This window comes from Mesoplodon mirus (genome assembly GCF_964341445.2).
Source record: "Mesoplodon mirus genome assembly, chromosome: 1".
Classification (NCBI taxonomy): domain Eukaryota; kingdom Metazoa; phylum Chordata; class Mammalia; order Artiodactyla; family Ziphiidae; genus Mesoplodon; species Mesoplodon mirus.
In genome coordinates this window covers 56,310,343-56,375,679 of record NC_138976.1, presented here as the reverse complement: position 1 = coordinate 56,375,679, position 65,337 = coordinate 56,310,343, and the positions used below count along the sequence as shown (strand labels likewise).

The 65,337-nt window shown below is 39.2% G+C and overlaps 1 long non-coding RNA gene across 1 annotated transcript; it reads left to right on the top strand.

Annotated features, from left to right (window-relative positions):
* The first annotated feature begins 17,238 nt into the window (after positions 1–17,238).
* On the top strand, positions 17,239–37,298 carry LOC309810238. Its single transcript, XR_014294962.1, has 3 exons — positions 17,239–17,384; positions 34,851–34,895; positions 36,955–37,298. It is a non-coding gene; the product is annotated as an uncharacterized lncRNA (long non-coding RNA).
* The last annotated feature ends 28,039 nt before the right edge of the window (positions 37,299–65,337 follow it).

Sequence of the window (65,337 nt, the reverse complement as noted above, 5' to 3'; positions counted from 1 at the left end):
GTTATGCATATCACTTTTTAAAAATTTAATAGCAACTCCATGAGACGTTATTATCCCCATTTTAGAGATTGAGAAACCACAGAAAGATCAGAGAAGTAAAATAATTTGCCCCAGGGCCACATCCATGATGGAGCCTGAATTTAAACCTAGATATGATGCCAAATCCCATGGACTTAACCACTGGACTGTCTGCCTACCCTCTCAAGGAATTGATAAGGTTGTCATAAAGACTTGACTGTGTATAGACAGTTGCTTCAAGAGAGGAAAAAGGCAAGAGGATTTGGAGCACAGGTTTATTTGCTAAATTTGCTAAAATTGGAAGACGGAACTATTGTATTCTAGTTATTGAGTAGAGGTATACCATATTCAATGTATTTCTCTACTCTACATGCTGTCCAGGTGATAAAGGGGCCTAGGAAGAGGGACCAGGAAATATCGTCTGTGTTTAGGTCATAGGCAAATCACAGGATGAATATTTGCCTCCTCTTTCTCCTACATCCAGTCTCTCTTTTGATGAGAAGAAGAATAACCTCATTCTGAATCAATGAAAAGACTTCCGTCTTCTTACCACTGGATATATGTTATCTGCACTTACAGAATTGAAAGTGTGCATCGAAGGAGCATTCTCTTGGGAAGAAAGGTAATGAGATAAAATGAAAGAGAATGGGTAGTTTTAAAATCATGGAGACCTAGGATCAGATCCTGGGGTTGATGCTTTTTAGTAGCATAGCCTACTTTACTTCTTTAAGCACCGATTTCTCTTTCTGAAAAATCAGGGTGATCCAAACTACCTCCAGAGTTATAATACAGATATAATGCATGTAATACAGATAAACTCATGACACTAAGAGGCATAAAACAAATGAAGTCTTTTCACCTCTTGTATTTGCCCAAGAGCTCTTCCTTTCCCTTTCCTTCTCCTCTCCCCTCCTCTTCTCCTCTCCCTTCCCTCTCTCCTCCCCTTCCCATCCCTCCCTCTTTTTCTATCTCCTCTTCTCCCTTTTCTTTTCTTTCTTATTTTTTTTCTGTACCAGCAGTTTTTCACAAGCCCTAGAGTTTTGTATATGTATATTGTTGCTGCAACTATGTATAAATGCAACTGATTCTTTGCATTCATTTATATGCTGGTATAAGTGTTTCATCCTCACAAGTTTTATAGGGGAAGTCTGGATGCTGGTGGAGCAGTGAGAAAGAAGACTTATTTTACCTCTGACTTGAGCACTGAAAAGATACACCTTCACCACTGTTGCAACTCCATACTTCTAAGAACTGGTGAGTTGAAGAACATTGTGTCTCCATTAAAGAAGATATATTGTAGGGGCTTCCCTGGTGGTGCAGTGGTTGAGAGTCCGCCTGCCGATGCAGGGGACGCGGGTTCGTGCCCCAGTCTGGGAAGATCCCACATGCCGCATAGCGGCTGGGCCTGTGAGCTGTGGCTGCTAAGCCTGAGCGTCCGGAGCCTGTGCTCCGCAACGGGAGAGGCCACAACAGTGAGAGGCCCGCGTACCAAAAAAAAAGAAAAAAATATATATAGTAAAACATAGCTAATGATGACGACAGCAACAACAACAAAAATAGAAACAAGGATCTACTATGTAACTGCTTCCTAAGTATTCTCCCTTTAAGGAGATTTTGAGATCCACTTTTCTGTGGTTAGACACTGTGAGAAAATATTAAGTTGGAAACTCCAAGGGTGATGTAAGTCATTGGGTATATTTTAGAGCTGGATTTCATCATCAGCTAGCTTGTCACTGCCATCTTATAAATGTGTTTTTGTACTAATTCCGTTGCCCCAGGTAGTCGCGTGCCTCTGTAAGAAATCTCTTAGCTGTGGCCTTCTCTTGGAGGGAGGGAGCTGGCCAAAGGGTGCATATCAACCAAAGCTCTTCATTATATTGGCCTAATTGATCCTACATTTCTCAGCAAATCTCTCTTTCTCCTTCTCTTTTGCATAACTCCAGTGGAATCATTTCCAATGAATTACATGGAAGAGTCTGTTCATGGGGCTAGCCTGGCAGTTAGGTTCTCTGTTGGATTTTTAGCTTTCACAATTTCATAATTTGCATATACTCTTTTCTTGGAGGCATATTTCATTCTTGGGTCCTTGAAAGAGTTAAATGTCTTTAGTTGCCTCTTTTAAGGTTTTACTGTGTTGTTTTTTTTTTCTGGATAATTTTTGGGGATATATCTAGTAACCAATCCACGTCAGGGAAGCAGTAGGACAAATAAATGAATTTTGAACCACCTTGGTTGATGGAATAAGATATTTGAGAGAACACTGGAGAAGTGAGGGGGTTTGAGGGGGATATATTAAAATGTTCTATTACTCTTGCCCTAACTCTACCCCTTTGTCATTTTGGTGACCATTTTTTTTCCGGCTGCATTGGGTTTTTGTTGCTGGGTGCAGCTTTCTCTAGTTGCAGGGAGCGGGGGTTACTATTCCCCTTGCAGTGCACAGGCTTCTCATTGCGGTGGCTTCTTTTGTTGTGGAGCACGGGCTCTAGGCGCGCTGGCTTCAGTAGTTGCAGCACGTCAGCTCAGTAGTTGTGGCTCACGGGCTCTAGAGAGCAGGCTCAGTAGTTGTGGCACATGGGCTTAGTTGCTCTGTGGCATGTGGGATCTTCCCGGATTAGGGATTGAACCTGTGTCCCCTGCATTGGCAGGTGGATTCTTAACCACTGTGCCACCAGGGAAGTCCTTGGTGGCCATTTGACCTGAAGAAATATTAATTACAAATCTAGTCTTATTTGAAAATGAAAATCATAACAGTGTTTACCTCATAGGGATATTGCAAAATTCAAATGAAATAATTTGTATAAGAGGTGTGGCACTATGTTTTCCATTCTATAAGGGCTCAGTAAATATTGGCTATCCAACTATTACTGCTCTCAATTCTGAATTCCTATTGTTCAAATCTTTCCCAGTTGGAGTTTTAAAATAAAATCTAATAACTAGGCTAATATGCTATGTGGTTCTTCTAGGGTTCAAGCATTACTGTGAAGGATATTAGAAACCTTTCCTGAGTCAGTACTGCTTTTGAGGATAAAATTGGGATACCTATTTGGAATGTATTTAACTCCAAAGAAATGGCCTGAGGTAACTGGTGGGAGATAGGACACAAAAACCTTTTAGACATCCTAATTGAATTAATCCTAATTGAATAAAATTCCTGAACAGCTCATTGCCACATCTGAAGAACAATTTGGGTCTAAATGAGAATGACCAGAGAATATAGGAAAAGTTCCTTCTTGCTCTTTTAAAATATATTTGTTTATATATTGAAATATAGATGATGCACAATATGTTAGTTTCAGGTGTACAACATAGTGATGTAACATTTACATACATTATGAAGTAATCGGCATAATGTCTAGTAACCAACTAGTCCCCATACAAATTTATCATAGTATTACTGACAGTATTCCCTATGCTGTATATTACATCCCTGCTTATTTATAAGTCAGAATTTGTACCTCTTAAGCCTTTTTGCCTATGCCTATTTTGCCCAACCCCTCCCCCCTCCCCTCTGGCAACCATCAGTTTGTTCTCTGTTATCTATGAGTCTGTTTTCATTTTGCTTCTTTGTTTTATCATTTTTGGTTTTGTTTTTGAATTTTATTTTATTTTTTATACAGCACGTATTTATTAGTTAACTATTTTATACATATTAGTGTATATATGTCAATCCCAGTCTCCCAATTCATCCTACCACTACCACCCCCCCCACCACTTTCCCCCCTTGGTGTCCATATGTTTGTTCTCTACATCTGTGTCTCTATTTCTGCCCTGCAAACGGGTTCATCTGTACCATTTTTCTAGGTTCCACATATATGCATTAATATACGATATTTGTTTTTCTCTTTCTGACTTACTTCACTCTATTTGACAGTCTATAGATCCCACCACATCTCTACAAATGACTCAATTTCATTCCGTTTTATGGCTGAGTAATATTCCATTGTATATATGTACCACATCTTCTTTATCCATTCATCTGTTGATGGGCATTTAGGTTGCTTCCATGACCTGGCTATTGTAAACAGTGCTGCAATGAACATTGTGGTACATGACTCTTCTTGAATTGTGGTTTTTGCAGGGTATATGCCCAGTAGTGGGATTGCTGGGTCATATGGTAGTTCTATTTTTAGTTTTTTAAGGAACCTCCATACTGTTCTCCATAGTGGCTGTATCAATCTACATTCCCACCAACAGTGCAAGAGGGTCCCCCTTTCTCCACACCCTCTCCAGCATTTGTTGTTTGTAGATTTTCTGATGATGCCCATTCTAACTGGTGTGAGGTGATACCTCATTGTAGTTTTGATTTGCATTTCTCTAATAATTTGTGATGTTGAGCAGCTTTTCATGTGCTTCTTGGCCATCTGTATGTCGTCTTTGGAGAAATGTCTATTTAGGTCTTCTCCCCATTTTTTGATTGGGTTGTTTGTTTTTTTAATATTGAGCTGCATGAGCTGTTTATATATTTTGGAGATTAATCCTTTGTCTGTTGATTCGTTTGCAAATATTTTCTCCCATTCTGAGGGTTGTCTTTTCATCTTGTTTGTAGTTTCCTTTGCTTTGCAAAAGTTTTAAAGTTTCATTAGGTCCATTTTGTTTATTTTTGTTTTTATTTCCATTACTCTAGGAGGTGGATCAAAAAAGATCTTGCTGTGATTTATGTCAAAGAGTATTCTTCCCATGTTTTCCTCTAAGAGTTTTATAGTGTCCGGTCTTACATTTAGGTCTCAAATCCATTTTGAGTTTATTTTTGTGTATGCTGTTAGGGAGTGTTCTAATTTCATTCTTTTACATGTAGCTGTCCAGTTTTCCCAGCACCACTTATTGAAGAGACTGTCTTTTCTCCATTGTATATCCTTCCCTCCTTTGTCATAGATTAGTTGACCATAGGTGCATGGGTTTATCTTTGGGCTTTCTATCCTGTTCCATTGATCTATACTTATGTTTTTGTGCCAGTACCATATTGTCTTGATGACTGTAGCTTTGTAGTATAGTCTGAAGTCAGCAAGTCTGATTCCTCCAGCTCCCTTTTTGCCCCTCAAGAATGCTTTGGCTATTCGGGGTCTTCTGTGTCTCCATACAAATTTTAAGATTTTTAATCTAGTTCTGTAAAAAATGCCACTGGTAATTTGATAGGGATTGCATTGAATCTGTAGATTGCTTTGGGTAGTATAGTCATTTTCACAATATTGATTCTTCCAATCCAAGAACATGGTATATCTCTCCATCTGTTGGTGTCATCTTTAATTTCTTTCATCAATGTCTTAGAGTTTTCTGAGTACAGGTCTTTTACCTCCTTAGGTAGGTTTATTCCTAGGTATTTTATTCTCTTTGTTGCTATGGTAAATGTGTTTGATTTGATAATTTTTCTTTGTCTTTAATTTTTGTCAATTTGATTACTATGTGCCTTGGCATGCTTCTCCTTGGGTTTATCCTGCCTGGGACTCTCTGCGCTTCCTGGACTTGGATGGCTATTTCCTTTCCCATGTTAGGGAAGTTTTCGACTATAATCTCTTCAAATATTTTCTTGGGTCCTTTCTCTCTCTCTTCTCCTTCTGGGACCCCTATAATGTGAATGTTGTTGTGTTTAATATTGTCCCAGAGGTCTCTTAGGCTGTCTTCATTTCTTTTCATTCTTTTTTCTTTATTCTGTTCCATGGCAGTGAATTCTACCATTCTGTCTTCCAGGTCACTTATCCATTCTTCTGCCTCAGCTATTCTGCTATTGATTCCTTCTAGTGTATTTTTCATTTCAGTTATTGTATTGTTCATCTCTGTTTGTTCTTTATTTCTTCTAGGTGTTTGTTTAATTCTTCTAGGTCTTTGTTAAACATTTCTTGCATCTTCTCGATCTTTGCCTCCATTCTTTTTCCGAGGTCCTGGATCATCTTCACTATCATTATTCTGAATTCTTTTTCTGGAAGGTTGCCTATCTCCACTTCATTTAGTTGTTTTCCTGGGGTTTTATCTTGTTCCTTCATCTGGTACATAGTCCTCTGCCTTTTCATTTTGTCTATCTTTCTGTGAATGTGGTTTTCCTTCCATAGCCTGCAGAATTGTAGTTCTCCTTGTTTCTGCTGTCTGCCCTCTGGTGGATAAGGCTGTCTAAGAAGCTTGTGCAAGCTTCCTGATGGGAGGGACTGGTGGTGGGTAGAGCTGGATGTTGCTCTGGTGGGCAGAGCTCAGTAAAACTTTAGCCCACTTGTCTGCTGATGGGTTGGGCTAGGTTCCCTCCCTGTTGGTTGTTTGGCCTGAGGTGACCCAGCACTGGAGCCTACCCGGCTCTTTGGTGGGGCTAATGGCGGACTCTGGGAGGGCTCACGCCAAGGGGTGCTTCCAAGAACTTCTGCTGCCAGTGTCCTTGTCCCCATGGTGAGCCACAGACACCCCCTGCCTCTGCAGGTGGCCCTCCAACACTAGCAGGTAGGCCTGGTTCAGTCTCCTATGGCGTTACTGCTCCTTCCCCTGGGTCCCAATGCACACACTACTTTGTGTGTGCCCCCAAGAGTGGAGTCTCTGTTTCCCCCAGTCCTGTCGAAGCCCTGCAATCAAATCCCGTTAGCCTTCAAAGTGTGATTCTCTAGGAATTCCTCCTCCCTTTGCTGGACCCCCAGGTTGGGAAGCCTGACATGGGGCTCAGAACCTTCACTCCAGTGGGTGGACTTCTGTGCTATAAGTGTTCTCCAGTTTTTGAGTCACCCACCCAGCAGTTATGGGATTTGATTTTATTGTGATTGCACCCCTCCTACCATCTCATTGTGGCTTCTCCTTTGTCTTTGGGTGTGGGGTATCTTTTTTTGGTGTGTTCCAGTGTCTTCCTGTCGATGATTGTTCAGCAGTTAGTTGTGATTCCGGTGCTCTCGCAAGAGGGAGTGAGTACACATCCTTCTACTCTACCATCTTCAACCAATCTCTGCCTTCTTTGTTTTATAGATTCCACATATAACTGACATCATGGGGTATTTGTCTTTCTCTGACTTATTTCTCTTACCATAATACCTTATAGATCCATCCTTGTTGTTGCAAATAACAAGATTTCATTTTTTATGGCTGAGTAATATTTCTGTGTGTGTGTATGTATGTATTAAGGTGTATATGTGTGTGTGTGTGTGTGTGTGTGTGTGTGTGTATCACACCTTCTTTATCCATTCATCTATTGGTGGACACTTACATTGCATCCATAACTTGGCTATTGTAAATAATGCCACAATGAACACAGAGGTGCATATATCTTTTCAAATTAGTGTTTTTGTTTTCTTTAGGTAAATATCCAGAAGTGAAATTGCTGGATCATATGGTAGTTCTATTTTTAATTTTTTGAAGAATCTCCATACTGTTTTCCATAGCAGTTACAACAATTAACAATGCCACCAACAGTGCTCAAGGGTTCCCTTTTCTCCACACTCCCACCAACATTTGTTATCTTTTGTCTTTTTGATAACAGCCATTCTGACAGGTGTGAGGTGATATCTCATAGTGGTTTTGATTTGCATTTCCCTGATGATTAGTGATGTTGAGCATATTTTCATGTGTCTGTTGGTCATCTGTATGTCTTTTTTGGAAAAATGTTTATTTAGATTCCCTGCCCATTTTTTAATCAGGTTGTTTGTTTTTTTGCTATTGAGTTGTATGAGTTTTTAAAAAAATATATTTTGGATATTAACCCCATATTGAACATATTGTTTGCAAATATCTTCTCCCATTCAGTAGGTGGCTTTTTCATTTTATTGATGCTTTCCTTTGCTGAGCAAAAGCTTTTTAGTTTGCTGTAGTACTATTTGGTTATTTTTGCTTTTGTTTCTTTTGCCTGAGGAGACATATCCAAAAAAATATTGCTAAGACAAATGCCAAAGAGTGTACTGCCTATGTTTTCTCCTAGGAGTTTTATGGTTTCAGTTCTTATATTTGTCTTTAATCCATTTTGAGTTTATTTTTGTGTATGCTGTGAGAAGTAGTCCAGTTTCATTCTTTTGCATGTAACTGTCCAGTTTTTCCAACACCGCTTATTAAAGAGGCTGTTTTTTTCCCATTGTGTAGTCTTGCCTCCTTTGTTGCAGGTTAATTGATCATATAAGTGTGGGTGTATTTCTGGGACTCTTTCCTGTTCTGTTTAAAGACAAACCTCTGTGGCATTTACCCAAGAAATGCAGCTTTTCAGAACTGAGTGTAAGTCCCACAGGTCCTTTACCCATGAAGCTCCTTTTCCCTCTCCGTTTAGAACTCTTCCCTCATACCACTCCCTCTATGTGGGCCTCCAGTAACTGTCAGCTCTTATACAAAGGGCCACACAAGGACTGCCCCTCCAACCAGCCAGAGCACACAGGCCAACTTTTAATAGTAAGTGCAAAAAGTTGGGGCAAAAGAGAAACATAATTTCCTTCACAGAGCTGTAATGGCTCCGATTAAGACCAAGGGCCTTGAAGTCAGACAGACCTGAATTTAAATATTAGTTCAAACAATAAATTTCTTTCTTTTTTTTTTTTTTTGAGTTCAGCAAGAGAAACAGTTTTATTTCCTGATTTTTAAATCCAGGGCTCTGAGTTTAAATACATTTCAATTTATAATGTGTTGGAAGGTTTTACATAATGTATTTTTTTAACATCTTTATTGGAGTATAATTGCTTTCCTAAACTTAGGCATAGTGTATAATGTTATTAAATAATACATATTTCATGGGATTGTAATGAAGAGGAAGTGAAGTAATATTTGTAAAGTGCTTCACAGATTGGCCAGCATATAGTAAACATTTAATAATCAACAGCTAGTGTTATTTTTTCCTCAAAAGATTTTGTCTGCCAGCAATCATGAAGTTCAGTCTTGTATAGATTCCATGACTAGAACTTGGAGAAGAAAAATGGTCTGAACAATTTAGACAATTATCTTTTCCCTACAGAATCAAGGGAGGCATTTTTCTTCTTAAATATCCAGATTGTCCATGTCACTTTTCTTATCCAGGTACTTGCCAGATCTACAACTCACTTTTATGCAACTGGAAAACATTTAAAAAGTTGTATGTACACAGACATACACACACAGCTTAAGTATTATATATGAATATACCTTCTATAACATTTTGCTCATCTGTTCTCTCCTATGACTGTAACCCTCTGAGATAGGTTTTGTATTATCTCATTTTATGATTAAAGGAAAAGGGAAGAAACTTGGCCAGGCTAAAGCCCTTGCAGTTGATTAGGGACAGAGCTGGGGTGTCCTGACCCCTTTCCAGTTTTTCTTCCTTTGTACTGCTCTGATGACCATGGAAACAAAATGCACTAGAACTTGGATACCAAAGAAGTTTCAGTTGACAGGTAACCAAAGGAAACAGCATGGCTGAAATCCAGTTAAAAGTTAAAATCCCATTGGGCAATGTCTCTTTCACTGACAACAGGAATTGCTGTCATGTCCCCATCTAGCCACTTTGCAAACAGCGGGAATGTTAGCATGAGCTCACGGTGAACAGTGAACGCTTCCTAAGGGAGCAGTGATTGCTTTGGCTGGGTTCTGCTGTAGCAGCTTCCTGGTGATGAAGAGACTGTAGTCAGACAATTGGAGGCGGTAACCATTTTCTAATAATCACCTCAGGCTTTTGGCACCTAATTCTCTGGCACTGTCTAGGGAAGCTTTTTATGTTATTTCATGCTACTTGTCAAGTCAAGCTGCTTGTCTAATTTTGCTGGGAAATGTGACACTGCCAGTCAAATCGCTCACCACAGTGAGATCCAGTGCGTGTCTTGCAAAGTGCTCAGAGGGTTCTCATCGTCTCTGACAAGCAAAAGGCTGAGAGAAATTTTTTTAAATGGCCCCAGTTTACACAGTTTTTCCATCCGTGGTTCCATGGTGTTTTGAAATCAGATTGTGGTCCTGAGTTAATGACACAAGGAAACACTTTGATGCTCGTATTGCCTACTTGGTTTTTTTGAACCTCACATGGACTAGCTCCATCCTGTCCCCAAGTTCATAAGCCTCTATCTTCCTCTCCGCTTCCTGTGCAGGCTTCCTCTGGTTTGTGGGCCGTGCACTTCATCTTGTTCCTTCAAGGCAAGCACTGAGCCTCTGGTCAAACAGAGTTTCTGTGGTGGCTTCTGCTATCTGCTTATCATCCAATCCCAGGCTCAGGTTTTCCTTCCTTATTTTTTTATACCTGAAACAGCTCTTTTCCAATTTGTCTATAGCTTTCTCTTTCAACTTTCTCCCCCCTCCTCATAGTAATTAAGCAGGGGTTATGCTCCCTTTCCAGATCCTGATTTTGTAATACTTTTATTCCTAAAGAGTTATGTTGATGAGACTAATCTAAATATGTTAAACTTGGTACTGATTAGATGACTTCATAAGCACTCCTTGACAGTTTTTTTGTGAAAGAGCTTGCTTGAAGTCTCTGCTAATGTAGCCGAATTTCCTTCTAAAGTCAGTTACATATAATGCCTCTTAAAGGGAATTATCTAAATTTGCAGTTTGGCAGGCTCTTCCTGGGACTCTGGAGGGTTAATAAGTCACAGAGATCACATCTTCATGTGGGAAATATGAAGGCTCCAATGTGGGTAAATACTACTTAAGAAGACCCTACATTACAAGGAAGGTTGGAGATATTCTGGAGACCCATAAAATGCTCCCTTTGTACCAATTATCACAGTGAACTTTCTCCTTCTAGTTTATGTTATATTCACATTGAATCATTCCAGGGATTTTGCTTTTAGCTTGCATATGTCATATATGTTTCTCATCTGGGTAGATAAACCAGCCTTATAGATTTAAAGGAGATTGCATGAGCTGCTGCTGGGAAGTTTTTCTTCAGTTACTTAAGAACCTGTGAAACTTAGTCCTTGATATTTCACTAGCTGTCATTTGTAATAAAATCTACTTTAGCCTAGGGTTAAGTGATGACTCTGGTCCTCACATCATGGTGGGGGATCCTGGGGGTCAAATAAAGGGAAACTCTCTGACTTCCCCACAGACTTATGCTGAGACCTTAATTGAGGGGCTTACTGCTTCTCCCACTAAAAAAACTGCAAATTTTAATACTTTCCTCTAACCAAAAATAAAATTATAAGATTGTAATACTCTTCCAGTGCTCTTGAAATTGTCAGAGGCTGCCCGGAGGCTTCCCAAGAGCTGGACTGGCTCTGACTCAGTCACTGTTTCATCCATAGAGCCTTACATGATGCCTGGAGCATACAGAAGGCACTCAGTGAATGAAATGAGTGAATGAAAGGAAAGATAGGACAAGAGTCACATTTTAGCAGCCTAATTATATATTTTCAGGGTAATGTATTTAAAAAGGGACAGCGATAACACATTTCTAAAAGGAGATGAATGGCATATTTAACACTTTCCAAGAAGAAGGAATTCCATTTCTATCACTTGATCTAGGTTTTCAATTACAGAAACATTGAGAATTCCCTGTGGCTGAATATGGGTGAATCTTTAAGGCAGTTGAAGACACAGGCTGCCCTTGTGGACATCAATACTCCCATGGAGCACTTTCCATGAAGAAAAGTGTGGGCTTGCTGTCTTTGCATCAAAACTCCTAGAATTTGGCTGAATGCCTGGTTTATCCCAGGACATTAGTCAGCCCACAAATCCCACATTTGTTTATTCAGACCAGAGCAAGTGAATGCTGCCATTCTCCCATCTCCTTTGTTGGCAAATGCTTTGTTAACCTGAATTGAGTTCTGAACACAAAACGAAGTGACTAATCTTTTGGGGGTTCCCCCTCCCAGGTTCTTGTATGAGCAACTGAATCTATAGACCACAAAGTCCCACACTGTCGTTTTCCCTCATGCTGCCCTTTTATTCTGATGGCTCCACATTGTACTTAAGGAAACCAATACCTTCCAGAGTGCGGTGGAACTGGCGCCACCATTAAGAAAAGGAGGTTACTGGATTTTTTAGTGTAGCAGCAAAGGGGGGCTACGTTGATTATTTACACTTATGTAGTCTACTGCTGGGCATCTGCAAGAATCATCTTGCACTCTCAAAAAGTTTTCTACCTCTGAATATGTGGGTCTGAAAGTGCAGGAAGTAGAAATTTTAACAAAAACCAACCAGTTTGGATGATCACAAATATGTGGTAGATCTGGCATGTGCAACTAAAAAGAATGCATACCCTTAATCACTAGGCTATTTGCCTATCTACAAATATGTGTAAAGGCCTAAATTTTTTAGCAAAAGTCTGAGGGTCTAATTTGTAAATTGCCGTTGACCACAAAAGAGTGATTAGTTTCAAAAGAGAACTGTTTTGCAACATGGTGCAAAAAAGAGGAGGGGATAAAGGAAATCATAAAAATTAACATTCATGACATTAAATACCAGGTTTTTTTTTTTTTTAATACCAGTTGTTTTTATAGCATGTTGAACATGGCAGCTTGGCAAATAATTCTCCCTCATTAAGCTTGTAGAAATTCTATTTGATTTATAAAGTTTTGACTCTGACTGTATTTACCATTGATAACCTGTTTTTCTCTCTCCTCTTCCTCCAACTCTTAGCCGGAACTACTTTCCAATGACTTCTTTCTACCACACTTCTCCTCCTCAGTGTAAGAGGATGAAAGCACATGATGATATTTAAAGCAAGAAGATTGAAGAATTGCTGCCTGCTAACCCAAGGCTTGGATTAGTACAATCTTTTTAGCTTTTTACTGTGAAGTTCAGGGATCACAAATGTTGTTTCATCCATGGAACTTCTGCAACTTGTTATTTTCATACCTGAGATCTGGGGGAAAGTTTAGTCTAAATGGTTTCTAAAATAGCCATTAGCTCAGGAGATAACGCAGCCAATGCATGTGACAGGAGCTTTGCCCACACTACCCTGTTTTTTGGTCATGTAGTTTTTTTGTTTTTAATGATGTCATTTAAAAACTTTGCTTTTTGAGAATGATTCCCCCCACTATTTTTCTATAGAGGGTCAGGAAAATGTATAAATAATTTCTGGGCTTGGGTGCAGAAGATACACATGCTGACAAACAGAAATCTAAAGTGTTAAAGGAGATTGTCTTTTGAAGAAACTTTTCCAGGCTTGAGTTCTATATTTTTGGATTTGACTCAGTGAAAAATCTTTACTGAGTACCTAGTATATGCCCAGCATTCTGCTGCATTATAGGGGTTGGGGGACTATAGTCCAGTTGGGATAAAGGAAGGATGGAGAGAGAATACATATAGTTACAGCACAAGGCAGAATAAGTTATAGTATACAATGGGCTATGGAATATTGTGGAGGAAGAGAGCATTTTTAATTAGTGGAGTCAGGAAATTCATTACCAAGGTGATGGCATTCTTGCTGGGTCATGAAGGATAGATAGGATTTTGACAGGTGAGGAGCCATTCTAATGCAAGAGAACAATAATAGAAAGAGCCCAGTGGTCCATTGAGAGTAGAAGCAGGGAAATAAAGGGCGGCTGGGTTTATACTGTGATTACTGAGCTGCAGGCACACAGCTGTCCACTCCCTCCTCCTTGAACCACTTTTTTAATATAAATTTATTTATTTATTTATGTTTGGCTGTGTTGGGTCTTCATTGCTGAGCGTGGGCTTTTCTCTAGTTGCTGCGAGCAGGGGCTACTCCTTGTTTTGGTGCGTGGGCTTCTCACTGCAGTGGCTTCTCTTGTGGCACAGCACGGGCTCTAGGTGTGCGGGCTTCGGTAGTTGTGGCTCACGGGCTCTAGAGCGCAGGCTCAGTAGTTGTGGCACCTGGGCTTAGTTGCTCCACAGCATGTGGGTTCTTCCCAGACCAGGGCTCGAACCCGTGTCCCCTGCATTGGCAGGTGGATACTTAACCACTGCGCCACCAGGGAAGCCCTGAACCACTGTTTACTCCAGAGTCACAGCATCCTCCTGACTCTGACAGTCTTACCGGCCATTGCTTCTCAGTCACCTTTCTTGGGTGCTCTTCCTCAGCTTGAGCTCTGCATGTCGAAAGGCTTCAGCATCAGTTTTTTAGTTTTCTTCACCTGAGTTGCTATCATTTAAATATTAAATATTTAACATCTACATGCCAGTAATCTCCAAATCAGTAACTTTCCCCATGACCCATGCCCTGACCTCTAGGCTGTATATCAAACTGTCTACCCAATATCTTCACTTTTGATGGCTAAATATCAGGTTTCTTGATTCTTTGCTTCCCCTCTCTGCTGAAATCCTGCTCATCCACCAGTCTTCTCTATCTTAGTTAATGGGCCTGCCATCCACCGAGTTGCTTAGGTGTCCCCCAAACTAGATGTTATTCTAGATATAGCCTTTTCTCTCACCTTCACCATATAATAATGAGTATTTTGAGTCCACCTCTACCCCACCCCAAATAAGTGACTATTGTTTTTTGTTATAAGTTTTATGGTAGTAAGATTTGCCTCTAAATGTACATGAATTATCTTGATAAAAATAAATATTAAATTAAAATATTACTTTCACAGAGATTATCTCTTGACTCCTTTCCAGAAATTAGCTCATAAGTTATCCAGAAGAGCCATGTATTCTTAAGTTTGCATGTGTATTGGAATTTATTTTTCCCATCTTCTAAAAGAGTCTTCACATCTTCTTGCCTTTCAGACCCAGCTGCTATGGATTAGATACACAAATACATGTCCCTGTGTTATGTGTTTCATAGTAAAAAACAGTAATCATGAAAACGATAGTATTACTAATACTATTAATAATTAGCACCTATTAAGACCCGCAGGCACTGCAATAAGCATTGTACATTCACTGATGGTTTAAACCTCACAGTGACACTATGGGATGGATACTGTTACTGTCCTCATCTTAGACCTGCCCAAGGTCACACAGCTGGGAAGAGGCAGAGACTCAGGACATGGACCTATTTCTGCCAGACTCCAAAGCCAATGTTTTTAACCAAAAGTAATTTAAAATTCTGAACCACTGAATAGAGGTAGATGCAGCTTCTAGTGCAAACAATATTTTGGCTGCCACACAGGAAGATATAAAGATATAGCTCTAGAAAGATGATACAGTATAAAAAAACAGACCTCTTTACATCACCTTTCCATAGGCTTCATGGTGTATTCTTACATAATTTTCAAGGTAACTTCATCTTTGGGGAATGCTGAAAAATTGCCATTCATTAATGTTTTTTCCTCTAACATTCATCTCTTCTCAGTCTCTCCAATGGACAACTTCACTGACATCAAAAGTGTAAAGAGAGAAACCAGGGAGAAACATGAGCCCAGCAAGAGGATGAAAGGAATTATTAGAAAAGTTTTCCAGAGGAAGAACATTCCTTGCAGCCATTTCAACCTTTATTTCTTTCTGTATTTGATAGTGAGAGTACCACATAAGCCTGAACGAAAATAGAATGAGATGGAATCAGTCAGGATAAACCAGGTTATGCTATGATAACAAACAGTCTCAAAATCTCAGTGGTTTAAAAAGCAAAAGGCTATTCTCATTCAAGACATATCCTCATCAATGGTCACATTCTGTGATATATTCTCCTTCTATCCAGCACCTATCTCTTCACTCTGGGCACAAGTGCCATTACTGTCTTCATGTAGAAACTGCCTCAGGAGAGCCTCCTGGACACACAAGTCCTTTGATTGATTGACTGATTTTGTTTGAGGCTTTAAGTTCTTCCCTGGAAGGCTGATTACTCCCTGTGCCTTCTTTCCTTGGGTTTTGGGCCATTCTGCAGTTGGAATAGTCTACTTTGTGCTTCTTGAAGATATCTTTGGCTTTGAGACCCCCCTCTAAAAGTATTGTCGAATTTTTAGCATGGACTTTGGAAGCAGACGAGTTGGCTCTGCCACCTACTAGTTGTGTGGTATCGTGAAATGTCTTAACCTCTTTCAGCTTTAGCTTCCTTATTTGAACAGGGCTGTTATTCATTATTTGAACAGGGAAGTGATTGGATTTGAGAGAAAGCCAGGAGATAATATTAGTAGAAATTGTTGATGAATTGGGTGAGGCAGAGGGGGGAGGCAAGGATGACTACCAGTTTAATATCTTGAGTAATGGGTGGTGATGCCTTTTACTGAGGAGGAGATAAGCGATGTGTGTGTCTGTGTGTGTGTGTGAGACAGAGAAAGAGAGAGACAGAGAGCGAGAACAATTTAGGACATGAGGATTTGAGATACTTTCTAGATATATAAGTGGAAATGTTGAGTTGAAGCTTTAATGGTATATAGGAAAGTGATCTGGACTGCTAATAGAGATTTCAAAGTCCTCTGCATAAAAAGATCATTGAAGCTATAGGAGTAGATGAGATACACTTCTGAAAATGAGCAGAGAAGACAGCTCAGTGTGAGCCCTGAGAACTTCTCTATTTAATGGTCTCTAGAGAGAGTAGAGGATTCTTCCAAAAAATTAGCTTTTAGGACACCACACTCCCTCCTTTTCCTCTTACCTCTCTGGACATCAATTTTTTTTTTCAGTGAAGAAAAAGATTATGTTGCCTACTTAGAGTGAGGGGGCCTCAACAGAGATGTATAGGTTTAAAATAATTACTGAGGAGAGTAGGTAGGAATGTTGATTAAGTGAAAAGATTGAGATATACTGAAGTCTTAAGATTGGAGACCATATGTTTGTTGGGACATAAATCTGAATGGTTTAACATTTTGCTTAGGAATGCTCAGCCTTTTAGGTACCAAGATGGCATTGATCCTGTGTTGGGAGTTTTCTAGGTGAGGGCAATACAGGAAGAGACATATTTGGATTTGAGGGTGCTGGTGGTGAGTAGGTCAGATAGCCAACTACTTGTAGTCTGCTTGGGGGAAGGTGGATGGACTCTGAGGAAATGAAGACCCAGGAGCTGGAGGACTAAATGAATTTGAAGAGCAGGTGTGTTCAAGCGAGCATCCTGAGAGCACCGGAGGAAAGACAGCTGGGTCAGAGAATGCAGTGTTTGTAGTTAAAATTTTTGGTGTGGACCCACTCTGGGTGATGAGAAGTTTCAGGATGTACCCTGGCAGTGTGGGGAAGTCTAAGTGGAGTGGAGGTGAGAATAGTTACTGTGTATTTGAGGTCAAGGAACAGTAGATTGAAGGTATTGGGTGGATTGCTCCCAAAGACACTGAAGTTTTCTGGAATATAATGGCAGAAGTTGAGTTTGAGGGGAGAAGATGAGTGTTATGTCTTAAAGAATGTGACCAGGAGGTCAGCAGATGATAGAAATATAGAAGTGTACAAAGTGGTATTGTCAGATGTCAAAGGTACCAGGATGGAACTGTGGTGGTTCTAAAGTGGCATTAAGGAGTCAATAAATTTTCACCCCTCTCCTTAGTTCTATGGTAGGTGAAATATACAGCATAATGTGGGGCGATGCTGTGTTTATTGGTTCTTTTTCTTTTACATGAAGGAAGAAGATTGCAGAGGGTCTAGTGGTTTGAGGAGAGAAGCCAAAAAGAAGAAGTACAGAGCACTAAGGGGTTAAGAACAGGGGAGATAAACTGACTTTCTTTTGGTACACGAGGATTATAGGAATGGAAGACTTAATTGGAATTAATTGACCACAGACATTCCAAAGGTGGGATTAGTCATAACAAAGATGTCTGAGGGTCTGAGGTGGGATCTGGCCCAGTCATGTGTGGGTGAGCTCACTGTGTGGGAACCGGGATCATAAAGGATCTGAACATGGGCCCTCTCCTCTATGCAGGATGGAGGATCAGGCCTCTTTTCCCTGGGGTGGTCTCAAGATGTGTTGAGTGGCCACATGCAGGATAGGTGTCATTTAACATCTGATTTCTAGCCTCACGATAAACCTGGAAGGTGGGCACAGCAATAATGATAATAAAATAATGATAATAAAATATTTGCCTTTCTTCTATCCCTGGAGTTGTGAAGATTCAATGCAATCATTTGTGGCAAAGCACTTTAACAACTGTAATCACTATGTGTATGCTGAGTTTTATTGTTACCCACACCTTTGATGTATTTATCTCTGTGCTTTTCCATGTATCTGTGACATATTCCCTAAGATAATAACGGCTTCCCCCTGACAAAGCCAAGATTCTTTATTTATAGTGTTAGGTTGGCACCTGGGCTGATTCTCTTTAGTGCTTATGTAGTCTGGATGTGGACTGGCATCTTTCCCTGGACTCTGAGTATCTTCCTCTGCAGCTTCTCATGGCCAGAAGTTCTATCTGTGTCCTTCTATTACAAAGCCCAGACTCCTAGGCCACCCACCAAGTTCCTCACTCCAGTCTGAAGGATGCCTCCAGATCCTGGCTCATTTGCAGAACAGAATTGACTGACACACCCTAAGCAGGGATGCTAATCTAGTCTAGTTTTCCAGATACTCCTTGATGATTTGATAGAAAGGCATCCAACGGAAAGTGGTACTAGACTCTGAGAACTGCAGCTTTACAATGTCCAAAGTCTTCAAGACTTTCTTGGAGAGAGGCAGATATGATCCTAACCAAGGAAATTGATTAATACCCCCCGCCTCCCTTTGAAATTTAACCAATCTAGACTTTTTAGATGTCAGATTTTCTTGGAAGCAGAAAGAAGCTCCTGTGATGGAATAGACTTTATTTTTGTGTGTGTGGGGGGGTGTTAATTCCCAAGTAATTTGTTTGCTTCATTCTATCATCACTTTTCTACTGACAGTTATTTTTTTCTTTTTCATTACTTGGGATACAGAGACTGTTCTGCAGATGGACTAATGAGCAGCACCTACCTTAACTGTTCAGTGCAGTATAACACACTTGGTCAACTATTAAGAGGGGCACAAATTATTTTTAGTAAAATGTGAGTCAGTCTTGGGAGAAAAAACTAAGCTATACGTTTCCTTTACTCACTTAGTTTACAACACTCCAGAGAACTGACTAGAAGGAGAAAGTATTCTTCTATTCAGTATCTGTTCGTACCCCATGTCTTCATACTGGGCAAAAGGGCCATTTTGTAGACTTCACGTAGGAACTGCCTTAGGAGCACACCCTGGACACAGAAATCTCTGAACTGTCACTGATTTTTTTTTTTTAAGGCTTTTCTAGGCTTTCCTGGAAGGCTAATTACCCCAGTGCCTTCTTTCTCTGATAGCTCATATTGAATTCTCTCCAGCTTTCTGATTTTATCCATTTGAATCAACCCCAAGTTCTTTTACGTCTCTAGAATTTGCACCATCTGGGGGATGAAGGGTTGACATCTACCAAGTAACCATTAATTTGTTTAAATTCTTGTTCAACTTACATTTTCTACTTTGGTACTTCTACTTTCCTGGCTTCTTGAGAATTTCCAAAAACCTACGCTTATCTTTTGTCATGTCACTTTGAGCTCCATGGGGTGTCCCCATCAAAGCATAGGGAGGAGAGGTTTTTTGTTTGTTTGTTTGTTTTTTTACAGTCCCCCTCTGCAGAGCCAGCTTCTGGAAGAAAAACTCCAATTGCTAAGATAAACACATTTTTTGATCTTTCTTTTTTTTTTTTTTTTTTTGGTAGGCCAGTGGAAATTTAATACAGGAGTGTTTTTTTTGTAGAATTGTACAGTCTCTAATATTCAGATGGTGACTAGCATTATTTTTCTTACTGTAAGAAAACAGATCTGTAATGTATCTTCTATTCAGGAGACAGGACTTAATCATTGTCATCTTTGGTACTTAGTGGTGCTGCCAAGGCAGTGTGGTCAGAATGAGGATGGAATGTTAAATCAAAGAAACTTGGGAGAACATGAGCTCTGTTGAGTCATGTAAGCAACTATCTCAGCTTCCTCACCTAACACAGCACCAAAATGTGTTACTGCAATTACAGAGTGCTGATTTAAAGGGAAAACGAAAAGGTAAACACACAAACACAAGCAGCTATGCATCTAGGAAGGATGTGGAGAGCTGAGATATGAAGGCAGGATAAAGCATCTCTTTTAATCTCTACAGCCCGCAGTGGTAAGCATGGTGCTGGCCCCATAGCAGGGGTTCCATAATGTTTGTTGACTGACCTGTTTTTTGAAAGAATACTATAATGTACAAAGCAAAGAGCCCCCAAATGTCTTTATAAATCTTAAGAAACAGGCCTTTACTTTCCATATTCAGCTACAAAACACAAGTTTGAATTCAGAGTATATTTTGGGCTGCAGGTAAAGAAGGTAAAATGAATCAATGAAATCTGAAAATATTCAAAGGCTGTCTTTTCTCCCCAATTCTTCTTTCTCTCATTTCCCTCTTCCTATTTCAGGAATCCGAATTTCCTTTTGTTTCATCAACCTATTGTTTTCTGACTCAAACAAGACAACTATAATTTATTGAGCAGGAACAATGACTTGTTGGACTTTGCAGTCCCCAAGCATATCATAGTCCAGTGCCTGGTGCATAAGAGGGAATTACTATACATTGAAATGTTAGTTTTGGTTTCACTTTTTCTTCCTTTCCCAGATATTCCCCCTTTTTGCTATTTGTATGAGAGAACTTTCTCTTAATTCTCCCCAAATTTCATAAGACTACTCCATGCTCCCATTTTCTTGTTCACATCTGTGAACAAGACAGAAAGGATCCTGGCCCTCATGGACTTTACAATCAATCCAGGAAGGCAAACACTGAACAAATAACTATAGGTGTGACAAGTGTTAGGGAAGGAAAAGTTCTACATGCGAGGAGGTATAATTGAGTCCAGGAGATCGTGGGAGGTATTCCCGGAGAACTGTGAGCTGAAGGAAAACAAGATTTGACTAGATGAAACGGAGGGATCAGAAAGGCAGTGAGAGAAGTGTGTTCCAGGCAGATGGGACAGTATGCACCAAGCCTGGATTTGAGAGACAGCATGATTCGTTCAAGAAACCTGAAAGGTGGAGTTTCTAGAGCAGGAGCATGAGGGTGAACTCCTAAGAGGCCTCTATTGGACTCTTTTCCAGTGGTGTAGTGGGTGGTCTCTAAGTGGATTTGCAATCACAATAATATCAGTATTACAACATCAAATGAGCTCTTTTGGTAGATGTAGATGCTTTTGGAATTTGTTTGTTTGTTTGTTTTCCCAGGTCATAGTCAGTGAGTCAAGCAAATGAAACATCATTGAGCTTAGACAGTATATCCCATTAAATTCCTTGGTTCCTTAAGTTCCAAGGCTGGCAGTAAACTGGTGGTCAATGTATTAATTGAGGTCTAAGAAGTAATAGCCACACCCAAGTCAGTACTGCAACCCATTAAGCTGAGCTTTTCCTAGGCAACAGTGAATCATGGAAATTGTTCCCGGGACCCATGCTTTGGTCTTGCTTGCTGGTAGCTATAGATGTCATCAGAAGTTAATTTCCACATTCCTATAACCAAGACAAGAGCAATGGCCTGCCTTCCTCTTTGAACATTACCTTTCTTTTCCTTTTCTAGGCTTTAATTCTCCCTGTATAAAAATAATGAGGTAGAATATAGGTGGGGCCCATAGAGTGATAACCCTACACGCAGCTTCCTGTCTTGCGGTTCTCTAATGCAAGGTTTTGCACCCTAGAGTCCTCTGGCATAACAACCTCTGGCTATGGAAGATGAGCGGGAATATTATTAGTTAACAGATTCCCAAAGCACACAGAATTTTTTCTCAAATTAACCACCATTGCTGAGGAATATTGATAGGCAACACAAATTGTACATTCAACAAACTCTATTAAAAGTATTCTCCAGTATTCTCATCAAAGAACTCCTAGGAAAATGAATGCAATACTGAGATATACCTATATAATTGTACAGGTATTGGGGAGCATATTTTCTAATGCCCAGATGCCTCAGATTTAGTGGTGGTGGAATCCCATTCATTTTGTGAAAACCAAATAAACATTTGTCCTAAAAATGGTTAGAAAGCAGGATCAACTCTGCTTTATGAACATACAAGACTGTAAAATGATTTGCTATTGTCAGAGAGTTGGAGTGAGGTGTGGGAGGGAGATGCATTATTTTAAATTGTGTTTTAGGTGACAGAATGGGAGTCCATAATGTGCTGGTTCAGAGGAACTAGATTTTATTGATTCATTGATTGATTCATCAAAATTTATTGAATGATTGCTATCCTTCAGGCACTGTTATTTGGCACTGGGGACATAAAGATGAATAAGGCATGGTTCCTCACCTCCAAATGTTAATACTCCTTGGAGAAGACGTGTAAATAAATGAATACTATACAATATGACATACAGTCCAGGTAGGTAGGAAGGCCTAAGTACAACTGAGTGATCAATTTCACTTGAGTGGAGGGTTGTAATCAGGGAAGATTTCCCAGGGAAAGTGATGTATTGTTCAGTGAGTAAGCTTTTGTCAGACAGACAAGGAAGAATAAGGGCATCCCAGACAGAGGGAAGAGTGTATTCAAAGGCAAAATGACATTTGACAATAGAGTACATGGAGGAAACTACAACTAGGAAGTGTGAGGCACACCATGAAGCGCTAGTTACATCATGGCCATGGCAGTGGAAACGTAACAAATTTCTTCCTTTGGGGGTACAGAGAGGTACTAAGATTCCTCCAAACAGTTCCTATATTCCTATAATCTAAGATAGACATTAATAGGGCCTCATAGAACCAGAAATCAATGCAAATGTTAGTGATCTTAAAGGCATTTTGTCCAGTGTAGTTGTTGATTTTACCTAACTCAGAAGACTTGTAGAGGAGACAGGCCTAGAGTAGCTGGCAGCCATCTTGTGAAACATGGAGCCTGAAAGCACAGCCAATACAGAGGAACATAGCAGGCAGATAGAAGATTAGATCCTCGTGACATGAAGCAATCCTTGGTTTAAGACCCATCTGAAACATGTCTACTTCTGGACATAAGTCAGTTTGAATTTTCTGCTTAAGCCAGTTTGATTTTTTTTTTTTTTTTTTTTTTGGTCAGTTGTAACCTAACAGTTACATCTGGCATCTTCATTTTACAGTTCAGGAGACCAATATCCAGCATGGCAAAGTGACTTGCTATCAAGGGGCTAGTTAAAAATTGAGACTTGGGCTTCCCTGGTGGCACAGTGGTTGAGAGTCCGCCTGCCGATGCAGGTGACACGGGTTCGTGCCCCGGTCTGGGGAGATCCCACATGCCGCAGAGCGGCTGGGCCCATGGGCCATGGCCACTGAGCCTGCGTGTCTGGAGCCTGTGCCCCGCAACGGGAGAGGCCACAACAGTGAGAGGCCCGTGTACCGCAAAAAAAAAAAAAAAAAATTGAGACTTGAACCCAGGTCTCTTGACTCAGGTCAGGCTTAGGAATATCCAGCATTTAAAAATTATCTGCATGTGATAAACATACATGTACTTAGAGATCTGCTTTGCAGTAAACACATATTTGAGAGTACAATTGAGTTTATTTTAAAAATACATTTCTACATGACAATGTTTTTAGAAAGAGCATGTGACCAAGACTCGTTGGTTCATGGCCCACTTTTGCCACTAACTACCTTTGTGACATTGGGTCTATCTCTTTGGGCCTTAGTTGTTCACGTGATATAACTGTCTCTAAATCTTCCTCCATTTCTATGGTTGTAAGCATAAGTACACCGAATTTTCAATGATCCATTGTGGATCTTACATATGGCTCTATTCCCTGGGGAAAGCTTCCTCTTGCACTGTTTTGATATTATTGGGTTCAGCTTCACAGATACTTAATTGAACACCAATTATGGGCTAGGTGTTGCAAAAGAGAATGATTATTTCTAATCAGTATTGCTTACTTACTTTTGTATTCTCAGATGCAACTTGATATTGTTTGCTGCTCCGAAGTATTAAATAATGCTTTCTAATCCAGGGAATGTGTGATTCCAAATAGGAGTGGGATCAGACAGAGGGATGACCTGTCACTGTACATCAGTTGGAGACATGATGCCATAGTGTCCAGCAGTCAGAGGGAGGAATACAGCAGAGTCCTGAGAAGTACAGGCAGATTGGGAACCACATATGCGTACAAAGGCACATTCCTGCCCAAATAAAATTGGATTTGGATCGTTAGTCTTCAGGAGATCTGCACCACAGTGATCACTATGGATAACTTTGGGTCTTTTCAGAGTGGTTACCTCTGAGGTTAATAACAATTGGCTAATATTTTTCTTTCTTTTTATTTTTTTTTCTTTTTTTTGCGGTACGCAAGCCTCTCACTGTTGTGGCCTCTCCCATTGCGGAGCACAGGCTCCAGACGCGCAGGTTCAGCGGCCATGGCTCAAGGCCCCAGCCGCTCCACGGCATGTGGGATCTTCCCGGACCGGGGCACGAACCGTGTCTCCTGCATCGGCAGGCAGACTCTCAACCACTGCACCACCAGGGAAGCCCTCTAATATTTTTCTTTATAAGACATTATGAGCACTTAATTAATGCTTGATGGATTCTTTTGGATAATCTTTTTGTAATATAACAATTCATTTGACTCACCAAAGTAATCTTCTAGCTTGTATAAAGACCAGCTTCGGTCAGTTTCTTAGCCTGTCTACATTTGAACAATTCCATTTGCTGGAGAATGACTCTGGAGTTCCACGACCTCACTTGAGGAGTCTTGGAGAGTAACAAAGATGCTGGCTCTGCAGTTTGCTGCAGCCAGATTCTACTTCTTCTCTAACCATTCTTGCCTGTCTGACCGTGCACACGTGACTTAAGCTCTCTGAGCCTCAGCTTTGTCATCAGTCAAATGGGAATAATGATATCTCCCTCAAAGTACTGCCCAACACGGTGATCATTTACAGCATAGCCTGAATAAATGTTATTAGATAATATAGTATTAGTGAGGTTTTCTTGGGACTGTGTTCAAGTGATACATAAGGTTCCAAAGAAGAAAAATGGCAGGAGCAGGAGACACTCTAACTTGTAAGGTTGATACACAGTATGAAGATGCACCATAGTTTGATAATTTCATTTGACCATAAGATAAAGTGGTAGAATTTGTCCTAGTTAACTACTACCTTGCTTTGTAACTTGGGGAAAAGTATTTAACTTCTCTAGACTTCCACTTATTCATAGTTAAATTGAGGGTAATATTGCTGTCTTATTTCATAGAGACTGAAAGGAGATAATGAATATGAAAGTCTCTATGAGGGTAGAAAGCAAGAATGTGTAAGTTCATGTTAATATAGTACAATTAACATTAAAAGTTAATAATATTATAGATCATTCCTTTTCTGTGCATAGTAAAAATTGTTATATTTTTGTACTGGCCCTACCGTTAATTAAAATATTATTTTCTCTGCTTATTAATTTCTGGGAGGCTAACTGATATTGCCTTCATACTTTATGTAAAGGGTCCTAGAAAAGCAATATTTGTCAGATGTTTCAGGCAAAATAGTAAAAAGGGAATAGCTATACATGTTGAAAAGAGCTATTGTCAATATATGGTTTCTTCTACCAAGAAAATAATCCTTTCCCTCTAAAGAGCTATTAATTTTTAGAGCAATATTTCCACTATTCAAAAAGATTATGTAGAACATGTGTTAAACCATTATTTATCTCTGCAAAATATTTCTAAGAGCATATGTGCATCTAGGCTAGGAAAGTATGCAAAAATCCCCTAGCATTTTCACATCGAGCCACATGTATTTAACAAACACCACCTCAAAGAGGAACATTACCACCAAAGCACTACACAGTAAGGAGGGAACTGAGAGATTTCTAAGAATATATGGGTGTAATTTTCTGTTAACTGAGAGTGATTGACAATTCGTGGAAATCTGCCTTCAAAATAACCTCTTTGCAGCACCCTTAGTTTTACTTGGTGTGAAGGAAACTGCTTGTTTCTTATCCATTTAGCTACCAGAAACTCTTTTTCTTTGCCATCCTAATTGTCTAAATCCCTATGGATATATTATGCAAAATCCATGTTTATTTAATTTAGCTTTTTTTTTAATACCAGTGTTCTTTTTTGTTTTGTTTTTCCTATTTGAGAGTTGGTTGAAATAAGATCATGTACAGAAGACTACGATGTAGTCTACATCTAAAGTCATTATATGCACCTGGGGGATTTTAATAAAATCTGAGGTCCTAGAATTTTAAGATCATTTTCCAAAGGGATGAGTTTTATTTCATTTCATATGCATGGATAAAGAGAAACTAAATTGTGCTGCTAAAAATAGTAATTCCCAAATAAGAAAGAGGATTTAGAAGAAAAAGTCAAGCTGAATTTATTTTATCCACAGAACCTGCTTTAAGGGGGATTATGAAACTATCACTAAATAAAGGCTTTGACGGAGGAGGTAAAGAAGCACTTGAGGGACCTGTCAGCCACTTTGGGATTCATAGCACATGCGAAGTAAACTTCAGACTTCAGCTATTTGCTCCCTGTTGCCTCCCCGTTAAAATCTTTGTCCATGCCAATATTCTCAGTATGCTGCTCACTGAGATGTCACTGCTGGGAGCTAGAGGCTGGGAGTGGAATGGGTTGGAGAATGAGTTTTGCTTTTCTTAGACTTTACTGGGTTCCTGTACTTCCCTATTCCTCATCTTGTCCTCGGCTCTGAGTCCAGAGAGGGGATCTTCATATCTGTGGATCGTGGTTCAGAGAAAGTCTTCATTCTGAAAAACCTGGTTTGCTAAGCCAAATCAGTTTGCCATGAAATTTTTGGAAGTTCATGTCCACACTTTAGATTTCCATCTGTTCTGCAAATGACGTTCTAGACCATTATTCCTGTATGTAATGGGTATACCACTGGTGGTAGAAGAGAAGATTTTAGCTGGTAGTGGATAAATGTTTATTTTGATTGCTTGCACTTTTAAAAAAAATAATTTATTTATTTATTTATTTTGGGCTGTGTTGGGTCTTTGTTGCAGTGCGCAGGCTTCTCATTGCAGTAGCTTTTCTTCTTGCAGAGCACGGGCTCTAGGCATGCGGGCTTCAGTAGTCGTGGCACACGGGCTCAATATTTGTGGCTCGTGGGCTCTAGAGCGCAAGCTCAGTAGTTGTGGCACGTGGGCTTAGTTGCTCCACAGCATGTGGGATCTTCATGGACCAGGGGTCGAACCCGTGTCCCCTGCATTGGCAGGTGGATTCTTAACCACTGCGCCACCAGGGAAGCCCCTGTTTGTTCTTTTAATGCATATAAAATGTTAGTTTTCCATTTATGACAGTGATGTAAAGTTTCTTCTTTAAACACATTTAAATGAAAAATATGAGCTATTTAAAGATATATTAATAAGAATTCTGGAGGAACTCAGGTATGGTAAAAAAAACATGAAATTGGCATGTGAGGATTGGGAAGCACTGTTACATATTCTAGGCCATCACCTTGCTTACCCTTAGGCCCGTAAACTAGTCAGATTCTCTCAAAAGTCAGGACGTCCTTGGCATTTTGGCCTTTACCTTAAGAATGTCAGGCAATGATGAGGAAATACACCTCAGGAGACTCTAGGAGATCTTTGACGTAGACAGTGGTGATAAATATGAAAGAAGGAGTCACAGGGTATGATGGAAGTAGAGGAAAGGACACTGAAATTTAGCAGTTGGGATTTGGAAATGTTTACTGAAAGAAGAAGCCTTTACTGGGATGAACAGGAGATAGCCAGGTAGAGAAGAAGAGGAAAGGAATGATGTATTCCAAGCTTATTTCTCAAACCACAACTCCCAATTGTGAGCTTTTGGGCTTAGTCTGGGGGAGATGGGAAGAACCAGGCTCTCTGTAACTTCATTCCTGGCATTCAAGTGTATGTAGCTTGATTTTTACTGCTTCCCCTGCAGAGGATGGAACAGGGTAATGGTCTCCTCTATGATCGGTCCCACCTAAGGGGAGACAGGGCAACAGCAAAAGGGGTGAACCACCTAAGGGATCACCACTCACCTAAACTAAAGGAGCAGGAATGAGAAGGGATTTCTCCTTGCATTTAATACATTCCAGAAATGTCCCATTTCGCTGTCTGAGAGTGTCTTACAGCAGGGAAACTATGCATTCCTAAGGGGCTCTACTAAAACTTCTGCAATACTTGGAGGGGTGATGAGGGAGCAGTGTTGGAGATCTTGCTCTTCTCAGCAGAGTTTGCATCTTTCCTTCTTAAGTCAGGCATGTTTGATAGAAAAGTGAACTACTGGCAGCCTCAGATTGGAGAAAGAGGTTTGAGTTCCTTTTCAAACTTTTTCAGAATGACATTTTTCAGAAATATAATGTGAGCCACATAGATCATTATACATTTTTAATAAAGACATTATAAAAGTAAAAAGAAAGAGGTGAAATTAATTTTAATAACATATTTTGTTTAACTCAATATATCTAAAACATTTTAACATATAATAAATATATAAAATACTGAAATATTTTGCATCTCCTTTCATGTACATATTTGCTCTCTGGGGCATATTTTCCACCTACATACAGCACATGTCAATTAGGATATTAAATTGTCCTTGAAAATAATATTTAGATTTCATAATATTGAAAAACTAAATTTATATATCCAAAATGCCTCAAACATGCTTAGTTTTCCAATAACTGAATTAAATATTAGTTTAATATAAAATAATTATACTTATTTTTTCAATTAACTTAAGTTAAACAAAAATAAAATTTCAGTTTCTCAGTTCCACTAGCCATGTGTCGGTACACTACTGCACTTGAGGCTAGTGGCAACTGTATTTGGATCATAGGGTAGAAGAAAAAATCAAAATAAATTTTTGGGGTCACTTTTACTTCCTTTACTTCTGTAAAGATTACCAAGGTAGGAATTTCATAGCAAGCTGGGTAATGAAAGCACACTGGACAAAGGCTTGTTCTACACCAGGCTCCATCATTGATCATGCTCTCCTGTAATTTGAGGAGAATGATACCTGCTTTTCTGCCTTGTTGGTTTTTGCAGAAGATGCTTTGGAGATCCAATAATGTCCTAAATGACAAATTTCTGGGGTTTGAATTGTCCTCAGGTATCTTAGCCAATGGTTCTCAAATGCTTGTCCACAGACCAAGTGTTTTTTCCCCACATGATTTTCCTCCATATTTTTAAGCTTTTTATTTTCATCAAAACCTTTCTTAAATGAATTTACCAACTCCAATTCCTTCAACAATTTTCCCCCCAGGTCAGGGTTTTCATTTCACTATCATGGTTTTTCTCAAGTGAACATGTTCTTGTTTGTCTCTATTTTTCTTAATTGCAATATCTTGAACTGAATGCACTTAAGATAAAACTTGACCAGTGTAAGGTAGAGTAGGGCAGTCATCTTCCTGATCCAGATACCATGCTTCTATTAATGCAGTCTTTAGCTTTTGTATTTGCTTGCTTTTCAATTTTTTTTCTTTCTTGGTAGCCATAGTCAGTTGACTCATATCAAGCTTATCAGTAACTGAAACCCCTTTTCCCTCTTCCTGCACTTGTTTGATTAATTTTGTTGCACTTTCTGAAATGCCTCATTTTTTTGGAAAAAAACAAAAACCAAAGCAAAAAACCCAACAGTTGATCTTGCCTCTACACTTGCCTCTACCTTTTCTTACCTATCCAACATTTTAAGCCTTATTGTGTTCAATTTGAACAGGGGGTGTAAAGGGGCTTGAGAAGTCTTAGGGAAGTGCCTCTCAGACTTTAACAAACGTGTATCTATACTGGGGATCTTGTTAAAATGCTAATTCTGATTCAGGAGATCTGGGGCAGGGTCCAAGATTTTACATTTCTAACAAGCTCCCATGGATTACATTTTGTACCAGAAAATCTTGGAGTATCTGAAGGGTTTTCTTACAACTAACCTTCCTTCCATATTTTCTTCATTATCAGATGAATATGCATTTTCTTACTGTAAACCAGCTCTGAGATCCTTTAAAATCTTAGCTGGGGCTTATGTATGCAGAGTTTTGAGATTCTCAGTTCTTTAAGGGAAGGAGCCATGTATACTCTTCTTTTGGGTTACCTCATAGTCTGGTAAAATAAGAGTGTTAATAAATGGTGCTGATCTTTACTGAGTTTGTTTGGCTCCCTGGTGAGAGCTGGAAAAGGCCACAATCATGCAAACCTTACTGAGGAGGCAGGGACAACTAACACCAAAGTGGTTGTCAATCTCTGCAAAATACGTTTTCAATTGACCTTGTATCAGATTCCATTTTTAATTTCCTCAGTTCTAATTCATTTTGTCAAAGTTAAAAAGAAGTAAATGCAAAATGTAAATATTGGAGATCATTTAATTTCATCAGTGGGTGGAAGAGAGGAAGGCTGAAAGAAGGTGTGAAGGTTCCTGCACTGGGTGAGGAAACTCCTTGTGGAAAACTGAATTTAGTCCTGTTGGAAGATTCGGGGCTCCTCAATGCCATTTATACTCTCAGATGCAGACCCAAAGTGAGGTAAAAAGTGGATGCTTTTTCTTCTTCAGAATGGAAATTTGCCCTAGTTTTTTTTTTTTTTCCACTCCTTTCTTTATCATCTCTAGATCTACGTTTTCCCTTAGATGCCCCTCTCCTTCCTTTACTGTTACAGCTTTTTTTTTCTTCTTAATCTTCTTGGGTTCATCTAGCCTTGTACTGCATCTGTCACACTTTGAAAAATCTACTGTTTGTCAAAGTGTCTTTCTAGTAATACAGATAGCCCTCACTCGATACCTTTAATGTGGTTTCTGTAGAGTCATATAGAGCAGCACTGCTTTATGGAAATGAATTTGACTGAATCTTCTTCACCAAAGCAAGGCTGACAGGAGGTGCGGAAAACCATGTGTGCTTCACACTTACATGTCTGAAAGGGGCCTGTTGGAGTGTTTTTTGCTCTCTACTAAATCTCAGAGGTGGTGCTGAGTAACTGTCAGAGGCATGAGCTATTAAGAAGTCCCAATTTGGCTGGCTCTGTGCAATCAAATGAAGCCAGCCCTGTTTGTATGTGAAAGGACTGGGTTTTCCCCAAGCTGTTGGTAATGATGCAAGAACAGACTTTCCCCTCTCTGGCTCCCTGGAGTAAAATGGCTGCCAAGGTATTTGGACTAGAACTTGAAAATATACTCATCACTGGAAGACAGTAACAAGGATCCTTTGATATTTTTGTGTTCACCATGATCACCTAGCATCCACTTCCTTCTTAGGTAAGGATTCTGAAACATTATTGGTTAATGCAAGCTTGTGACCTGGCTACCTCTGCTCAGGATACACTGTGGAGGAGGGGCGCGGGCAGCCCTATTTGGATTGGGAGTCCTTAAGGAACAGAAGTTTACAGAAGAGTTCTAGTGGAGCCCATCAGGGAGCAGAAAGAAACCAAACACAATGGGGAATGGTTAACAATTAAAACCAGCCCTTGCTTGTGTGGTCCTGTGTTTCACCACATCATTCTAATAAAAAGGACTGCTGGGAGGAAGAATGGATTTCTGATAGTTTATGAAGCCAAAAACCTGTTGAAGACTCTTTATAAGGTAGTGGGGAAAATGGCAAAACCCTCAAAATTTCAGGGAAGTTACTTAACAGCTCTGATTACCACAGGCCACCAGGCTGTTGGGTCATGGGATCATGGCTGCACAATGAAGAAAATAGGAGGTGGGCTGAGCCAGACTCAGAAACAATTCCAAAATGCACTAGGACTTTCCAGGAGGCTAGTTCTTTTTATTTTTTAAAAAACAAAGCTTATTTATTTTTTTGCATTGAGAATTAACCTATGCTCATTAAAAATATCATAAAATGTCAATAAGAAGAAAAATAAAGAGTATAAATTCTGCTTCCACCAACTAGAGTCAACCCCCATTCACACTGTGGTGCATTATTCTTGTTGTTGTTCTCTATGCTTTGAACAAAAACATAATTATGTCCATATGGTAGATATAATTTTGACTCCTTTTTAAATTTTAGCTTGTCAAAGTCTATTTTGTGTTGTTTCAAAGTTGTCATGCGCAATTTGTCATGTAAGTTTTAATGACTGCTTTTGTAAGTTTCAGCCAAAAATTACTTATTCATTCCTATGCTGTTAGGCATTTTTTTTTTTTTTTGTATTATAACTACTGAGGCCACGTGTCTTGAACATTTTGGATTAATTCCTCAAAATTAATTTTCAGGGAGGTTATTTACTTTTCTGTGCTGGGCAGAGTCTAGTGGATCTATGATTGAATTCTTATGTGATTTAAGAGAATAGTGTTGTCTAGGCCAGTATCTGCAATTGTATTGCCAACCTGGTGGCAACTGAATCACCCAAGTCCCTCTCTGCTCCACCCTTACCTGCAACCAGCAGGCTCAGTCCTGTCCGACCAGACCAAGGGAGAGGGATCCTGGGGCTTAAAGAAACAGGAACTAACTGCTCTTCTGAGTGCAGTATGCAAATTGATTCAAGAGAGCCCCTGGGACATGCTGTGCTCAGTGAGCTGAAATCCCCCCTTTTAGTGCTCTTATGGTTAGGCTCCTGTGGGGGAATCGGGTTGGGGGGAGTGGGTTTGTTTACTAGCCATGTAATCTTGGGCAAGTCTCTTAACCCCCCCGAGACTCAGTTTTTCCATCTGGTACTCAACCGCTTGAAGGGTTGATGTAACAATTAGAGAAAATGTTTGTAAAAGAATTAACACAGAGCCCGATCTGTGATGAATACTCAGTAAAAGTTTGCTAGCACCCTCCTCCTCGTTGTTGCTGTGTCCTGCTAATCTCTTTTCCTGAGGGCTTCATTCTGCCTCCCACAGCCCTTCAAATACCCCCAGCCACAGGCTTTCTGGAATCAGGTTGTTTCACCCCCTGATAAAGAATTTTGGCACTCTAGCTGATCTGACCACCAGACTTGCCCACCTCCAGAAAATGACATCTCTTCAGACTGGTTCCCTTTACTTCTACCTGAGCTTACCTGAGCGTCTACTGTTCTTTTCTTCTATCTGAGCTTAAACTTTACGTATTGGCTAAGGCAAGAATACTCAGAACTTTATGTTTAGGGAGGAGAGTATAATTATGTACTGTATACCATATATCTGTGGTAGATTGAGCCCTATACAAAACATATAGAGAATTGTGTTTATTAACTTTATTTAGAGTCAGGACACCCAACTCTTGTTAGGTGGTAGTTGGGTAAGTCAGACCTGGGCAGTGGAAGAACCAAATCACACAAACTAGAAATTTCCACTTGGCTGAGCTGTATAATCTGGGCAGGCCTCAGGTGTGAGTCATGGGAAGAAATCTGGGAGGACAAATGCCATATCAGAGGATGCTTCATGACTGGCAATTATTAGAGGTCCAGGTTGGAGAAAGGCAATTGTGATGAAGAAGGCTTAACTTAGGATTTGTTCACTGAAAAGGAGGCTAGGAGCAGGAGGAGAACATGAAACAGGAATTACATAGAGTTGTGTCATAATAGCAAAAACAACAACTATATTAGCTTAATAATTCTAATAGCTTGCTATATGCCAGTCCCTGTACTTGTATTAAGATATTTACATATACTATCCATCCAAATCTCATTTAATAGGTATTAATATCATCTTCATTTTCCTGATGAGAAAATTGAGTCTTAGAGACATGAAGTAATTTGCTCAAGGTTATAGGCATGTAATTAGCAAAGCGGGGATTTGATTTTAGATGTGTTTTTCTCTAAAGCTTGGATTCAGATAAGTAGATCTGGCAGCACTAGAAGATTAAATGCAGTGGGGGTTAGGGGGACTGGATGCACAGTGACCACTAATGGAGTGACTTTTAGTATTAAGAGAGCTATGAGCATCTAAAGTAAGGGAGCTGCAGTAGGGATGGAGAGGAAGATATACATACAAGATCGGATAAGAAGGTATACTACAACAGTGGCTTCCAAATCTCGATGAGTATCAGATTCTTTGTGGAAGTTCTGTATATTTATTTTTGAAAGTAGATTCCCACAGCATACCTCAGGCCTTCTGAATCAGAATCTCTGGGGCAGGCACGGCTTGGTATTTTTACAAAGTACCCTAGTTCTGAAGCTCTGCCAGGTTTAAGAACCACAGATCTGTTTGCCTTGATTTAGATGTTTGGGGTGGAATATGAGAGATGGAAGATTCTAGGACGACATCCAAATTTCTGAATTTTGTGACTGAGTGAATTATGGGCACACTCCACTAAGCTAAGAAATAACAATAGTTTTGAAGGATAAGATGCTGAGTTCAGTTTTGGACGTGTTGAGATGGACCAGTCCTGTGGGGAGTTGGATACCAGAGTCTAAAGCTTGGAGGAGAGGCCAAGGCTGAAAATTTAGATATGGAGGTCATTGGTATTTGGAGGGTGGTTGCTGTATATTTTACGTGGAATTTTCAAAATATCCAAACCTTCAATTTTTTCTCAATAATCAAATAGTCACTCTACATCTTAAGTACATTCCCTTTTTGACTCTTTTTCTGACTCTTGACCGACTCTATTGCTTTTTAAATTTAAGTAACCACTTCTTTATAGCTCCTTCAGAGTCATGCACTGTTATAAGTACTTATTTGCATCATCTTATGGGATTCAAACCAACCACTTGTTAAAGTAAAATTTATTATCCTTATATTTTAGATGAAGAGATTTAGGGAGGCTATGTAATTTGCCTAAAGTAATGTAGAATCAAATAGTTGAGTCAGAATTTGAACCTAAGATTCCTTCTGACTCCAGCTTCAGAGCTTTTTGGCTATTTCACAATAGAGCTGTTCCCAGGTCAGGCAGACAATAATCATATTACCTTTGCAAAAGAAGCAATGCAATCTACCATCAGTAAATTTTACAGGCTAATTCCAAAGTATGCTTAAATACAGAAAAATACATTTAGAAAATATGAGTTCAATGTTTTTGGAGGCACGGGATGCTTAGTAAATAATACTTATTTAATAAAATGAATTTATATGTACTTTCCTGGGATCATTAGGATTGAACTGATCAATGTATCTTTTGACCTTTGTCTAATAGCACATGGAGTAGTTTACATTTTCTGTACTCTCAGAGAAAGGGGGTGGGGAGGGGTATAGTATTGGTTTTCTGGCTCAGGAAAGTCTGTTGCACGGTTTGGCCTTCCAGGATTTTTCCAACTTTGTGTTGTATATTCAGATTTGGGTTGAAATTAAAATGGGTTCTTGGTAAGCTCAAGTTGAAAATATGTCTCAGCACTAACATTGTTATTCTTTAGATTTGGATAAATACAGACAACTGCCACGTCTTCTTGGTAGCACTGGTAAGTATGAGAAGGCCTGGTAAAAAATATGCAGGCCATTATGAAGATTGGCAGGTCAGAGCTGATACACTAAAAGAAATTACATTCTTTTCCACAAGACGAGTCATACAGCTGAAACTGTGTGGTATATCATCTGGGCCAACAAACATAATAATGATATTTAACCTTCAAGTGATAGATATCTAAGATAACACTACACCTAGATGACAACTCAGGTGACAATAGCCCAGCTTTTTTGGAATGGGAACAGAAGAAATGCTAATTGAGCAATTATATTTTCAGAGAGAACTCAAATATGGTAACACTATTAGAGCTTTAATAATCCCCAATAAACTCTGTTTACTAAAATTCAAGATAAAAATAACTTCTACCCGTATGTAAAATATGGAACTATTTGGGCTATGATCAAGGAGAAAAAGTCTGTCAGTTAATTAAGAGTTAGGTAGCTAGAATTTGCCCCCAGATCCAGGTAAGCAGTAAGGTAAGGGAAACCTCACCTAGCTGTGAAAAGGCAACCTTACCGTGGTTTGTTTTCCCTAGCCCCACCCAGCCAAGTGCATTCCTATTGCCCAGGTGTGCCTGTTTATCCCCAAGTCCCAGCCACACCTACTCCTTGTTCTAACCCCACACCAAGGAACACATAAAAAGCCCCTCCCTTTAGATCTCAGAGCACATATCTTGGAGTCACTATTGATTCTTGACCTATTTCCCCTTGTCCATCATGTCTAGACAGGTATACCAACGTGTTTTCTATTCTACACTTGACACATAGTAGGTGTGAAATATCTGTTTGTGCCTAGATTTGGTTTTGACTCTCATTTTTCTGTTCTTCCACATCTTAGCTTGTACCTTTGATCTCATTTCATAATCTCTTGATTTTGTCCTTTGGTATTTGGTTGTGTAGACCCCCAGGAGGCAGGAGAGTTCAATGCAAAGAACATGGGATTTGGGATCAGAAAGACCCAAGTTCAGATCTTTGTTCCATATTTACCAGTTTTGTAAACTCTAAGAAATCACTCCCTTTCTTTGGCCCTTAATTTTATATCTTGAAAATTGGAGTTAAAAATGTCTGTATTATAGAGTTATTGTTGGGATGAAAATCAAAATAAATACAAAGAACTTGGCACCCTTTTGGTGCTCAATCAATATTTCAATATTTGTTGAATGGCCATTTCCTGTCTCCTCATGTCTGAGACCAGATCCAGATTCAGTCATTTATTTGATTCCATTCATTCTGGACTGGGGAATAAAGCCAAGAATTATGCTTAGAAAGCATTTATAACACTAGTAACTCGAGAGAGGTGAGTTGGAGGTTTATAGACCATCTCATTTACTGGAGCTAAAGTTATCTGTCAGGGCCAGGTTAAAACACTGACAAGACCTATGCACAGGTGAGATAAAGGTGCCCCTCCACATATTCCACATGTAAGTTAAAATTTAAAAAAATTAAAATATCTAACAAATCCCAATAATGTTCTCTTTATTTCCCCCATGATGTCTACTCTGCAGCTTTTAAAAAATATCAAATTCTTAAAAACAGTAACAACAACAACCAGTTTTAAAATTGGTCTGAGATTGCCCTTGCAGGCCTTTCCTGCTCACAGTAGCTGAGGCAGGTAGAATAGGGGAGAAGGATTATCAACCAATCAATGTTTTTTAAACCCCTGAGATAAAATTTTTTTGAGAGTTTACTCTATTTGGACCCTTAAAAAAAAACTGTTAGCTTCCATCTTCTGTTTGTATTTTGTCTATTTGGCCCAGGTTTCTATTACTTGTGACACTGAAATAAGAGTTTTCTCCAATATTAATCCTTAGACTTTCTGCATGTCCCAACTTGTTAAAGTCTTGTGTTAATGCAAGCTCATGGCAAACAATGTGGATTGAATACCCAACAGACATTCCCCTCATAATTCCTTGCCAAGAGAACACCAATACTGTTCAGTTATTAGGCCCATGTTCTTTATTGATACCTCCTTAGCCTCAGTGGGTGAATGAGGATTAGGTTAAGGCAATCCTGGTGTAATTCCTTTTCTTCTTGGTAATGTTTGATTTTATACAGGTGCAATCTTGCTTGAGAAATGTGAAGGCAAGTAAGGGAACTTTTAGGTTTCCTTTGCTCTGCAAAGGGACAAAAGGTTCATACTTTCCTGAATCTGGTCATTGTTGGACGAGGACTGGTGCCATGGAAGCTCTCTTGAGATCATGAGAAAATGAATATGAGGACAAAACTGACATGCTAAGAATGGCAGAGGAAAATATGGCAAGAACCTCGATCCTTGATGTCACTGAGTCACTGACTGAATCTATGCTGGAACCATTAGGAATCAGTCCTTATTGTTGAAGATACTTTTAGTCATGTTTTCTATTACAAGCATTTAAAAGCATCCTAGGTAATTAATGTTAAAGGCATCTCTCACAATTTGTACTTATTTTTCAGAAATGCTTACTAGAAATTGCTATTGCTGGTTATAAGATTTATCCTAAATAGATTGAATTTTCTAAAAGATTGTCAATCTCTCTAAAAATAAAAGCATGACTTGATTAGTAATTGTTTAGTCTGGTATTTCTCAGATTTCTATTATTTACAACCCAGTTTTATGATTTTGTCATATCCTTGTGTCATCTGTACTAATAAAAATATTTTTCTTTAAGTTGTTCCTTCTTTTTAATATTAAACACATCTATTTAAAAAATAAACTTTCTTATTAACTAAAATTGAAAACCAGTATTATTTGCCTTAAATAGAAGATAATCATAAAAAGAAATACCATGAACTGAGTAATGTTATTAAATTCTTGCCAGATATAGTTTCCTGTGAAGACTGAGCTGGAGGCCTGCTATTTCTGTTGAAAGGAGACACTAGGGAGGGTTCTTGAAGTGGTAAAATAATCCCTATGCCAACTGGTACTATTTCTTTGCCATAACCGGAAGAACTAAAAAAGAATGTCAAGGGAGATATCTATTACTAGCTGAATTTATCTAAATGTCATGCCGGTGCCATCTAAAATTGTCTGGTATGCCACCAGTGCTCTGATTGCCCCTAAAACTGACTCGCCAGATAGCTTTCAAGGGCCTGGCACACTGAGCAGTACCTCCTGCAGAAAGGCTCACAGTAACCTTGAGGAGAGGAAAAAAGACCTAAGAATCAGCCTTTGATTGTTGTGATTATGAAAGGTCATAAGAAGCCAATGTTGCAATGTTTTATTATACTTGATAGTAAAGCAAAGACAAGTAGTCATTTATTATTCTCTCCATGTCAATGTTTTTTTACCTTTTGGAATCAGTTGCTGCATTGAGAACTTTTGGAAAACTATGGTACTTCTACTCAGGAAAATGCACAACTGTATGCACACACACACACACACACACAATTTTCACAGACAATCAGAAGGTCCACAGACCTTAGACTAAGAACCAGCATTCTATATATTTTACACACGTTCTCCTACAGCTCACCATGTGACTCAGTTCAATACAAATTGCGGCTGAGAGCAAAACATGGTTTTCTGAATATGTCTATGAATGAGTAAGAGTAGTAGGTTAATTTAAATGCACTAAACTGGAGACTTACTCTCCCTTAAACATCTACTTTGAATAGACATAGGTTACACTGGTATTGCCTTCCAGGAGGTTTCGAGAGACGAGGCCAGGTTCTATAAAAGAGTATCAGCCAACTCTACAAAGTCATCCTTCTGAAGTTTGAAATACCACTGAATGTACCTAGTAAAATTATCCCTGGGCAAGCAGACTCCCAAGCCTGGGTGGAGTTCACAAGAGTTACTTAGGTAAAATAAACAAAAATGACAGAAACTTTGGATTGCCTTTGTCTGAACTTGAGTGTCTGGATGGATCAGCAAAAGCAGCAAACCACACACCTGCTTGTCAAAGCAAAGAGAAACCTAACAGGCACCTGTTTCTTACACTGTCAACTCAGTGTAAGATCTGCAAAGATCTCACAGGATTCTAATTTATGATGGCCCATCAGTCCTTAGAAACACCCCCTCCTTTTTTTCCAGCCAAATAGCTCTACCTTTAAAAGGCACAGGATGAGTAGCAAGATGAAATGAACCATTTTAATCTCTAATTTCAAATGATAATATTAAAAACATTCAACAGTAGGCTAAGACATTAACTATGTAATAAAACCTAGAATAGTTTTTGGACCAAATTTTAATGGGTTATGAAGTCACAAATTAAGATTTTTAATCCTTTTCTCTAAATTTGGTATTAGATTGAGCTAATGGCTAATTTTTAAAATTTGTAAATGATTCAATTAAAACACGTTCCTTCCAAACATTACAAAAAAAGGATTAAAAGTATTTGATCTTGAAGAGGAGATCTAATTGGTGATGTTCACCTGATACAATTCTTTACATAACAGATGTTAGAAAAATACTAAAAAACCCTTGTAAAAGGTGAGTTGCTCATTATCTTGAAGTTACTTGATTTATACAATATTAAGAACCACCTGCAATTTTCCTTTAGTTTTTAGTTTACTTAACACTTGGTCAGAGACTTCTAAAAATATCAAATGTCTCAAAAAATTTTTTTAAGATCGGTTAAGATGAATTTATCTGCTTCACTGGGTTGGGAGCTTAATTCTGTCTCTGGAAGAATTTTAGATTTAACTTCTTAATAATACTATGGAAGCTGTAACAAAGGCCATAAGTAAAATATTATGAAAATGTTATTTTTTTTCTTTGAAAATTCTTTTTCTCCAAAGCCAACCAAGGCTGACCAAATTAGGTGATGGCAGACATGCTCTAGTGACTTGAGCACAGAATCAGTTTGATGACAGTTAAATTATCATCTTGCCTTTCTCTGTGGTCTGTGAAAATGTAAACTCTCCCCTCTCAGTTTCTTAATCTATGAGGTGGAACTATCCATGCATAACTTTTCTTTACTAGTACTGGAAATGTTCACTGGATGAACTTTGAGGAGTGCATTAAAACATTCTTGATGAGTGTGTGAATAATATAGTTTGAATAAAACAAGGCTAACCCTTTCAGAGTTACAGGAAACACAAATTCATTATCCTTCAATTAACAATAAATATTTGATGACACCATCTGACTAGCAGGGACTGAAATTTATGACTAGGCTGTATGAGATCGTGAAAGTAGACTGCAAGTTCCTTTAAGGGTATTTCAAACTGCTGACATTGATGCTTACATATGTATGTACAGCAATCTATGTGTATATATATGTACATATATATATATTTATCAAAGGAGTGTCTTGTTATTTATTTTATTCTCAAGAATAAAACTATGAGATATTTGAACAAATACTTTGAGTTGGCAACCAGTGATAAATATTTCCCAATAAATAATCCCCTTAAAGTAACAACCAGTCTTAAATCTCATTAAAAATTTCACTTAGATTCTTAGAAATAATCTTGGTTCAAGGCAATAAATATGCTGATTTAATCCCAGGATGGTGTTTTTTAGTGAGATCCCAGGGCTACCAACTCAAAGTCACTTGAGAGCTGGTTCAAAGTGTAGATCTCTGGGTCTTGGGACCCCATGACTTTCCTATTGACCAGAATTACTGGGTGGCTCCCTGCTATCTGAAATTTTAATAAATGTCCCAAATGATTTTATGCACTAGAAGGTTGAGACTCTTGTGCTTGAGGATAGTCTCTGGGGACTCAAGTAATTTCTCTACCTCAAGGAAGTAACAGAGTCAAGCTTTTCTCTTATAGTCCTGGAGGGCAGATGGCAGGTTTGTTTTTAGGGGGTTTTCTTTGGTGAAGAGAGAGAATTGACCTGGAAATATCATCACCATAACTCTTAATAATCCCCTCCCATTCCTTATCATCACCATCATTATAGCTGCTATCATTTACTAAGCATTTACCATATGCCAGGCACTGTGTTAATTGCCTTTCGAACATGATCTCATTTAATCTTACAATGGGTTTTATGATTGCCAGGTTAAAGTAAAGGAAATGGGGGCTTCAGTTCATACAGTTGGTACAGGACAGGGCTGGGAAATAAACTGTATGGTTTCTAACAGTGGCTTTCAAATGGCTGTGATAACCTAAAGACAGAACTAACTGGGTGGAGGAGAGAGAGAAATGACATTTGTTAAGCACTTTCCATCATCCAGATATTTTACATGCATGGTTATATTGATTACTCTCAACAAACCGTGAGGTATCTATTACTATCTTCACAGTACAGATGTCAAAACTGAGACTCAGCAAATCTGCTAATAGTGGACGGGCTCAGATAAAATTCTTTGGCTTTTCTCTTTCCCTCCTTCTCCACCAAACACCGGCTCTACGTTAGAGTCAGATTGCATAGGTTCAAATATCTAGTCTGTCATATATCAGTTTTGGAATATGCATTATTGACAAACAACTCAATTTCCCTGTGCCTCAAGTTTCTTCATTTGTAAAATAGGGATAATATTGATATGGATGTCATAGGGATTTTGTGAGGACTAAATGAGTATATGTATATAATGAGAATCACTTAGAACAGTGCCTCATATAAATCTAGCACTCTACAAGTACAATAATAATTATTAAACCTTGACAGTGGAAATTAGATAGCAAAATGGAAAATGATTAATTTAGGGAAAACAAAAAGAGAATCAGTTGTTTCTAGTTTTTTTTTTTTTTCTTCCAGATATTCTAGTTGGAAAGAGTAAGTTGTACACCATAATTTGTTGAACAGGACCAGGGTAACCAGGGTTGGAAGAAACCCTTGCAGAGAGTGGTAGGTGGCCATAATCACAATTAAGAAAAGAGGCACTTAGCAGGGGACCCTGCACTGGGCTTTGAGCTCTTGTTTATGAAAAGGAGACTGAGTGGTCATTGTAAAGACTCTGATTTGATCTATTGCTTTTACTTCAAAAGCCAACAAAATCATGATCATCACTGGAAAAATTTTGAAAATTAGACAAAAATATATTACCCTTCATTTGTATAATGGTAGGAAGCTTATGTTTGTCCCTAGAATACTGTATGGTTTTGGCCTTTGTAAGCTTCTTACAGGATAGTTTAGATAAAGGTAAGATCTGAAGGGAAAATTAAAAGAAAAGATGATTATGAGGATGACTCATCAGACTTAGGACTCTTCAATCTGCAGACATGAAAGGTGAGACGACAGGAAGAAATCACAAATGAACTTATCTATGAAATAGAAATGTACTCACAGACATAGAGAACAGATTCGTGCTTGCCAAGGGGGAGGGGGAGGGATGGAGTGGGAAGTTGGGGTTAGCAGTGCAAACTATGGATAGACAACTGTATAGCACAGGGAACTCTATTCAATATCCTGTGACAAACCATAATGGAAAAGAATATACATAAAACAAGAATGTGTATATATAACTGAATCACTTTGCTGTACAGCAGAAATTAACACAACATTGTAAATCAACTACACTTCAATTTTTTTAAAAAAAGATGAATGAGATTAGAACCCACCATCCATCCATCCATCCATCCATCCATCCATCCATCCATCCATCTTTCCATCCATACATCCATAGCTAACTGTGTGCTAGGCATTATACTAGGTACTGGAGATGTAATAATGAGAAAGCAGACATGCTTTCTGCTCTTATTGAGGTTACAGACTAGTGTGGAGACAGACGAATGCTTATTACAATATAGTATAGTGGGTGCTATGGAAGCAGCACTCAAATCCATGATCTACATGCTATGACTGACGTTCCCAAAACTTAAATCTGATCTTGTTATTCCCTGTTTAAAATCCTGCAGTGGCTCACAGTCGTGCCTTCAGGTTGAAATCCAAGATCTTTAGTGTGACCTCACATGATCCTTCATCATCTGCCTCTGGCCATTTCTCCAGCCTCATCTCATCTCTCACCATTATGCTGGCCCTGTCTCCCCCTTCTTCCATCCATTCACAGTGAACTATCTGGAGTTATTAAAATGCCCTGTTATTTCAAGACTTAGAGCCTTAATGTTTTTCTGTGTTCTGTGACCTCTGCCCTTCTCCATCTGGCCATCTCTAGCTCATTCATCAGACTATTCTATTCTGGCTAAAGCACCAAACAGTAAATATATTGCACCAGTATCTTTATGGTTTGTTGAGAAATCGGCTGTTAATGGGCTTTACCTGATTGCTCTAATAACCCTCCCTACTCGCCCTGCCCCCTTGTTAGATTTGGTGCCTTTGCTTGCTGGCTCCCATAGCTCCCTGAATTTATTTTTCTTTGCCTGCTGGGTTGGCAGTGTTTGTGGCTGGTACAGTGTAGAGAACTGACTCAGGCTTCCACTTCTCTTGGCTTATGTGGTCAGACACAATCTTGTGCTCCCAGCCCCGTCTAAGACCATCAGGAGTTTCTGTGCTCTTCCCCAGCTCATTCTTAATCTTCCTGTTAAATTTTCTGCATTGTGTATACATGACAGCTGGGGTCAGAGTGACAGTAATTTATTGGGCATGAGATGGTGAATCTGCTGTTCCTACTGACTGACTCATTGGACATCTCCTAATGAGTCTGTTTTCTTGCCCACGTGGATAGCTTCAGTAAATGCAGTGGGCAGACAGGGACTTAGGAGTGGACAACACAGTGATTAAACTGGGGCCATTCATGTGAGAGTTTAAGGACTTCAGGTCACCAACTCAGGTGATGGATGCCTGAGAAAAAAATCAGAGAAAAGGAGAGAGGACATGGGTAATCCGGGCTGTAATTAAACTTGCCAACAAAATGGTCTATTATTCTAATATCCACATTTGGCAAACTTTTAATAACCTTGTACTTATAACCTTATCATGTATGCGATGAACAAACCTGAAAGAACTATTTATAAAGCCCGAACTACCTCCTTATACTACAAGCTCTTGATTTCTAAACAGACTTAGCCTTAAAAAAATGCAGATCTTGCTCTGTATCTGAGCCACGGCCCTAAAATGGAGCCTTTTTGCAATTCTGAAAGTAACCTTTTCATTTAAAATTGAAGGTTCTGTAGGGAACATATCAATCATTGACGAAAAACCAGTAGGACACAGTAGTGCTGAAGACTTACTAGTCTGCTGTTTGCAGATTTCTTCTGATTTCCAGGCAATATACTGAGATCTTTGCAGATCTTTCAGCCTGGTTGAGATTTCTTTGCCCGTGGTCGGTCCTTCACTGTTTTAGTCATGCAGTCTCTTTGTGGTTCCCTTTAGAAGGAGTTGAGGCTGTGAGTCAAAGCTTTAACCTTTTGATTATAGTTCAGAATTGTGATGTGAAGAATTAGTAAAGTCCCTTTTTCAACATACTTGTCTACTTGATTGGAATTCTTCTGGGCAAACTTAGAAGGTCAAAATGCCTTTAGTTATTGAGTGAAAAAAGCAACATTCAGAACAGCGTGTGTGTGTGGGTGTATGTGTGTGTATGTGTATATATACACATATATTAAAAACATGGTCCGTTTTGTGTCAAAAAGAAAGGAATATAATATGTAGTTATAAGTGCTTGTATTTGTGTTAAAAATAAAACATGGGAAGGATCTAAAAGAAACTATTAAAGGTAATTACCTACAGGGTTTGGAGGTAATGATAAAAGTCCATTCAGTATTACAACACATGTTAATGGTGTGTTTGCTTTCAGGTTATAGATATATATATTTAATATTAATTAATTAATTTATTTATTTTGGCTGTGCCAGGTCTTAGTTGCGGCACACGGGACCTTCATTGCAGCATGCGGGATCTTTAGTTGCGGCACGCAGGCTTCTTAGTTGCAGCATGTGGACTCTTAGTTGCAGCATGCATGCAGGATCTAGTACCCCGACCAGGGATTGAAGCCGGGTCCCCTGCATTGGGAGCATGGAGTCTTACCCACTGGACTACCAGGGAAGCCCCTTAGGGTATATCATATCTGTTCAATAGAATGGACTGTTCCAGTCACTCTAATGAAGGTTGCTATGTTGAGAGCACCATCTCTGTGCCAGTGCCTTCAGATGCTACTTTCATTTAATCCCTTCAGCAGTCCTTCTAGGCAGCTAATAATGTTCATGTTTTTAGATGAGGAAACCAAGCCTTGGAAACATTAACTGACCAAGCTAAAATCAGAGAGTTAGAAGTGTCAGAACCCATAACTGGCATCTTCTGACTTCAGACCCAGTGTACTTTCCCCTATATTGAGCCGACCACACCTTCATTATTGCAGATGTGATGATTATATCCAGGGGCCAAAGTACACAACTATTCAATAAATATGTATTAAATGCTTACCATGGACTAGGCACTGTGGCAATCCCTTGTGATTTGAGAAAAACAGGAATAGTGAAGACAGACAAGGAAACAATGAAGCCTAATACTAGGCAGAAAGTGCTTTTGATGGAATTAAGCACAGAGGATGGCATCACAGAAAGAACATTTAACTGAACTGGGGAAGTTCATGGCAGTTTTCCCAGAGATGAGTCTTGGAAGACACATGGTATTTAGCTAGGAGGAAAGAGGGTCAAGAGTATTCCAGGCGGGGGGAACAGCACATACAAAAGCACAAGGTTTTGAAAGAGCACTACGTTTTTGAGGAATAGTCAATAGTTGGGCATGTCTAGAGCATAGAATAGTGGAGAGAAATGAGGCCAGAAAACGAAAGCGTCTTGTAAGTCACACTAAGATACTTGAACTTCATCCTGTAGCAATGGGAGATCATAAAGAATTTTTAATACAGGAGTGAAAAGATTAAACCTAGAGCTTAGAAAGATCACTCTGACAGGAGACTATAAATTGATCATTAAAAAAAATTGAAGTATAGTTGATTTACAGTATGGTGTTAGTTTCAGGTGTACAGCAAAGTGATTCAGTTATACACATATATATGTATATATTTATATTTTTGGGGGAAAATATAAATATGGAAAATATTTATATTTTCCATTATAGTTTATTACAAGATATTGAATATAGTTCTCTGTGCTATATAATAAATCCTTGTTGTTTATCTAGAGACTATGAGTTGAAAGGGGGCCAGGTATGATGTTGGAGAACTGGTTGGGAGGATGTTATATCAAATTTTATTGTTTCTAGATGCATATATATGTATTTTAAACATGTTTTCTGAAATTGGGATGCATCTTACAATCAACAGTATGTCATAATTTAATTGGCAGTATTATTTTCTCTCTTAATGGCCCCCAAACACCAATGTGTCTTATAACTGATGGAATCTCAAATTAGATGAAATATTGGGTTGGCCAAAAAGTTTGTTCAGGTGTTTCTGTAACATCTTACAGAAAACCCAAACGAACTTTTTGGCCAACCCAATATAATGGTCCAGGCAAGAGGTACTGAGGGTCCAACCCAGTTTCCTGGTAGTGGGATAGTAAAGAGGGAAAAGATTTGAGTGATATTTAGATTTTGATATGGTATTGATTATTAAGTAAAAAAAGAAATGTGCAGAATACTACAAGTTGTGGAATAAAAGGTAGGGGTGTGTGTGTGTGTGTGTGTATGCTGGGAGGTAGAATGTACACACACATATATATATTCCTGGAGATGTATAAAATGTCTCTAGAATGATACACAAGAAACTGATAACATTGATTGCTTCCAGGGAGAGGCACTGGGTGGCTGAGGGAGAACAGAAGAAAAAATTTCCACTGTGTTGCATTTTGTACATGTATTTTGAACTACATGTATTATGCACTTAAATATTAAAAAAAAGGAGGTGTTTGGTAGGAGAAATTGATGAATTTGTTGATAGATTGGGTAATGAGATAAAGGAGATAAAATGTTTTTTTTTTGTGTGGTACGCGGGCCTCTCACTGCTGCGGCCTCTCCTGTTGTGGAGCACAGGCTCCAGACACGCGGGCTCAGTGGCCATGGCTCACGGGCCCAGCCACTCCGCAGCATGTGGGATCCTCCCGGACCAGGACATGAACCCGTGTCCCCTGCATTGGCAGGCGGACTCTCAGCCACTGCGCCACCAGGGAAGCCCAAGTGTCTGTCTTTTGAGAGACATGATCCTAGTGGGTGTGAAGTGATACCTCATTATGGGTTTGATTTGCATTTCCCCTTTTTTTTTTTTTTTTTTGCTGTACGCAGGCCTCTCACTGTTGTGGCCTCTCCCGCTGCGGAGCACAGGCTCCGGACGCGCAGGCTCAGCGGCCATGGTTCACGGGCCCAGCCACTCTGCAGCATGTGGGATCTTCCCGGACCGGGGCACGAACCCGTGTCCCCTGCATCGGCAGGTGGACCCAACCACTGCGCCACCAGGGAAGCCCTGATTTGCATTTCCCTAACGACTAATGATATTAAGAACATTTTCACATGCTTGTAGGCCATTTATATACATCTTGTTTTGTGAAATGTCCATTTAAATCTTTTGCTCATTTTAAAATTGGGTTGTTTGTCTTCTTCTTATTGTGTTGTTAGAGTTCTTTGTATCCTTAACTTTGACTAAGGATCCTTGTCCACCAATAAGGAGACTCATTTCTCTATCCATTCCTGAAAATCTTAAATTCCTCTACCTTTTAGAGGGATCTTCAAAAATTTCCCCTACTTATTTTCAGAGTATTTCCATGAAAACACAGGGGTCATTTTGAAAACCGATCACAACTCTTTCCTCACTGCAGACTCAACGAGAGTTATAATATAAATTTTTGCATTACTTTCATTTTTGTAGTGCTTCCAAAGCTCATAACTATCTTCATAGTCAGACTGAAAAATTCAATCTAGTTATGTCTTACTTTGTAGTGCTCCAGAGGACACTTACTGTCTGGAATTAGGAAGTAGGTAGCTCTAAGATGTGATAAATGATCATAAAAGTAGCAACTTTTAATAAACTAAATACAGAAGCTGTGTCAATATTAAATTATATCTCAGTTTTATATCTTATGTTTTATCTGACTTAAATACCAATCTCTTTAGTAAAATATATTTTAATGCTCTGTGATGAAATAACCACTAAAAATGGCTTTTGATTTTTAATTCCCTCTGATGAATAATTTTTTTCTTTTATTTTTCCTCCTAAAGTAATCACACAGTCATTCTCTACTGTATAGCACAGGGAACTCTACTCAATGCTCTGCAGTGAAATCCAAAAAAGACGGGATATGTGTATACATATAGCTGATCCACTTTGCTGTACAGAAGAAACTAACACAACATTGTAAAGCAACTATACTCCAATAAAAAAAAAGTAATCACACATTGCATTGCAGTCTCTACCCCTAATCCTCTTCAAATCTCAATCTCTCTCTCTCTCTCTCTCCCTCTCTCTCTCTCACACACACACACACACACACACACACCCCTTCTAGATTCTAAATGATCAAGGGTCCAAAAATTTCTCTGCCTATATCAAGGGTGGGAGAGGTTTCGAATGTAAGTGGCCTAGGCTGGCAGACCGGGTTAAGTAGGAGGGAAAAAAGGTCCTGTTCTTAGTTCTGTTGTGAATGGTCTGTGGCACATGCCTTAAATACTGTTAGAAGGGTCAGTGGCTCCAGAGGCTGCAACTGGCCACTTGTGGTCAAAATTCAGACCTCAAGCATATTTGGTTGGGCCAACAGAGTGCAGTTTGCCTGTTTGATTTTTGAACCAACACTTAAAATGCAGGAGATTGAAAATAAAATTGCAATAAAAATGGGAAGATCTGGCCATACTGGGCTCGTTTTCACACAGTACCAACTGGATGGGTCTGAGTGATGTGTACTTCTTTCAGCTAGGATGTTTGTTCTCACTTTTGCTATAGACTGCTTGCACTCTCTGTTGTTTCCCTGCTTTGAGATGAAAGTTCTATGGGCTGCTAAAACTAGAATTTCCCTACCTAGACTGCTTGCTCATTTCATTACTTGTATGATTCCTATAAGGCATTTGCATTTGTAAATGTTTTCTATGGCTGCTGTAACAAATTACCACAAACTTGCCTCCTTTAAAATAACAGAAATGTATTCACAGTTCTGGAGGCAAAAAATCTGAAATCAAAGATGTCGGCAGGGGCTGTGCTGCCAGCAGAGGCTCTAGAGGAGAATCCATTCCTCGCCTCTTCCAGCTTCTTGTGGCTCCAGGAGTTTCTTGGCTTGTAGCTGCATCACTCCACCTCTGCCTCCATCTTTATAGGACCTGTCCTCATCTCCCTGTGTCTCTCCTCCGTATGTTTCTTACAAGGATAGTTGTCATTGGATTAAGGACCACCTGGATCACCCAGGATGATCTCATCTCCATATCTTAACTTTTTCCAAATAAGCTCATATTCCCAGGTTCTGGGGATTAGGACATGGACATTTCTTTTTAGGGATCATGATTTAGTCCACTACAGTAACCAAGCTAGAGGATCCTGGAGGACATTCAAACAGAATAGGGAGTTGAGGCTGGTGCCATCCAACAGGATAGAGAAATGGAATGAGGACAAGACCGTACAGAGAATTTCTGACTCAGGTCTTAGTGTAACAACTGAATCAAACAGCCTTAAATCCGGGATCCCCACATTTTAGCAAGTTGAATTAGGAGACACTAAGTTTCTGGGATTCATCAATTTCACCTTGGCTTAACTGTACTGGTTTAATTGGTTGCTTGACCTTGGCAATGATTATTTTAACTAGGTATATAAGCTACCATCTGTGTAAACTTTCAGTTGCCTAAAACTACAAGAATCATCTAAAAGGTAAAACAAATATGAACATTTTAATTAACTTACAACTAAGACTCTTTTCTGCTCAGTGGAAAGATGGTGGGAGAGGAGATGTGAAACTATGTAACAAATAAAAATAGGTACTCAGAGACTAGCTACTGGGGGGCAGGCAATTCTGCCTCATGAGCACCAGAAAGCCAATCCTCTCAGAAAGCTCCTAGTTGTCTAATTTCTTGGCATCATGGAAAGTTAGGATAGAAAGGGCTACAGGGATAGTTCTAGCTCTCATCTGAGGCTTCAGCTGGAACAGTCAGAAATGTGCGGGAAATTGAGGCAGACTAAATGTCAGGAGTACAAACGGCACACAATCCATCTAGAATCTAGAAATTTTTCTAGTGCCTGTTTACAGATTTCTTTCTGCATTCTGGTGTTTCCCTTCTAGAGAAAACGTGTGTTGTGTGTGTGTGTGTGTGTGTGTGTGTCTGTTAAAGAGGGGTGCCTGGAAAACCATACTCGGTCTCCCCAGAATCCAAACCTTAACCAGGCAATTATATTGGTATCCCCAGAGACACATAGCTGGAAGAGTTTAGCGTTCCCCTGCGGAGATCTGGTGGAGATTTTCTTTGCTGGAACATGGTAACCAGGGCAGCGAGAAGCCCTGGAGGCTGGTCAGAGGCTAACCCAAACAGCTTTGCTTAATTCTGGGCTACTGCTGGGGGCTGCGGGGAGCGGCTGGCAGAGAAAAGTATCTGACATTCTTGCCTGCTGACATCAAGCTGCAAAGCTGCTGCCCTCTGGTGAGTCAACGGCAAAAGGCCCACATCGTTCGAGATCTGCTGCCCAATCAGAGAAGATGGTGCCACGCCTCAAAAATCTTTCTAACCCTCAGCATTATGCAGCCTTCGAATAGCTCCTTCCAGAGAAAGAATGCAGAAATGATTAAACTCATAAGCAGCATAGAATCTACAATAATAAGATAAACTCCACATTCACTTTCAAAGCAATTTAGATCTATAGAGAGCCAGCACCCTGGATTTTACTCATTTAAAAAAATATTTAAACTTTTTCTTTTATGCTGAGGCAAGAGGGCATACTGAAGGACTCACTGGTGCTTTGGGGTTTTTTGGATATTAAAATTGAGATGTACTGGAATGACATTGATATCCTTAGATAGCACTGAGTTCCAATGGCAGTTATTGGAACTCAGCCAGCATATCTAGATTTTTAGCTGTTATAATGAGAATTTTAGGTATAAATATGTATATGTGTAAATTCTATGGTGAAAATGAAAATTAAGTGTAGAATATCTCCTCATCTTATTAATCAAGTTTGTGTTGCTGTTTAGTAATTTCTCTCAACTTCTCTCTGTTGAGCAGAAATCAGTGGGGAAATATCATGCACGAGGCAAGAGGTGAATTATCTGCTTAGTGCAGCACAAACCTGCTTGTCAGGAAGAGCAGAGTCCCTTCCACAGCATTGCCACCATATGGAATTGGCATATCGTGGAGTCCATAAAAGGGACTGACATTGTAAAAGATTAACTGGTTTTATTTGGCAAGGTCAGGTATCTGGATGGCATGCTATAAAATGGTTAGAAGAGGAAAGAGAATCTGTAGTTGGAGGCCATCTGAGATTTTGGCACTGGCTTTCCTTACAGTCCTGCCATCTGGTTTGGATTTTCAGGAGTAAAAAGTTTCACTTGACCAAGTGAGCATGCTCTCTGCATGGCTGTGGTACTACAGCACCACTAGGAAAAGAGAGAAGAATTGGACCTGAAGAAAAGCATGCAGCCAGCACACTATGACTGCTTCCCATAGGACTGGAGATCTCTATCATCTTCCTCTCCTACATGCTGGACAAAAAGAGTTGAAAGGGACGCTAGATTATACATACTTATTCATTCATTCATTCATTCATCCATTTGTTTGTTCATTTGTTCATACATTTATTCAATTAATAAAAATGTTTTTTTTTGCATATCCCAGGTGGCAAGCATGAGGATACACTGTTCTTGGTCAGAAGAGGAAACAGAGAAAGAAATAGATAATTGCAATGAAATGTGATTAGTGCTCTAATAACAGCAATATGTATTGAATTCTTACTAAATACCAGGAACTTTGCTCGGAGCTATAAATGAACCCCTACAGTACCAAGATAGGGGTTTGGCTATTACTCCCTTTTGGAGAAACCGAGGTTGAAGAGATTAAGTCCTACAACCTAAAGCAGTAGAAAAAAAAAATTAAGCCGAGACACTTTGACTTGAAGTTTGGGTCCTTAACCACACACTTCCAGATTTGGGGAAAGATGACTAAAACTACAACAATGATTAAAGATGACTAAAACTACAACAAAAATTACCTACAGTGACCCTTGAAAGCAAAATAACTCTCTAAATGAGGGTATTGGTGTGCTGGCTGGGGCATTAGGGGCTGGTGGTGATTTGTAGGCAGAGGTAGCTGCATATTTGAAGGCCATGGGAGGTGTGTTGTCAGAGGAAATGAAAGTGATTAAATAGTGCTGGAGGTTTCTGTGGGTGATCTGGTTTTTTATTGGTGCATAACAAAACATTCCCAAACTTAGTGGCTTAAATAATCATGATCATTTATTTAGTTCACAGATCTGTAATTTGGCCAGGGCTTGGTGGGGACAGCCCCTTTATATTCTATGCAGTGAGTGGGTGAACAACTGGGGATTTTCAAGCATTTCTATCTTTACGTGATCTCTTCACGTGGTGTCTCAGGCATGGCAGCTTCAGGGAGCTGAATTTACATGGAAGCTTAGGCCTCTAATAGTGCATACTCCAAAAGAGACTGCCAGATAGAAGGCAGTCTATGACCTAGCCTCAGAAATTACATAGCCTGACTTATGCCGGACTCAATTTGTTGAGGCAGTCAAAATGTCCTGCCCAGGTTCACGTGGAGGGGACACAGATTCTACCTCTTAATGGAGAAGTAGCAAGGTTCTGGAAAAGCATATAGGGACCAGAAATACTGCTGCATAAGTTTTTTGGAAATAAAGTAGGGTAAAGGCAGCATAGTTAGTCATGAAAAAAGAGTGAGTATGATGGGCTTTGATTTCAACTATGGGCTTCACCACTTATTAGCTGGATTAGTTTGGCCAAGTTGCTTAACTATTTTTTGTGTCTCAGTTTTCTTATCTGTAAAATGAGGAAGCTAGTACTGATCTTATAGAATTGCTAATGGTTAAAGAATATATGTAAATCCTTTGGCATTGAGGACTGGCACACAGTAGGTACTTCATAAGACCTGTGATTATTGATGGGCTAGTAGCAAGACAGATAATTGCAGAGGGAGAGTGGGCCAAGTTGTGGAAAGGCTTTCATAGCTAACAGTAAGTTGGCGAAACCATAATAGAGCTAATAGTCAAAAGTTACTGAAAATTAGGCACAGTGCTAAGCTCTTTCAAAGAAGTATCTCATTGAAACTTCACAGCAAACCTATGGAGAAGGACTATTGTTATACCGTTTTATAGATGAAGATATTCAGGATCAAAGAGGTTAAGAAACTTTCCTAGGTTGGTAAGTAGCAAAGACAGGATATGAATCAAGGTGACTGTGTTATCAAAGCCTGTACTAGGATAGCTTGGATTTTAACCCAAAGGCTATTGGAAGCTACTAAAAAATTTTAAACTGGTCAGTCCTATGGTCAAACTCGTTCTATAGAAATCAGTGTGGAAAACAGATCAGGGACTGGCAGCGGGGAGAGTAGTTAGGAGATGATTGCTCTAGTCCAGGGGAGAAATTTTGAGACATCTGAAATATTGAAGATATAAGTAGTGTGGGAAACATAAGAAGTGGAGGAGGTCCTAAGAAGGTAGTGGCAGTCATCCTTGATTTTTGATTGGATGTGGAAAGAAAGAGGGAATTTCTGTCATCATTTGTCAGCTCTGAGTGCAGGCACTGGCATGTGCATTATTACTCAGGGCTCTAAGTAGAGAAAGAAAACAACCCCCCGGGTGCCTTCTAACCTAAAGCATATTTCCTAAGTCCTTCCACTCTCAGTCTAGACTGAAAACAAACAAAACAAACTCCTCTTGAAGCTCTCAGATCTCTCACCTTGCAATTCTAGCTTTCAAATTCCATGCCGAGTTTCCTTTCCCACACCCTAAACCCTTGTACCGGGGATTACAATAATCGTTTGTGTGTACGAGGTGATTGTTCCTTCCACATCAGGGGCCTTGGGAGGATGACCTAAGGCTGCTTTCTCCTGTCCTTACTTCCTCTACCCAGCACTGTAACTACATATGCAATCTTCTGATTCTTATAAAGGATGCTGACTGGTGCTGTGATGTGGTCTTCAGGAAGCCAGGGGGATCTCCAAATGAGGTACCTATTGGCTGTGTCATTTAGTTTCATGTGAATTTCCTTTGGAGGGACAATATGTGCTTTGAAGGACAGAGAAAGAATACGTGTCATTAGATAAGGCATTCCACTTTTCTGATTAAGGACTTTAATCTATTGCTGGGTCAAGGTCTGAGAAATAAACTGGCCCTCGATGAAAAAGTTAACTAAAATAAGTGAAGAAACCAACAGACAACCCCTTAAACCTAGTTTTTCTGCATGAAAATTCCTGTCTTTTCAAATTATTTTCTTTAAATTAGAATAATTTTTGAGATGAAAAAACATTGCTGTGATCTTTTGTGATAGATATATTTACTGTTATTTACTTGTTTATACCTTCTATGGTTGTCCTTCTCTGTTTCCTTTATAATAGGATTAATTTCTGAAAAGTAACTTTATTCTGATGCTACATTTTGAATAAATTACTGCCTCTCCCAATGGACAATGGAGGTTGAAATTTTGAACAGTTTTTGTCCACTGACTGGTGCATTTAGATATAGTGGACGCTCCATTTAGCTCAGTGTTTCAGACAATAAATCACTTGAGGAGAGATGATTATTCTCATTGTTTGAACACATGTCTATGCACATTGCTTGGTCATTTAATAGACAGTTATTAATTCTGCTGTTTGCTGTCAGTCTCTGAAGGTGTAAGCTAGTTCAGCTGTACCAGTGCATGAGGTCACTGGATGCTCACACAGTTTGGTCACACTCCTGCTTTACAATCTCAAATCTAGCTTCCCTTAATAATCAGGGAGGCTTAAACTTGGCTTTGCCCATTGAATTATTCCTTTTGAGAAATCATCCACTGTACCTCGATTACATGTCAATGTTTTTTACTTATAAAGAACAACAACAAAAAAAGAGCTATTTTATGATTTAGAAACTTCCCCTAAATGGGAATTTCCAATGAAACATTAAATTGGTGAATGGTAATGAGCAAACAACTGATGAGGTCAGACTTTCTTGTTATGAAAGTATGAAAGTATGTTATGTATGCTACTACGAGCCCTGTGGTGTGGCAAGAGATTAGAATATAAAAGTTAGAGAAGGGTCTGGTTTCTGCTTCGAGGTCTTTTTGCTTGTTTAAAAAAAAGTTCCCAAACCATCAAACATCAGACAAAAGCTACTTTTCCATTAATTAAACCTTGTATTTAGGGGATTATTTTTCTTTTGTCCCAGAAGGAAACCTCTTGCTTGGGACAGCTTCAGCAATTTAACCACATTTTCCAAACATATAGAGCAAATAAAAGGCAATCATTCATCGGTCATAAAGATAAGCCAAGGAATGGGAATACTTCGGTAGGTCACGTCACCTGACAGAAACTTTGGACTGATCCTTTCCTGGTTCAAGAGTTCAACCATAAGACCTACTTTCCCTATCAGCTGGCTCAAACTGATAAGGTCCTGAAGCAAGCAAGATTCTTTATGAGCTTTTATTTAATTGTCCTTATGATATAAAGATTGGGGGTTAGTCTGCACAGAGTTACTTCTGGTTGGTCTATTTTTCTTTTGAATAAATCACTGTCTCCCTGATTGGACAAGGTAAATGGAGTTTGAGTAAATACTTTTTTTTTTAACATCTTTATTGGTCTATAATTGCTTTACAATGTTGTGTTAGTTTCTGCTGTATAACAAAGTGAATCAGCTACATGTATACACATATCCCCATATCCCCTCCCTCTTGAGCCTCCCTCCCACCCTCCCTATCCCACCCCTCTAGGTGGTCACAAAGCACTGAGCTGATCTCCCTGTGCTATGCAGCTGCTTCCCACTAGTTATCTATTTTACATTTGGTAGTGTATATATGTCCATGCCACTCTCTCACTTTGTCCCAGCTTACCCTTCCCCCTCCCCGTGTCCTCAAATCCATCCTCTACGTCTGTGTCTTTATTCCTGTCCTGCCCCTAGGTTCTTCAGTAGCTTTTTTTTTTTTTTTTTTTTTTTTAGATTCGACAATGTTCATTGCAGCACAATGAGTAAATACTTTTCATCAAATTTCTGGTGCCCAGTACAGAGCCTTGATCTCTAATGGGTTTCCTGTGAGTACTTACTGAAGAAAATAATTATAAAGCTAGCCTTAGATTGTTGATTGGTTAGGGATAAACATGATTCAAGAGCAGAATAATCAAGTAAGAGCAAGTATTGTACTGTATGCCCATCAAATGGATTTGTTGCAGGTGATGGAGACAAGGGTAGGTTTGAAGGTGCCAGACTTCTCTGAAATTGCATATGTTATCTGCTATTAGGATGGGCTGAGTCTGCCTTCTTTCCAGGAATTTGGCTCAAAAGGAGTTCATTCAGGGGTGTTACCTCAAAAGTGGTGTGAAGGCCTGTATCCTAGAGAAGCTTCAATGGATTTTAACTCCTATGTTCCTTTGAAAGGAACTGGGTGTTTCTGATCTCACTTACTTTCCCTTCTATTCCCATCCTCCTCCCATCTTTCCTTCTATTTAGTCTGGTGAACACCAATGGTAGAACATTTTCTGCAGCTTCCACCCTAACTTGTGTTCTAGTTCTGACTGTGTCACAAACTCATTGTTGACCTTGAAGAAGTTAACTAACCTCCCTGAGCTTCAGCTTCTTCAGCTGTACAATAAATAATTGAATGAGATGATGGTCAAGGTGCTTTTACTAATTCTATGATTCTATTATTCTGTGACTAGACCCTAGTTAGAATAGCTTAAGTTCAAGACTTGATCCTAAACTAAGATGCAGGTATTAATCTATCATTTTTTCTTTAAAGGTTAGGATTAATTCTCTGATATCAGGTAACTAAACCCTTCACATTCATCAGTATAGATATCCACTGGGTGCCTGATACTTAACCAAGTAGAATGCTTATCTGTGGCTGAGAATCTAAGAATCTCTCTGGTACAATCCTTTGGGTTAGTGAAGGTTGAAAGCTATCAGGTTTCATTGTCTAAGAGGACTGTGGTTCTAACATAGATTTTCAGGCATTTTGGAATACAATAGTGTAAACAGATGAAGACACAGCTTTTGGTATTTTCTTCTTCTAAGTGGTACAAACATCTCCATGTCATAACATCATCATTATGGCTTGTATCACTTATTGAGAGCTTACTATATGCTAGACACTGTTGCTAAACATCTATAACCTTATTTAGTTCTCTCAAAAATGTGGTAGTTTTTATAATTATTATTTTTGTTTTGAAATTATCATATATATATGCATAAAATATATATGTACAGTTTGTAGAAGAATTAGAAAGCAAATACCCAATACACATTTCTCAGTTTAAGAAATATAACTTTATCAGTCCTTAGATGTCCCTGTGTGCCCTCTCCAATCACATTCCCCTCTTACCTCTAAAAGTAACCACTATCCTAAATTTTGTGTAAACCATTATCTTGTTTTCTTTAGTTTTCCATCCTTGTATGTATCCATAGATAATACATGGTTTAGTTGTTCTTGTTTTAGAACTTGATGGAAATGGACTCCTACAGAATGAATTCTTCTAGAATTTACTGGCTTTTCAATATATTATTTTGAGACTCATCATTATTGATGTGTGTAGATATATTCATTGTTACTGTTGAATAATATTCCACTGGATGATTGCTACAATAATTTATTCTACTCTTGGTGGATATTTGAGTTGTTTACATTTTTTTTGGCATTACAAACAATGTGGCCTTGAATATTCTTATACATGCCTGGTACATGTAAGTACATATATACATACACATGTATGTATGTGTGTATATGTGCATGTGTCTGTCTGTCTATCTTAGGATACACTAGAAAACCAAGGCCCAGAACAACTCATTTAAGGTCAGAGTGGTGAGGACAAAGTCTGAACCAGAAATCTGTTGTTAGAGTTTGCATCCTTAACCACAACACTCTATGGATCCCCATTTTAGAAAAAAGGCCTTGGAGAATTTAAAATCACTTGCACAAAAAGCAGGGACTCAACAAAGTTCAATCTAACTAATGCCTCTCATTATTTCTGTGTCATCTAAAGCACCTATTATGATTCTATTTGTGAAACCAACCAATCACAAATGAATGAGATTATACTTGGCACCCTTATCTCTTCTTTACAAGTGGTCAGTTGTCAAAATGTAAAAATATAATTTCATATTATCCATATATATTTGACATAAAATTATTATAGTATCTTTCCCCTAAGAATATGAATAAAAATGAAAAGAAAAGCAGGTTTTTACTGTGGAATAATGCTCTCTCTCTCTTTCTCTGTGGGCTTGCCAAATTTCTTTAGCAATATGTTAACACTTGTAAACATTTAAGTTCAGTGTCAGTTAAAGATATTCAAAAGTAGATGTACTAGATAAGGGAGACACGTGTCTAATAAATGTTTATGATGTGACACTGACAGAATATAGGCTGCTATAATCAAGATAGCAATAATAACTTAAAAGTTTTTTTATATGTGCAAAGCATTTGGGAAGGAGTATTTGGTGTGGTGAGCAAAAACAACCGAGTGTGGCAGTTGGTGACATGAAAGGAATCAAAATGTAAGCCCTGCTGAATCATCAGCATCCTGGAGACACTTGAATGAGTTTCTTTGCTAGAAGTTTTTCCCACTACATGATGATAAATGTTTTCAAGGAAAAATGGAATGAAATTTCTCCATTGTGTGAGTCACATCTCTCTTAGTTGCAGATGACTGAACTCATCTTGAACTCATTAAGGTAAAATGAGAAATGCTGATTCATGGAATGTCATGAAGAACAGAACAATCAAACCATGGGAACTTCAGGGATGCAGATGGATTTCCAGAAAAACTGAAACAACTGGTCAAACACTACTGGGGACTCTCTCTCTGTGATGTCTCCCTTCTCTTTCACAGGAGATCAGCTTCTTCTACATGGCAAGAAACACTGCTGTCAACACTTCCTGAGTTCTATATCCTGTAACTTTTACCATAGGTGATGGATTAAATTACACTTTCTCTGGTGAAAAGGGAGATTTTGTTACTTCAGCTGGGAGATTTTGTCCCTTTCTAGACCAATTTACTGTTCTCTGGGGCAGGGGGGATAGAGTTACATACGAACATGGACATTTTCTCAGAACCACTTGGTTTGACTGGGGGAAGAGCATTTCCAAAAGGACGGGAGTAAAGTTTACAGAAAGAGGTACACTGGACAGATAAAATAATAGTTCTTCACTAGTTCAGACAATCCTCATGATATTTTCAGTATTTTATAAAGAGAGTTTAAAGATGTCCAAACTATGACAGCAAATTTAATCTTATAATATTTTCTTTTTGGATTGTTTTATTTATAATCTACCTGAAATATTTTCAAGTAAGCAATCAACATGAGGAAATGGATGTTATGTCTTCTTGAAAATGAGTTCAAGCCCATAGACTCAGAACCAAAGGACCTGAGGTCAGGCTGAAAATAAATCTGAAAAAGCTAAATTTCTAATCAAAATTAAATTCACAAAACTAGAAGGTTGGTACTGTACTTTTCCAGTTTACTATTATTTATTTCTATTAGGATTGATTAAGAGTAAGGGTGGTGTAAAATATGGAATCAGAAAACTAATGTATTAGTTTTCTGTTGTATAAAAAATCACTATGAACTTAGTGGTTTAAAATAATGCCCATTTATTATTTCACAGTTCTTGTGAGTCATAAGTCTGGGCACAGTGTGGCTCAGCTGAGTTCTCTGCTTAGAGTCTCACAAGGTCAAAATCAAGGTTTCAGCTCAGGTTGCTGGATCCCCTTCTAAGCTCACTTGTTGTAGGCAGAATTCATTTCCTCCTCATGCCTTCCACATGGCCCCTGCCATCTTCAAGCAAGCAAGAGCACACTGAATGCTTCTCACACTTTGAATCTCTTTGACTTCCACATTCTGCCATCGCTCTGATTTCTCTTTTATCATCAGCAGGAGAGGTTTGTAAGGGTGCATGTGACTAGATTAGGTCCACCTGGATAATCTTTTTTTAAAGTCAACCATGACATATAACACAGCACAATCATGGGAATGAGTAATGTCTCATCACATCCACACATTTTAAGAATTAGGGTGTGGAATCTTAGCAGTCATTCCCAGAAATTCTGTCTACTAATACCTGGTTTCTGGGCTGGACTTTACCATGTATTAGCTATTTAACTCCCCTGAGCCTCAGTTTCATCTTTGATAAAAGTGAGTTTTAATATTATCTGCCCTCCTTATCTCATAGGATATATGTTAGGTTTAAATGTAAGAGAGTATGCCAAACAATTTTCAATTCAGTTAAACAAACATTACTGTATCTCATTGGGGATACAAAATTCCATACACCTGTAGACTTCGAAGGAATATGAATATGTAAGATAATGCTTTTTATAATAAATACATTCCTATGAGTTGAAAAATTTAATATCTGACACAAAGAATTAACTTTCTGATTTATGTTTTCTAATTATGCAAACCTTATAATCACAAACATAACAAGCAAGACATTCCAAAGTAAAAAAAAAAAAAAAGTAGTTATTTTAAAAGGGCTCCAGCCCAAATATATCAACTAAACTATCCATGTTGCCAAAAAACAATGAAGTCTCTTCAAATTCTCAAATTGGCTTTTGGCTTTTATGTAGCATCAGATATGCAAATGAATAAGTTCAGAACCTGATTATTCTTATCTCCACCCCCACCATACAGTCCTCTGAGAAGCAGGTGCTAAGATGAGATTAGATTTGCAAGAGATTTGCTGAAGGAGACTTTGTGGGAGAAAATGGAGTGGGAGCTGGAAGAGACTGGGAGCGCTGACAGACCACAGTGCAGGACTGATCTCTGTGAAGGAGAGAGGGAGGGAAGTCAAGGAAGAAAGGCCTTAAGATTTCAATTCAGAGAAAGTTTTGGCAAGGCTAACTAGGAGTCCTTAAGCTAAAGCTGCCCGTCAGAGGAATCCTGCATCTTCCAGGAATGGGCCTGCCTTAGCAGCCCTGCTGTACTTAGTCATGGCTGGGAGCAGCCACAGAAAGCATGGCCTCAGCACAAATGGTTGATGAATTTCAGAGGGCAGCATCTGGGACCATCAGTCTACTCTGCTTCCCGCAGTGGCCACCATAACTACTATCCCAGCAATCTGTTTTCTGGTACATTCATGGGATAAGGTTCTCTTCTTTCATCCCTTCAAATGCTAGGTCATTGAAAGGCTGATTTTTCAAATTCATGCAGCATCTCTGACTGAATACTTTCCATTCATCACATTTTACTTTATTTAAAAATACTTTTACTAGCTAACCCAATTCACCCTTATCATCCTGGTTGCTTCTCCTGTCTTCTCCTTATAAATATTATTATTGTAAGGCATGCACGATGGCCTGGATCCTGAACCTCCAATCCTTGATGAGCAACCAGTAGTGATTATAGATTCCTAACTGCACAAATACATCAGAGAAAAAAATTTCATTACTATGAACCTGGGTTTGGACCCCAAATGCTTTCAGGATTTCCTTAATGGATAAAAGGGACAACTGATCTGAGTCACAAGGACTCCTTTTCCTTGGTGGCCTGACATTGGCCTGGAAAGAGACTTGCATCATGTTGTCTATGACTGCTTTAGTTTGGTTCCTTCTTGTCCTTTTAAGTGGAAGGAAGAGCAGGGAATGTGTCCCTTAGAGTGACCGTATACTGTACAAATGAAAGGGAGCACTACTAACATTGCCAGGACAACCATCATAACCAGGATGGTCCTGAGAAAACTTGGTTAAATGGTCACTCTAGGGTCTCTCAAGAGTGAGGGGGACTTGAACCTCTTATCTCACCAAGGACATGGTAAGAAAGAGAGCAGTGCAATGATTTAAGAGAAATGTCTGAAAAGAGAGAGATGCAGAAAGATAGAACTTTTATCCCTTCTTCCTTCTCAAAACATACCTCCTAGAACTCCCAGTTCACTTAGGTGTCTTTGTTCCAGAGCTTTTGCTTTCTGGAACAAAGGTGGGGACAGGTGGGCCGGCCAGCAAGGGGTAGGTGTGGACTATGCTCCCTTCAGGGCTTCTCCAGAATCATTTCTATAGATGATTATCAGCTTGGACCATTTGTACTTGGGGATTCTTGATTGTTCTCCAGCGTAAGCAGGACGCATCTTCTTGAAGGGTACTTTTTTTTTTCAGTAATTTGATAGGAAATTTCTTTTATATTAAATCAAACCCAGATATATACTAATGGATTAGTATGTGAAATTCATCTGGATTTTAAAAAGAAATTGTGAGACTTCAAAGATATATTGTCCTTAGGAGCCACTTTATACTCCTGTTTAGATCTTCCTCTACATATTATTATTCACTATTCTAAGCTATTAGTTATATCTTATTGGAAAAGTTTGAAAAGACCTACCCAAGAAATTAGAGTGTGTCCTCAACATTCTCTTAGCTCTTTTGTCTCTTTCCAAAATTGGATCAAATGACATTGGACAATAACAGCTTCCTACTGTTTGGACAGCCATCTGAGGATATCACTGTAATTGATAATTCAGTCCAGATTACCCAATATGCAACAAGACTCAAGGCAGCCAGAACACCCCATGATAGATGGAAATGAGCTATAAGTAGGTGTGGAGATGAGCCAGAATTTATTTCTTCAATAGTATTTATTGAGTGCCTCCTATGTGCTGGCAGCTGTTCTGGAAACTGTGATATAGCAGTGAACAAGCCAGATAAAGGGCTTCTTCTCATGGAACATAACAAACCTGACAGAGAACAAATATTGATAAAAACTAATAAATAAGAAAATAAGTTAAAGCATTCCAATATCTTTAACTGATGGGATGAAAATAAAGCAGGAAAGGGTTCCAGCCTCCTTGGTGTGGGACACAGTGATGGCTTCTCTGAGAAAGTGACATTTGACCTAAGACAAAACTAAGCAAGAGGAAGCAGTCAGATGAAAATGAGGGAAGAATCTTTCAGGAAGTAGCAATGGCAAGGGCAGAGAACTGGAGCCAACTTGGCCCTTTGGAGGAACAGAGAGGAAGGGTGCGTGTGGACCACAGTGGATGAAGGAGAGATTGATTGTAGAGACAGGCAGGGGCTTGGCCACATAGAGCTCTGCAGGTCATGGAAAGGAGTTTGGCTAATATTCTAACTATAGTGAGAATTTACTGGAAGCTCTTAGCTGGGGAATGTTATCACTGTCCAGATTACCCAAATAGTAAAACCATCTCTTCCTGAATTACTTGGCTAAAAAGGATATTATGGCTGTGGATATGCATGAAGATTAAGCAGAACATGGAAGAAGGGTCTCAACTAAAATTGACCTCACTTCAATGTGAGAGGAGGATGAAATGGTAGCTAGCAATGTTTAAAGGATGTAAAGATGACTTTTAATAATGAATAAAAAGTTAAATTTTATTATGGAGCAAAATGCTATACATTTCAAAAGGAATTCATGTTCAAAACAATTGAAAAAAGTCTAGGATGTTTACAACAGTAAGCCTTTTAAGATACATGGAAAATTCACATATCTAGAGCTTGATTTCTAAGGAGCTTAGACTTCATTGTATATAATATGTTAGGAAATTTTGTTTATTTATAATTTAACCTACTTGAGTCAAAATCACAAGGAAGTTTGAGGAATCTGAATAACATCTAAAACGGCCACTTAAATAGATTCAAAGTCAAGAGTATCAGCGCAGTGTTTCTTTGATATGATCACCCCTCCTCCCCAGGGTATTAAATAAGGGGGGTGTGTGAACTTTAACCTGAAATGGAAAACACTGCAATCGTATTTCCAGGGAAAGAGAAGTGAAATAGGAAAAACAAAAACAAAAATCACCAACTCATTTGGAAACTCATGAAAGGCAGAGTAGAGTTTGCACATCTCAGACCGATTTGCCTTGGCATGTGAATCATTTAACAGGAAAAAACATGGACTGACTCAGCTTGAGTGAGTTCTTTCTGTCCCTGTTGAGGTCCTTGCTTGGTGTGGCCCCTGCCACTCTCCTCAGACCTTGCTTCCCTCCTCCTTTCTCACTGTAGAGAAACAGGAAGTGTTGTTTATTAATAAGCCTGACCGGGGTCACACCCAAGGTAGTAACCGAGCTTTACTTCTCCTGGTCTTGGGGAGAGGCTCAAGGATCAGGGACAAGCTCCTGGTTAGAGTGAGAGACAAGGCCAGGCTCTGAAAAATAAACTCACAACTAGCATTTGACACAGGCCGCTAGAGTGACTGAGAGCATCTCTGCCTGTATAAGATCTTATCAGTTTCTCCCAATCCTCTGGTGACACCTTATAACAGAGAGACAGCTGGGGCCTCACAGGAGAAGGAGTTTGCCCAAAACCAAGGGGTGAGATCCAGACCTTCTGACTCCTAGGGCTGTGCCATCTTCCATTCATCATGGCTCCTTGGCAGACATTTTATAACACAGGGGAGAGTTGCCCAGGGTGGGGTCTCCTAGCTCTCTCATCATGAGCTGTTCTTTCCCCTTTGCCTTTCAGTCATTATCTCATGGCCACCTTCAATCAGCTCCTGGAATGGGGTCATCCCTTGCCTGACATAGACTGAGGCACAATAAACTTGAAAATCAGGGATGGAGGGTGGGTGGAGAGAGAGACAGAGAGAGACAGAGAGAGAGAGAGAGAAAGAGAGAGAGAGAGAGAGAAGTGCCCAACATATTATGGCATGTTTGCTACTTCACCCCACCCCACTCCCTCTCAACAGGCAGAAAGTACCTAAAGAAGATTATTGCTATGAGGGGCATAACAAGCTAAATGGGAGTTACCCATCTGAAAAATCTTAGCAATGTCAAAAAGCCACTTGAGACAACAAGGCACCTGCTGTTCTGTCCTCATTCCTTACCCGTCCTTGGCTTTGGGAAGAGGAACTTTCTGGAAGAAGGACCTTTGTGGAGAAAAGAGGAGGGGAAGGTGTGTGCATTCTAGGTTCTGAAACAAATCAGTGACAAGTTGTTCCATAGGCTGACAGTTTTCCCCTCATCTTTCCTTTCTAGCAGCTATATGTCTCATTGTCAGAGACTCAGAGGAAAAGCAGTAGTAATAATATAATGTAATCCCTTAAGTATATTCACCACAAGGTAGCTCCAACCATACTAAATTTATCAGTGTAATTCCAACTCAAGTGTGGTCTGTGATCCAACAGGTAAGTGACCTCACTGAGGAAATTCATGTGGTCACGGTGGCTTTGGCTTTCTTAGCATATACAAATTGTTGTGTTCATTTTCTTCACACCAAGTGCTTAGTACAGAATTAAGTGGATTGGGAAATCTCATGAAAACTATTAACCTAAACAGTTCCTGTTTATGGGCATATGTGACCATCCTAATCAGTAACTTACTTTGAGAAAGCGTGGGCATTGGAGTCAGGCTGCTGGGGTATGAATCCTTAGGCCACCATTGTTTCACTCTGTGATAATGGGAAAGTTACATAACATTTCTGTGCCTCAGTTTCCTCATTAAATATGGGCAAAATAATTGTGCCTACCTCATAGGATTATTGTGAGGCCCAAGTGCAAAATACATAGTGCACCCTGCCTGGAATATAGCAATTGTCTGTTAAAATGACAATGAAGATAATGTAGATGTATCTTAACATGTAATTGTAATTTT